We start from the raw sequence: 71,834 nt of genomic DNA on the forward strand, positions 1-71,834 counted from the left end.
ATCCTGACAACATCATGGGGATTTCAAAGCAAGAATCAAACAGAGGTGGTTTGCTATTTCCTGCCTCTGCATAGCAACCCTTGACATTCTTGGTGGCCTCCCATCCAAACACAAACCAGGGCCAACCCTGCTTAGCTTCTATAACTGCTCAGCTATTCTCTGGTCTGAGAGGTGAAGTTTTGACAAAGAAGACTCTTCCATTGGTCTGCTTTCACCAGTTTACGTTTCCTATTTCTTTGGGGTTTTCTTCTTCTGAAGAAAGGCAGGAATAAAGGATAAATAAATTGGCTGGCCGTCAGTTTTCTAACCTACACTGCTAAGATCAGTGGCCTTCACTTCTCTCAAGAACTGGGACTTAGCTTTAACATGGGCCCCTTCTGCACATGCAAAATAATGCGTTTTTAAATCACTTTCCCAACTGTTTGCAAGTGGATTTTGCTATTCTGCACAGCTTCAAAGAGCACTGAAAGCAGTTTGAAAGTGCATTATTCTGCATGTGCGGAATGAGCCTCAGGTGGCAGCATGGGACTCACTGAAATGAAGGAGACAGGGAGTAAAATGACATCACAGTCATGTGACACGAGAGAACCGTTGCCTGCACTACAATGGGATCCTCTCCACCACCAACTGGATGCAAAGAGAGGCGGGTGCTCTTGCAGCAGGCTTTTCCAAAAATCAACCTTCCCCCAAAATTAGTGGGTCCATCAGGGCTTAGGATGCCATGAACCCCATCTTGGCTGGGTGACCCAGCTGCCCGTCTCAACCACTGATCGAGATCACGGTTTGCTTTCTAACGTATTCCTGGCTCCTAATAACCACGCTGGCAAGAAAACAGAGTCCAGTGTTTTCCTTCCTCCTTTCCTGAGGAACAGAAGAGACTCCACCAATGTTTTTACAAAGAACCACCACAACATTTCCAGCCTCACCCAAGTCTCCTGTAAAGCTCCCAGATTAAAAGCTATGGAGAGAAGCAATGAAACAGTCATGGGGGATCGTAACTGACCGCAGAGCATCCTGTTTCATGTGGTGGCCAAATAGATGCTCCCGGAAGGCTGCAAAGCCGCCTCTTGATCTCAGCCTCCTCCAGCAATTGATATTCAGAGGCACTCTCTGTGTCATCATGTCTAATAGCCCTTGATGTGCCTACACTCCACAAATATTGTCTCTCTAGCATAGGAGAGATCTTCCAGAAACAAGGAGGTAAATCCTTCAAACCTAATGTCTAGTTTTATTGATCTGGTTGTCTGGAAGCCAACTGCAAAATATTTGTGAATCACAGATGTTTCATCCCTCCTTCAAATTAAGAATAGCTGAAATATATGGGGAAAGCACCCCCTTCCCAGTTCTGCTACGATACCCTCTTGGCAATAGTATTTCAGCCAAGGTGAATGATGGGTAAATATGCTGTGTAATCAATGAAAGAAATGTGTGAATCAACAAGTGTGGTTACTTATTAAGCTGTTGGGCCTCGAAATAAACACTGCAGGTTAGTACAGCTGTTCTTGTTCATGCTAAAGGCATCTCAAGTCAGCAGAACTGACATATTGTGGCTAAATACTGAGATCAGTGTGATTTCTCTTTTCTTTTATATGTATCTTGTGTTTATTCTTCAAGAAAACAAATCCCAGCGTTGGCTGAAAGACACCAGAAAGAGCCAGAAGCTAATACTTTTAACACTGCCTTACTGACAAGCTACCATATCCTTGTTGCCTTGAGTGGTTTTTGTAGCAGTGGTTAAAATAGCGAAGAAGAAGAAGAGTAGAAGTAGAAGTTTGAATTTATACCCCCTTTTCTTTCCTGTAAGGAGACTCAAAGGGGCTTACAAACTCCTTTCCCTTCTTCCCATAACAGACAAAGAACTGAGACTAGCCCTAGGTTACCCAGCAGGAATGTAGGAGTATAGAAACAAATCTGGTTTACCAGATAGGCCTCTGCCACTCATGAGGAGTGGGAAATCAGATCAGGAGGTTCTCCAGATTAGAGTCCACCTGCTCTTAACCACTACACTTTGCTGGCAAAATGACAAATGTGCTTTACAGGAGCAGCAGTGGCGTAGGAGGTTAAGAGCTCGTGTATCTAATCTGGAGGAACCGGGTTTGATTCCCCACTCTGCCGCCTGAGCTGTGGAGGCTCATCTGGGGAATTCAGATTAGCCTGTCAACTCACACACATGCCAGCTGGGTGACCTTGGGCTAGTCACAGCTTCTCGGAGCTCTCTCAGCCCCGCCTACCTCACAGGGTGTTTGTTGTGAGGGGGGAAGGGCAAGGAGATTGTAAGCTCCTTTGAGTCTCCTGCAGGAGAGAAAGGGGGGATATAAATCCAAACTCCTCCTCCTCCTCCTCTTCTTCTTCTTCTTCTTCTTCTTCTTCTTCTTCTTCTACATGCCAGATGTGGAGAAGGGAAAAGCAAATCTCAGGTTTCTATTACAGTCAAACACAAATCTCACTCTTTATTCCCACACAATGTTGGCCTGTTTGTATTTTCAGTGTCTCATGAACTCTTTGTGCTGAGTTGCTGTCCTTTCATGTGGTAAAGGACGCAAAAGAGCCAGACTATTTACATCCTCGTGATACTTTGACTATTTTGTGCTCATTTTTATTCTCATGAAACAAAACACAGACGCATGGCAGTGACAGTTTTTAAGCTTTTAAAAACTACAAACCCCATACGTGATACTTACATGCATGGGCTGTTTCTGGAGTCCCCTCATTCAGGCATGGATGGAAGGTAGATTATAGCCAGAGGTGGGATCCAGCAGGTTCTCACCAGTTCCCGAGAGTGGGTTACAATGAAGATAGCAAGGTCAACAGGTGGATGGATTCACATCCACTTCTGAATAGGTGGGTGGATTCAGATCCACTTCTGAAGCAAGGTCAATAGGTGGATGGATTCACATCCACTTCTATTCAGATCCATCCACCTATTGACCTTGCTATCTTCATTGTAACTCCCATGCTACAGACTTCTCTGTGACTCACATGCCAGGCTACTCTATTCAGATGGCCTCACCTTTTGACCTCACAGTATATATACTCCACTTGCTTTCCATTCCTACCATCAGATCCTCTGAAGATGCCCGCCACAGATGCAGGCGAAACGTCAGGAGAGAATGCTGTTAGAACACGGCCATACAGCCCGCAAACCACACAGCACCCGACTGTCTGTCTGTCTGTCAGCTGGGGTGCTGCGTTCAACCCCCAGCTGGGAAAGCTGCATTGGGTCGTTGATACCCTCTGATGGAGAAGGAAAAAAGGGTGTGCGGAGGTCATGGGAAGTGAGTGGTGGGTGTATTCCCTTCATTTACACCCCATCTTTCTTCCCTTTGGGGACGCAGAGCAACTCATGTCATTCTCTTCACCTCCATTTTTCTCTCCATTTTTCAACTGTCATACACTCACAGGCTGTCCGACCTCACAGGGTTGCTGTGAGGATAAAAAGGAGAACTGTGTAAGCAGCTTTGAGTTCCCAGCAGAGAGAAAGGTGGATATGATGAGTGAAGCAAGCAAACGAGCCCACGAAGTACTAACAACCACAACTTGGTTGGTCATTTCTCTCCTTTCCTTGTTGTGCCCTTCAGGTGCCATATGTAGCTAGTTCCTTTCCCTTTATATTCAAAATAACTCTGTGAGGTAAATAAGGCTGGCTTGGAAAGATTTAATCAATCTGCTTAAATGAAAAAGTTTAATCAACTTACAGTATTCACAAACAGATAAACAGCTTTTCATTTCAATGCTATTATTCAAGAGTTAATTTATGTTAACTATTCCTGGGCCTTGCCACCCAGCTAAGTTTTCCTGGGCCTTGCCACCCAAATAGAATCCCCAAGGCAGCAAATATCGGAATGTTACAACATTGAAATATAGATTATATATACACTCATGCATTAAAACACATCAGCACACGCCACACACTTTTATAAATGCCATGAAATAGCCCTTGGGTTTGCAAAGAGTGCCCAAGATAACATAGATTGCTTTTATTCTCATTTTAGACATGGGAACTGAAGATGAGGAAGCCGCATACACATTCAAGGCACTGACCCAATACGCGGCTAGCCAAGTGTTGTTCAATGGGAGCGTTGCACATCCTTCCACGTAACTAAATGAAGATGCCAACATTTATCAAGGCCGAATTGTTGGATGATGTTGACTTAGGCTGCGTAAAATGCACCACAAGATGTGCCGGCAGATGGCTCGCGTTCCCATTCTGGTCACATAGTAAAAATCAACTCCCCACGATGCTCCCGGACCAGTCCACAGCTTAAAGCCGGAGAAAGTAGCAAGCGATGGATCCAGCTGCAGAAAGATTGGGAAATTAGGGGGTGAAGACTTCAGGGGTTATAATACCATAGAGTCCACCCTCTAAGTAACCATTTCTCCAGGAGCTCAGATCTTGGTTGTCTGGAGATCGGTTATAATTTTTGGAGATTTTCAGGTTGTGACATGAAGTTGGCAACTCCAAGCTGCAGCTGCCCTTCAGCAATTTTAGCACTGGGTTGGAAGCAACAATGATTTTGGAAAGTTCTGCTACGTCACAATGGTACATGTGTGGACCAGGGCCGGAACTAGGGGGAACTGCACCTGTGTGCACCCTGCCACATTCCCACCCGCCCCTGCTGCACCCCCGCACCGGCACGTGCCCAGTACATCACGCCCTCCCACCCTCTTGGCACTACGCCAATGGTGTGGACAACTGTGGAGAATTGTCCACCTCATGCAATGCAAACTGTGCTCCTGTTGGTTGTTGTGGGCTTTTCGGGCTGTATGCCTGTGGCCTGGTAGATCTGCATCTGTGGCATCTTCAGAGATGTGTTGCACTTCTCTCTGCGATACACCTCTGAAGATGCCAGCCACAGATGCTGGTGAAATGTTAGGAACGTTAGGCCACGGCCACACAGCCTGGAAAACCCACCACAACCAGTTGACTCCCCAGCTGTGAAAGCCTTCAACAATACATGCCCGTTGACCATCTCCAGATGCCTGGTGCGCTGGGCAGCTGCAGCAAAAGAAACACCCTCCAGGTGGGTGCTGGAAATCTCCTGGAATTACAGCTGATAGGTTGCTTATTTATTTATTGAAAACATTTATTCCACTTCTCCTGGAGAAAATGGCTGGTTTGGAGGAAGGACTGCATGACATTATTTCCTACTGAGGTCCCTCCTCCCCTCCTAAACCTCACTCTCCCAGGCTCCGCCCTCAAATCTCCAAGTAGTTCCACACCTGGAACTTGCAACCTTAGTTGCTCCTTGTGTCACTAAGGGATTCAATAACACCCCGCTTTTTTAAATATAAAGGAACTTTTTAAAAAATCTTGCAAGTGGCAGGCATCATTTTAGTAAGAGGTATTCTCCTTTGACTTTCATGCTTGAAAGAATACTAGATGGCACTGGGCCTACCTTACAGAGCTATTGTGAGAATATAGTATATATACAATTATGCATTAGAATACATGAACACACACTTTTATAAATGCTATGAAATAGCCCTTGACAGTGGTGGGATCCAAAAATTTTAGTAACAGGTTCCCTTGGTGGTGGGATTCTAATAGTGGCGTAGCGCCAATGGGGCTGGGCGGGCACGACGGGGGCATGGCCGGGCATTCTGGGGGTGGGGCATTAATAATTTCTCTGTTACTGTAAAATACTCTTACTGTAAAAAAAAAGTTCCTAATTTCCAGCTGGTATCTTTCTGTCCATAATTTAAACTCATTATAGCAAGTCCTATCGTTTACTGCCAACAGAAACAACTACTTCTCCTCTAATTGACTGCCTGTCAAATACTTAATACTTTCAAATACTTAATTTTGTTTCTAGAAATCAAAAGAAGGATACTTTCCTTAAACAAGGAACTTTACTATATTTCTAAAACATGTTTTTAAAACAGCCCAACAGGGAGAATTATCCCGTTTTCTACCTTCACTAACCAGCCACATAGGAAACAACAGGACTTTATGATTTTTGGACCTAATGGAATTTCTAACGGAAAAGCAGACCCAATTAGTAACCCCTTCTCGGCACACACAAATAATTAGTAACCCACTCTCGGGAACTGGTGAGAACCTGCTGGATCCCACCTCTGCCCTTGGATCTGCAAAGAGTTGCCCAAGATGACATAGACTGCTTTTATTCTCCTCTTAGACATAGGAACTGAAGATGAGGAAGCCACAAACACGTTCAGGGCATTGAGCCAATACATGTCTGGCCAAGTCTTGTTGAATGGGACGCTCCAAACAAAACAGCGGGTGTCACTCCCCGATCTTTCCCCACTTGCAAAGAAACACATTCTAGACAGAGCAACTGACTTACACCAATCGGGTGCATTTTCTTCCATTGGGGGGGGGGGGGTTGCAAGTAAAGCACTTGTGACAGACACAGAACAGAGAGTGACTTTCTGCCAGACTGGAAAGGGCAGAGAATCATAAGAAAAAGAGTTTGGATTTATACCCTGCTTTTCTCTAGTCTCAAAGGGACGTATAAACCCCCTCCTCTCTCCACAACAGACACCTTGGCCCCTTCCGCACACGCAAAATAATGCGTTTTCAAACCGCTTTCACAACTGTTTGCAAGTGGATTTTGCCATTCCGCACAGCTTCAAAGAGCACCGAAAGCAGTTTGAAAGTGCATGACTCTGCGTGTGCGGAATGAGCCCTTGTGAGGCAGGTGGGGCTGAAAGAGTTGGGAGAGAACTGCGACTGGCCCGAGGTCACCCAGCAGGCTTCAGGTGCAGGAGCAGGAGAACAAATCCAGTTTCCCAACTTAAGAGTCCGCTGCTCTGAAACCCTCCACCACACAGGAAGCAGGCGGGCGACCTCGCAAGAGAACATCTGGGCTGGCCCCGGCTCCCCAGCTCAGGGGACCTCTTGCAAAGGGCAGGAACTTCCGCCGGCCCCCTCCCCCGGTGCATCTGCTTCCGAGCAACAGCTCAGGGGGTCGCCCTGCAAAAGTCCTGGATCCCCGGCCGGCGAGCCCCTCCTTTCCCGGGGGACCCGCTTTTCCCAGGCAGACCTCCGGGCTGCGGCCATTGCTTGCTACAAGGAGCGCAATGGACTGGGCGGGGTCTCTGCGCCCTTTTTTTTGGGGGGGGGGGGGAAGCTGACCGTCCAATCGCAGGCGTCCCCGCCTGAGCCCCCTCCCCAGCGCTCCTCCCGGGCGCGTCTCCCCTCCCCTCCCTCCCCTCCCCTCCGCAGACCCGGAGGCGGCTGAGCCGAAGGCGCGCCGGGAGGTTTCGCTTCTCCAAACAAAGGCTCGGCGGCGATCCGGATGAAGGGGCGCCCCTAGACGGCTCCGGAGCCGGTTCCCGGAGCGGATCCGGAGGCGCCTCCGAAGCGCGATGGCTCAGCGGCTCCATGCACTGCCCGGCGGGCGGCTCTGAAGGCGGCTCTCGCGTCCCCGGCCGGGGCAGATCGGGGGTGGCCGCCCGGCCAGGCGCGTCTCCGTGTGGGTAAGTGGAGCGTCCCGCTCCCTGCGCTCGATCCCGGGCGCGTGGATGATCGCGGCGAGGTTGCGAGGGGTGGTGGACCGGGCGCCGCAGCCGGTTGCGAGCAGGACGGCGATTGCAGGGGCAAGAGTCGCCGCGCGGTGCAGGTTTAGCCCGGGAATCTTTTCCCGGGAGAGAGTCGCCCTTGTTTGCAACCTGATCCCCGAGGGAGCAAAACAAAACCGGTCCCCGAGGAAGCAAAACAAAACTGGGTTTCGAAAAAGCGCTTTCAACCCCCAGGGTTCCTAACAGTGAAATCTTCCCTTGCAAGGTCCTCCGTTATCCGTCGCCCCATCACACTTTTCCCATTAGTTCAAATCCTTTGTAAAATCTTGAACTAGAAAAAGAAGAAGACGAGGAGGAAAAGGAGGAGGCAGAGGCGTTCCAGGGGTAAATGGCGCCCGGAGACAAATTGTCTCCAGGGCGCCCCCAGCCTCTGGCCCCCCTCTGCCCCTGATGCCCCCAGGCTCCACCCCCACTGCCCTTGACCCCGCCCATGTCACCATGGACATGGGAAAGGTCTAGGGTGCCCACCTCCCCCCCAGACTCCCCCTGCCAGCTGGGAGCCCAGCTGGCAGGGGGGGAGGAAGGGAGGGGGGTGTCCAGGGTGGGATTGAGGGTGCTTGGAGGCAAGTCCTGCTGCCTCATCGTTTTTGTGTGCCTTGGACGGAGTCGAGGCACCCGAAAACAAGGAGATAGCAGGACTTCCTGGTCACGTGGGGGGCTGATTTTGCGCCCCCATGTGACCAGAAGAGTGGCGCCCGGGGACAAGGGGTACCCCTTGTCCCTAGGCAGATACGCCACTGGGAGGAGGAGTTTGGATGCATATCCCCCCCTCTCCGTTCTCTCCTAGAAGGAGACTCAAGGCTGCTTACAAACTCCTTTTCCCTTCCTTTCCCCACAACAGACACCTTGTGAGCAATGGTGGGATCCAAACATTTTAATAACAGGTTCCGACAGTGGTGGGATTCAAACAGTGGCGCCGCCGCACACACGCACCTCCAGTCCCTGTTGGGCAGGGAGGTTGCTTTAGTAACCCCTTCTCGGTACTCAGAAAAAAATTAGTAGAGAAGTGGTGGGATCCAACCAGTTCTCACCACTTCTCTACTAATCTGCTTGGGGGGCAGGTGGGGCCGAGAGAGTTCTGAGAGAACTGTGACTAGCCCAAGGTCACCCAGCAGGCTTCATGAGCAGGAGTGGGGAAGCAAATCCAGTTCACCGGATAAGAGCCCGCTGCTCGTGCGCGGGAGCGGGGAATCCAACCCGGTTCTCCAGATCGGAGTCCACCTTCTCTGAACCTCTGCCTCTGACACGTGCACTTTGATTTGACTTCTCAGGTGACCGACATGAGTCGTGGAAACTGGCATAGTCCCATAAGGTTGCCCGGTGTCCCCCCCCCCAGCTGAAGTGATAGATAATTTATTGATGGATGAAAATAGTTCAACCCGGCCTTTCAAGGCGGCTTCCAAGTGCAGGGGTAGAGGCTGCACGGCATAACTCTACTTTACTTCTGTGGTACCGGAAGAGAAGGTCAGTTCTGGGCTGCAAAAGTTTGCATCTTGGGAGCGTTTCCGTTACAGCAGACGCAGCGGTGGGATTCAGCTGGTTCGCGCCACTTCGGCAGAACCGGTTGTTAAAATGGTGCTTGTAAACAAACAGTTGTTAAATTATTTGAATCCCACCACTGTAGCGGAGCTCTTCATTTGTCCTAATAGTGCACCAGTACAAACAGACGCCCTCCCTTACGATGAAAAGACACTTTCCTTGAAACAGGGGAACGGGTTTATTTAGGGAATTTGTACACCACCTCTCAGCAGTGGCGTAGGAGGTTAAGAGCTCGTGTATCTAATCTGGAGGAACCGGGTTTGATTCCCCGCTCTGCCGCCTGAGCTGTGGAAGCTTATCTGGGGAATTCAGATTAGCCTGTACACTCCCACACACGCCAGCTGGGTGACCTTGGGCTAGTCACAGCTTCTCGCAGCTCTCTCAGCCCCACCTACCTCACAGGGTGTTTGTTGTGAGGGGGGAAGGGCAAGGAGATTGCAAGCCCCTTTGAGTCTCCTGCAGGAGAGAAAGGGGGGATATAAATCCAAACTCTTCTATTCTCCTCTTCTCTCCAGAGACCTGCTTACGCTGTAACTCAACTGCAGGTTGACACAAAGGCAAACATCCCATGGGAAATGAATGCTAAGTATAGCGTTGGTGTAATTTTTATGGCTAGGTAAAATGGAATGCAGTTTCTACCACCCACAGAATAACTGAAGAGATGATGCTGTCCCTCGCTTGGATTCGTTTCCATGCTTTTGGGCCGGTGCTGTAATTCTGAGTGTAAACATGGAAGGTGGTATTATCATTTTTAAGGGGGGGAGGGGAGATTGTTGCTGGAAACCGCTTTTCGGTCATCAGCTCTCATGGGATGTGACATTTGAACCAGGGATTGTTTAGGCACCACACGTTCCTTAGCTACTATATTCCATAATTTTGCTGTTCAAATAAGTGAATCTGAAAAATGCGTAATATGGGCAGAATGCAGCTCCATATCGTCTTCCTTATTTATGCATTTGGAAAGCGTTATCAGATCACGCGTTGCAAAGGCTGATTCCGCAGGGGCCAAAAACAGCAGTGTGAAAACGGTGTGAAAACGGTGTAAAAGGGTTTAAAACGGTGTAAAAGGGTTTACACCAGTGATGGCGAACCTATGGCATGGGGGCCAGAGGTGGCACTCAGAGCCCTCTCTGTGGGCACTCGCACACAGAATTCGTCATGTGGGAGGGGGGTGGAAAATCACCCCCCCCCCCACACACACACACTAGGCTGGTCTGGGCATGATCTTTTACCTGGGAGTAAGCTCGGTTGCTGGCAATGGGGCTTGCTTCTGAGCAAACCCTCCTAGGATCATGATTCACCCATTTGAAGTGTTGCACGGTTGCTTCGCTAAGCTTACTCTTGAGTAACGCGTGCCTCAGAGCCAACTGTTTTTTTCTAAACTAAAACCTTAGTATTCAGGTTAAATTGCCGGGTTGGCACTTTGCGACGAATAAGTGGGTTTTGGGTTGCAATTTGGGCACTCGGTCTCGAAAAGGTTCGCCATCACTGGTGTATACTGTTTTCACACCGCTGTTTTTGACCCATGTGGAATCAGCCAAAGAGAGAGCAATCAGGTCTCTGCTTCCTCGGAGTTCTAAAAGGTGTCAATGGGGCTTATAACAGAGGAAGGAGAGAGAGAGACCGGATAGGAGAACACATGTGAGCCAGGGAAAGCTCAGGTGAAGCGTGCTGGCAAGTCCCGATGCATGGCAATCCCATGGAGTTGTACATCGTCAGTTTTTCAAGGCAAGAGATGACCAGAGGTAGTTTGCTGTTGTCATCCTCTGCTTAGCAACCCAGGTTTTTCCTGGTGGCCCTCCATCCAAGTATTGACCCTGGCCCCTTCCGCACATGCAGAATGATGCACTTTCAATCCACTTCCACAATTGTTTGCAAGTGGATTTGGCTATTCTGCACAGCTGCAAAGTGGATTGAAAGTGCATTATTCTGATTGTGCGGAAGGGGCCCCTGCTTGGTTTCCGAGCTCTGATGAGATCGGATTAGTCTGGGCTTAATCGTGGTTCCTGTAAGGAGTGGAGCTTCTGGGGACAAGCCAAATGCCCTGCTGAAACAATGGCTTTAAAAGTGTAAGAAGAGTTGTGCTGGCTGAGACTGATAAACCACCCAGTCCCCTTCCGCACATGCAAAATAATGCGGTTTCAAACCACTTTCACAATTGTTTGCAAGTGGATTTTGCTATTCCGCACAGCTGCAAAGTGGATTGAAAGTGCATTATTCTGCATGTGCGGAAGAGGCCCTAGTCTCAAATCCTATTTCTAACAGTGGCCCGACAGATGTCACAGGGAAGCCCCCAAGCATACAATTGCTAGCCAGAGCTGACTAGACACTAACATCTGACCAGTCAGAGACATTCTGTCTCTCCGCCAGGAGGTCCTATTTGGACATCACCAATAATAGAGATCTTCTCCATTAATCTGTCCAGCCCTCCTTTCAAACACATCTAAGCCATCAGCCATCAGTATGTGTCTTGTGGCCATGAGTTCCACAGGTCAGTTGTCTTCTGCATGAGAAAGTATACTCCTTTTTGTCTGCCGTGAGCCGGTGTGGTGTGGTGGTAAAGAATGGCCAACTCTGGAGAACCACGTTTGACTCCCCACTCCTCCAGATGAGCAGCGGAGTCTTATCTGGTGAACTGGATTTGTTTCCTTGCTCCTACACCAGAAGCCTGCTGGGTTACTCTAGGTTAGTCACAGTTCTCTCAGAAAGATTTTTTCTATCTGCTTTATCGACAACATGTGTGATTTTGTCAGCTTGTCTTATGCCTCCCCCTCCATCACCTTTTTTCTAAACGGGAAAAGTTTCCGGTACCTTTCCCCCTAGGATGGGTACACCTACTTCAAGATAATTTTTGTTACTCTTTGGTGCACTTTTTGGTAAAGTAGAAATTCCCTAGAAATGCCCAGGAATTGTACTGTATACCAAATGATAATGGTAAATATATATAAAAAAGGTTTTTGCACTTAATGATCCAAGATGGTTTCAGCATTGTGATATTACATTATTATTTGCATTGTGTGCACATACAATGGATGGTAAAACGTACAGGATGGGAAAGTTCAGAGTTCAAAACTAGCTAAGGATATCCTCTTGGCCTGGCTGTCTTCATCCTCCTCCTCTTACTGGAAGCATTGCAGTAAATCCTACAGAAGTTGTCTGCTCTGAATGCGAATAACAGAGATAGGAAGCCAGATGGATTTCTTGGATTATTTTGCCTTTGTTAGCATCTAAAACGAATCTGTCTCCTCGTGACGATTAGATCACTTGGGAAGCCATTTCAGTGCAAAGAAGAACTTTTGTGGTTATCCACAGAACTACATTGATGTGGGTTTTCCTTCAAAACTATGAATCCAAAATAAATGGATAATTTCCCAGCACCTTAAACTGAGGGAGTAAAATTTCAAAAATACTGTATTACCAGCGTGCCCCAATAGCAACAAATACTTGAACTGAAATATCTGATTAAAGGAAAAATGTCAGGTATGACCAGTGGTGGGATTCAAAAATTTTAGTAACGGGTTCCGATGGTGGTGGGATTCAAACAGTGGCGTAGCGCCAATGGGGCTGGGCGGGGCACGATGGCGGCGTAACCATGCATTCCAGGGGCAGGGCATTCCTAGGCGGGGCTGTGGCAAGGACGCAGGGCGCGCACACCCCAGGTGCAGTTCCCCTTCGCCCCCTTCTCTCCCAGAAACTAAGTTGGTTAGCTGATTATACTCTTTTCAACATGAAGAACTCAGGAGATGTGTAAAGTAAATTCACCACATCTTCCTGGGTCTTCTGTATGTTGAATTCTCCACCGGGTCCTAGGGCCTACTTCCAATTCTCTGGGAGCATTTTAAAACCTTAAGCATTGCTTCTGCTTAAGGGTCGAAACTATTATGATCTCTACTGGGGAAACAGCCCTTTTGATAAAATAGCATCTTTTTATTGCTCCGGATACCTGCTGTCGAGGCTTCTCTTTGGGTAAAGCTGTGCCCGCCATTTTGTTTCCTGAAAAAAGAAAATGGTGGGCCAACGTTACTAAAAGGCAAGTCTTGATAACAGGCATCCGGAGCAATATAAATGCTGTTTTATCAAATTCCTGGTACAGATAATAATATTTTTGACCAAAGTGGCGGTTAAATAAGGTTTTAAAATGCTCCCAGAGAATCGGGCTACAGTGCAGGCACGCACTGCTCCCGACTTCCGCCAGAGCACACACGACCGCACTTAGTTCTTTTCGTTGAACAGAGTATGCTACTTGGATGGGAGACGAGGTAAACTCGAATCACGGAAGATCCTTTTCTGAGGTTTTGCTTTTACCGATGAAAAACCCGGGTGTTTTTGATAAGCCACTGTGTGGAACAGGACGCTTTACCAGATGGGCCATTGGTCTGATCCAGCAGGGATTTTCTTGTTTTTTTGTGATGTTTGAGTTCCTACATGTCACTGGGTTTAAGGCAGCGGCACCAGCGGAGCTGTATAATTTACTGATCATACATACTCTTCCAGTGCGGATTTGTCATAAATTTATCTCATCCTTTCTGTAAGGCGCTCAGGGCAATAAGTGGATTTGTAGAAATGCCACCGGAGATGCAGCTGTCTATATTAGCAGCCAGAGCTCACATAGAAGAAGAGAAGACTACGGTAAGGAGTTTCAAAAGCAGCTTACGTTCGCCTTCTCTTTCCCTCCTCACAATAGACACCTTGTGAGGCGGGGTGGTGGTGGTGGTGAGGGGCTGAGACAGTTTTGAGAGAACTGTGACTAGCCCAAGGTCACCTAGCAGGGTTCAAGTGGGGAATTAAACCTGGTTCATCAGATTAGCGTCTGCCGCTCAAGTGCGATTCAGCATTTTCCGGTGGAAGTTAATTTGCAGAAGCAAATATTCGTTTGCTTAGAATGTTTTCTGGGCTGCTTTTGTCTAGGAACTGGACTCAAAGCTGCTTACGTGATAAATCTCAATCACGTGCATTAGGTTGACCTTCTCCGGTTGCTTGTTAGTATCTTGGGAGACGTACGAGTTGCTATCTCGATGTATTTTGTTGAAATAAATTCAAAACAAAGCGCAAAAAACATGCACCAAAAACACATGAAAACATATATTGTGTGTTTATGAAGCTATAAAGCCACTGACTGCAATCCTGAACAGATTTACAAGGGAATAAGCTCCATCAATCTCATTGATACTTACCTCTGAGTAAATGTGTTTAAGATTACACATCAAGCACCCTAATACAGTGGTACCTCGGTGTTCGCCGGTAATCCTTCCGGCGTCGGTCAGCGAATACCGAAAATGGCGAACACCGAGGTACAGTGTTTGTGCACGCGCAACGCTGTTTGCGTAGCCTCGGAAGTCGGCAGAAACCGAGGCTACCAACGACTTCCGAGTGTGGAAGATGGGGCCAGCGCTCGTTGAACACCGAAACTGGGGAAACCCAAGGCAACGAACAGCCGATCACCCTTGTGGTAGGGGATTGGATGTATTTTTGGTCCACCTAGAACTTGCGGGGATTGCAAGGGTGTAGTAAACTGGGAAAGAAGTATATTGGACCTTAGGTGCTCAGCGTGATTAATAATGTGACAGCCGAGTTGCAGTGTACATCAAAACCAGACTTCTTTGTGCATTGCAGAGTTATTATTTCGTGCCACTGTGGTGTAGTTAGAGCGTCAGACTAGGAACTTGGAAGGAGCCAAGTTCGAATCCCCACTGTGCCATGGAAGCTTGCCGAGTGGCCTTGGGCCAGTCACACCCTCGCAGCCTGGCCCACCAGACAGAGTTGTTGTGAGGGTAAAACAGGGGAGAGAATACTGATGTAATCAGCTTTGAGTCCCCGTGGGGAGGAAAGTGGGATATGAATCAAGTAAGTGGACAGTTGTATAAAATTAATACTTTGCAATTGTGTGTCCTGGTGAGAGGCATCATGGACAAGTCCTAGTGGGGTCTCTTTGGGATGGGTGTAATGCAGATGATTGAGGTTTATTCTCCACCCTAATTGGCCCCCTGCATTGCCATTGTCAATTAATTTAAGAGGGTTTGCCTAAAGAGGCTTTGCAAGTTCCGTTCTGCACCTCTCTTCGGTCATTAGGTTTATCTCCTTTGATCTTTGAGCCGGGATTTCAAGCAATGGCTACTTCTGCATTCTCCAGAGCAGAGACCTGTTTGTTCTAGCTTGTAGACGTCGTCCCCCACCCCCCCTGCCCCAGCCAGATAAGCAATTTCCCAGCATACATGTTGATTGTATTTCTTTTTTAAAAATTTTTTTATTGATATTTTGGATTGTTACAGATTTGTATTATACATCTTTATGTTTCATCCTCCATATCCTTTTACCCCCCCCTTTCCCCCCTCCCCCCTCCCTCCTTCTTCTTTTCTTCTTTAAATGTGCAGCAGCAGGTCCATTCTTTCTAATTTTCTTTTCCAGTTTTCTTCTGTGATTCCAATTTCGTTTAACCAGTCTTTGAATTCAGTCCAGATCCGCTTCGTATCTTTTTGTTTTTCTTGCCATATTTGGTTTCTTGACATTACGTCAAAATTTTCTAATTGTATTTGTTCCCATATATATTCCAACCATTTCTGTATTGTCCAGATTCTTTTGTCCTTCCACCCTAATGCTATTACTGCATGGGCCGCTCTGATCACAAGTTTAAATAGCATTCTCTTTCTTTGTTCTATTATTGCATAATCCAGTATGCCTATAAATAATAGATCTATATTTATCTTTATTTTTACATTCACATATTTTTCCATACACATTGTAACATTTTCCCACAGGTGTTTTACCTCTGGACATTCTAACCACATATGGGTTTGATTGTATTTCTTATACTGTTTGATCCATTTGGGGAGGATTGAGCTGAAACTCTACGAAATGGGCTTAGGTCTTGCCATTCCCAAAGGATATTTTCCCACACTTGCTGAGTGGGACATGGCAGTAATCGACACAAAAGAAATAGGTAGGCTATGTAAAGATGGTTGCTTTTCCAAAGAATTGGTGGCAGTGTTGTGGAGATGACATGACGCAGGTGTTCCATTTCCTGTTGAATGCGGAGTATGGCTCTTTCGTTTTCCCCACCCATACTTCCGCTGGGCTCTCCCCCTTTTTCAACATTTAGAAACCCCACATGAGTGTTTATTTATGTAAGGGGCGTTTGCTGCTTCATTTTTAAAAATGCAGTCAGAGAAGAAAATTGCTTGTAGATTGGGAGAGCCACGTAACATCACAGGAACCAACCTATCAGTCCTGTACCCATTTTTTTTACAGAGATTATTTTTAGAGACTATTAGGTCTGGTGTATGGAACATACTTCCATGCGAGGTTGATGGCTTACACGAATGCGTGTTTGGATCCTCACTGCCGGCAGGGGGTTACTTACCTAGGCCTGCATCTGTGGCTGGCATCTCTGGCATCTCAGGTGAAACGTCAAGAGATGGTGCTAGAACATGGCCATACAGCCCAGAAACCACACATCACACTATGGCTCATTCCGTACATGCAGAATAATGCACTTTCAAACTGCTTTCAGTGCTCTTTGAAGCTGTGCGGAATGGCAAAATCCACTTGCAAACAGTTGTGAAAGTGGTTTGAAAACGCATTATTTTGCGTGTGCGGAAGGGGCCTATGTTATGTTAATATAATGACCAGGATTGATATCTATGAATGCAAAGAAATTCTCAATATTAATGGAAATGTGAATCAAACTTCATTAATGATCAAGTAAATCTATTGTCGAAGGCTTTCACGACCGGAATCATTGGGGTGTTGTGTGGCTTCCAGACTGTATGGCCGTGTTTTAGTTGCATTTTCTCCTGACGTTTCACCTGCATCTGTGGCTGGCATCTTCAGAGGATCTGATGATAATAAAACAAGTGGAGTATATATATTTGTGGAATGTCCAGGATGCAATTAGCAAGCTTGATTTCCATGTGTTGGATGGAATTCACCCGTTTAGCATGTGAGTAACCATGAAGATAGCATAATCAGTTAGTGAGGGCATCTGCATTGTAGTAGCCTGGCCTTTTGATCCCTTTGATTGTTTAATTCCTAGAGTGGTGGGTAGTGTTCTGGGTGTTCTGGGTGGTGTTCACTAGCCCTTTGACTGCTTACTACCTGGAGACATCCTTTGTCTGGGTGGTGTTCATTAGTCACGATCAAGTAATTAATATTAATGAGTCTGCTTGTTCAACTATTTAGGCAGTATTTTAAGTACTTAAACCAGCCATTCTCAACCAGGGTTCCCTGGTACCCTGGGGTGCTGTGAGCATGTCCCAGGGGTACCACGGCAACACTACCGCCCCCCCTCATTTTTGTGGTGTCTCCCACCGGCGCCAGCAAGGACATGGAGCTGGCCCATGGGGCAGGGCCTGCCACAAGGTCAGCAGCCACCCCCCCCCCCCCCGTGCTACCCTTCACCCTGGGAGGGGAAGGTGGGGGTGTGGCAAGCAGGGGCAATGGGAGGGGAAGGTGGAGGGTGGCGGCAGGGGTACCGTGAGATATGAAGAGTGAGGTCAAGGGTACCCTGACCTCGAAAAGGTTGGGAAACACTGACTTAAACTATAGCTCCCATATCTCACTGAATATATGTTTTGGTCTTCTATTTACAAGATTAGTCAGTTTAAGCCGTTTTAGAATACTCTCTCATTTTGTCTTTCCGGCTTTTTAGATCAGGAGACCTTTCCCCTTTCCAGCTGGATGAAATTGAAATTAGCCGCTGTTAATAAGTACAGGAATACATTTTCTTCTCTTCCATTTGTCTGAAGTCTTTTCGTTGAAGTGTATTAACGACTGAACGCTCATTCCTATTCCCAAACATGGAAGCCATTTGAGAAGAAAATAAATATTCTCACTGGATCATTTAAGAAGGTCTTTCTCCTGTTTATTATACCCCAAATGGCTCGAAAGCTGGCGTAGTCAATTGAATTGTTTACGATTTGGGAGAGCAGCAGAAACTGCAATTACTGTAAGGATTTCATGCCTTTCCCCCACGGAGCAGCGCTTTCCGCTTATCAACCACTCAACGAATAAAGCAACATTTATTCTCTAATAAACTCATTTAAGAAAATGCAGTTTATGCAATTTGCCATCTTGAGTGCATGAATGTAATGCATTCATTCTCTTGAGCTGTGGATTTCAAAATCACAAGGGACGGAAAATAGCAATTTGGGGCTTCCTGTTTTTGCCTCAGTGTTTCTGAGCAATTAGCTGGTCTGGCCATCTACCTTAAAACAAATCCACAGTCACAAAAGCCAGCAGCCGGAGTCTAAATTCTACTGTTTTAACGTCCTCTCGCAAGGTGTGCCCTTTCTGCTTTTGAGCTGTAGACATTGCTTGTGGCTCATTTATTTATTTAACCCCCATGAGCCTCTGCCTCTGCCGTTGGTCCATCAAATTCAGTATTGCCTACTCAGGCCGGCAGCAGATTTTCAGGGTCTTAGGTTGAGTTACGTACAATGAACACTAGTAGTGCAATTCTAAGAATACTTTCATGGAAAAGCAAGTCCTGTTTCAGTAGGATTCTGAGTAAACCTGTTCAGGATTGCACTTTTAGAGAAATAGCTCTAAGGCGGTGATCCTAAACCATTTTCCTGCAGGTAAGCCCAGTTGATTCAAATGGGGCTTACGTTTGAGTAGACCTGTATAGGATTGCTCCCTAATTTGCTAAACTGCATAAGGGCAGCATTGTGTTTCCTACGGTGGCTGGAACGCATTCGGACTTTGATCCCATTCATTGGCTTAGTAAACTACCTGTTCACCTTACAGACCTCTATTCATCTGCTTGGGTGGCACCTTCAATGCCTTGGCGACACCTGATCCCACAAGGATGTTTCTGTATTCTTATTCCCACGTTGCCACATCTTGGTGTAGTGGTTTAAGAGCAGCGGGCTCTCATCTGGAGAACCAGGTTTGTTTCCCCACTGCTTTACATGAGTGGCAGTCTCTTATCTGGAGAAGTGGGTTTGTTTCCATGCTTCTAGACATGATGCCTACTTGTGCTGGTCCTTGAGCTACCGTGTTTCCCTGAAAATAAGACAGTGTCTTATATTAATTTTTGCTCCCAAAGGTGCACTATGTCTTATTTTCAGGGGATGTCTTATTTTTATGTGTTCTGTTCGTTGGGCATGCTTCCAAACAAAAACTTTGCTACATCTTACTTTCAGGGGATGCCTTATATTTCGCACTTCAGCAAAACCTCTACTACGTCTTATTTTCAGGGGATGTCTTATATTCGGGGAAACGGTAGTCACAGGTGGATTTCGTACAGGCCAAATATAACTGGCGTGGGACATTATATAAACCAGTTTTTTTGGGGGGGGGGGCGGAGAGACTTTGCACAGGTCCTGTTCCTAAAACGAGCCCCCCCTCCTCAAACTGAGATTTTCAAAAATCACTAAACCAGTGATCCTTTTGCACAATCTCAGGTTGGAGGCGCTGCCATGCAAACATAACAGGCAGGAGACACTTTATTTTCCTCCCTTCCACCCATTCATTTTAGGTTCCACGGTGTCCACTATATCAGGGAGAATCCGCCCGCCTGCCACTTTGTGCAGGGCAGCCAGCGGGTTGTGGGTGGATTCTCTGGGCGCTTGACAGGGTACAAAGTCCCTCGTGGCAGCAAGTATGACTGAGCTACAGCAACATGTTCATTATTGCCCAGCTGTTGTGGGGCGTCCCTTTTTCTTTTCTTTTGTATGTTGCATATGTGCAGCTAAGCAGGCTCAGCCCATCGGATTGTGGGACGATCAACATGGCTTCGGGTGTTCATTTGCGTGCGCCCGTGCAGCTACGCATGTGTTGCAGGAAGTTAAAAAGAGAGAGAAGCATCTTCGTGCAAAGGCGTAAAAGCAACCCGGATTGGTCCCGTGGGCTCCAATCGCTGCCCAAACGGGCGAAGGGCACACATGCAACGGGAAAAAGGAAAACAGTTTCCTTTATAACAACTGCAACCCGTTATATATATGCTGTGCGGAATCCACCACAGTTCTCTCAGGAACCTCTCTCAGCCCCACCTACCTCACAAGGTGTGGAGCAGCAGTGGCGCAGGAGGTTAAGAGCTCGTGTATCTAATCTGGAGGAACCGGGTTTGATTCTCAGCTCTGCCGCCTGAGCTGTGGAGGCTTATCTGAGGAATTCAGATTAGCCTGTACACTCCCACACATGCCAGCTGAGTGACCTTGGGCTAGCCACAGCTTCTCGGAGCTCTCTCAGCCCCACCTACCTCACAGGGTGTTTGTTGTGAGGGGGGAAGGGCAAGGAGATTGTAAGCCCCTTTGAGTCTCCTGCAGGAGAGAAAGGGGGGATATAAATCCAAACTCCTCCTCCTCCTCCTCCTCCTCCTCCTCTTCTTCTTCTTCTTCTTCTTCCTCCTCTTCTTCTTCCTCTTCCTCTTCCTCTTCCTCTTCCTCTTCCTCTTCCTCTTCCTCTTCTTCTTCTTCTTCTTCTTCTTCTTCTTCTTCTTCTTCTTCTTCTTCTTCTTCTTCTTCTTCTTCTTCTTCTTCTTGTGGGGAGAGGAAGGGAAAGGAGTTTGTAAACTGCCTTGAGCCTCTCTACAGGAGGGAAAAGTAGGGTATAAATCCAGACTCCTTCTCTTCATCTTGCACAGCCAGTCCAATGGAGATTTAACCACTGCTGCTGCTGTCTGTTTTGCCCCCTCTTGTCCTACCATCACAAAAGCATAGATCTGGGTGCTGACCTAATTTGTTACAAGGGCGGGATATGATATCAATGTGACTTGGTCGGGATGTTGTTGTTGGCCCTGCATTTGCAAACACTACATGTTTCCCTACAGCAGGGGTCCCGAACATTTTTAAAAATTATAACACAGAGTAGAAGGCTCAGCCGCAAAAGGAGGTGAAGCCACGCCGCAAGAAGTCAGGAAGTGAGGTTATGTGTTCCTCTGATAGTACTGCAACTCTTTGGGCAGAAACTCTGTTTAACAAGATGCTTTTAAAAAACACATGTATTGTTGCCAAACCACACTTCTAAATGCCTGCCCAGTGCAGCCAATCCAGGCTCCAGGGCTTAAGCCCCAGCTGGCCCCATTCACTTTCTAAAACAATTGGTGAATGCCACGAAGGGTCTCGATGAGTTACATGGAGCCCCTGCTCGGTAGGATTTGAGAAGAAGCGGTTCTTTCCTTTCCAGCTCTTTTGTATAGCTTCGGCATAAGCCATAATGTTATGGACGGCATCTCTTTGTGCACCCCCCCACCCCACCCCCACACAGGCCTTTGCAGGGCCCAGCATAACAGTACATGTATTGACAGTGCAAAGAACTGAATCCAGTTCTTTGCACTGTCGCCTGAAAGGATCCCAGAGGGTAGGTCAAAGAAAGACCTTCCTGTGGCCAAGACACTCTGGAAAGTGGCTGCCGGTTAGAGCAGACCACACTGAACTAGGTAGATCAAGGGCGATTCCGCACACAAGTAAAATAGGTTTGACCCAGTTCCCTGAGAAGGGTACTAACCTAGGTCAAAGCCATTGTTGTTCCCCACTGCAACCAGCTTGATCCCAGCTCGGAGGGCGGAATCATCCTGTGCCTCTTCGCTGCTCCGTTCCGATTGGCTACTGTTCTATGGCCATGTTCCGTCTATCCCCTGCCACAGGAATGGAGGGACAAAGGTGGTGTTTTTGGATTGGCCAGCTGTATGCATGCCCGAAACACTCAGCTGTGATTGGCTGAATGGGGGACTCCTGGCACCAGAGATTCCGCACTTTACTGGAATCGAGCTGAGTTCGAGCGTGGCTCCCTGAAAAAGTAGTAGTTCCCAACTGGAGTCGGAAATGTGACCGATTCACGGGGCGAAGCCGGTACAAAACCACGTCGATCCCAGTGGTTGCGCGCAGCACTTAGGTCGAACGCAGCTCGAACTTAGGTCGATAACGCAAGTGCGGAATCGACCCAAGTGTCTGACTTGGTTTAAGGCAGCTTCATCGAAATAGAGCAGTGGTTCTCAACCTTCCCGATGCGGTGACCCTTTAATATAGTTCCTCATGTTGTGGTGACCCCCAACCATAAAATTGGTATATATACAATATAAAAAGATCGTTTTCTGATGGTCTTAGGCGACCCCTGTGAAAGGGTCGTTCGACTCCCAGGTTGAGAACCGCTGTAATAGAGGCTAGGGATGATCTTTTTGAAACACTCTGAGCTGTCTGTTGAGCAAGAACTTCCTCCCTAATGAATGGGTGTTTTATTCCGGCCGTAGTAATTACATGGCACTTTCGTTAAGTTCTCCATTTGCTCAGTCATTCTTGCAGGAAGCCTGAAGTTCATAATATTTATTATTTAGAGGGCATCTCGGATCCGATGTGCTGCAAATTGCCTGTAAATGGCTGCCTGAAAGAAGAATTACTGCCTCTAGACTCACCGTCCAACAGCATATCCTAAACCAGGGGTAGGGAACCTTTAACACTCAAAGAGCCAATTGGACCCGTTTTCCACGGGAAAAGAAAGCACTTGGAGCCGCAAATAATTTTTGACATTTAAAATAAAGATAACACTATATATATGGGTTGTTTTTTTTTACCTTTTACTCCGGTTAGTCTGAGAAGCGCATGGATGCAGCAGGGCGGGCAAGGATGAAGCCGGCGGCTCGGCCTCGCCGGCCGCCGGGAAAGCGCCCGCCCCACTCCAACGGGGCAGGCGAGAGGGGAAGCCCGTGGTGCGGCCCAGCTGACCGTGGGCAGTTGGTGCGCCCGCCCTGCTGTCTGCAGGGCGGGCAAGGATGGGGCCGGCGGCTCTGCTTGTGGAGCCACAGTGCAAGGGCAGAAGAGCCGCATGTGGCTCTCGAGCCACAGGTTCCCTACCCCTGTCCTAAACAATAAAGCTCTAAGGAATCGAACGTCGCAACGACGAACCCACGACCAGTGAGGGAGCAGGACTCACGTTGGAGTTCGTCACCCCAACATTGGATTCCCTGCCTGCAGAGTGGCAGCAGACACAAAAGTAGATGGGTAGAAGAGCGGTGGGAATTGGGTGGCGGGTGAGACGACTGAAGCATCTCCTGCCTATTATGTTTGCGTGGGAGTGCCCTTGGACGAAGGGGGTTGTCATGGGCTGGCTGCCAGGAATGCCAAGGAGACAGGCTGAAGTAACCAAATGTCCAGAGTCTTTATTCAACAGGCAAAATAGTCCCCCAAATCACCAGGCAAAGCAATGGTCAGAGACCAGGCCTAGTCATGTGAGAGAGCTCACCGGTCAACCGGGTAGCAAAAGCCCAGAACACAAGTCCAGGGGCAGTCTGAGAGTTAGAGTCCAGGCGTCGCGCAGAGAGGCAGGCTTTCAGAGGTAGCACGCAGGTCTAAGGCAGAACTGCAGCAGGTCGAGGTGACGTCTTGCCTTCTGCAGGGAGTTCACTGCTGCACCCTCCCTTTTATTTTCCATGGGGGTGGAGATTGCCCTTGCAAGGCTTGCCTCATGGAGTTGATCCTGTGCGCTACTTACAGATGGCGCGCAGATGATCTCACCAGCCTTTGGCGCTCAGCTGGTTCCATGTGCAGTCTCTGGTGGCGTTGCTCGAAGCGGGGAAGGTGGGCTGGAGGGACTGCTGGAAGGGGGCTCTGAGAGCGCACCGAATTGCTCGAGAGCCAAGCAGAGGGTCCTGGCACCGGGCTGTCAGTGTGGGGTGATGCTTCCGGGTTGAGTTGCTGCGCTTGCGCTGCTCTCTGCTCTTCTTTGGGGGGATCTAGGGGACCTGATCCTGCTTTGCTGACTGCCAGCTCTTTGTCCTCATCCGAGCTGCAGTTGCCGTCACTCTCAGAGCCAAGCAATGTCCCTTCACTACTGGTGGTGAGATTGAGAGCGGGGGGCGGCAGGCTCTCAAACACGTAAAATGTTCCCTCTCTCTCAGACAAGAGGGGAGGAGGCAGGGATGGAGGACTGGCCATGACCGGGATGGTGGAAAGTACTATCGAACCAAAATTGATTCTTGGGGACCCCATAGGGTTTCCAAATCCAGAGGTGGTTTGCCATTGCCTTCCTCCACATCACAAACTGGTATTCCCTGGAGGTCTCCCATCCAAATGCTAGCCAGGGCTGACCCTGTTTAGCTTCTGAGGTCTATACTGGGCTATATTGGGCTCTCCAGGTCAGGGTTCTAGGCCAAAGGTGGGATAAAAAATGAACAACATTTATAATGCGTTAGCTCTTTCATGTTATCTCACACACACACACACACACACACACACACACAAAGCCTTTATTGGCATCATACAGTAAAACATTTTGTAACCAGAAACATTTTACAACCAGAATAACATAGTTACAGCTCAAATAACCATCATTTAATATAAAAAATCTCCCTTAGCAGATGTACCAATTATATCCAACAGAAACTTGGCAACTAATTCAGAAAAATCCTGATTTGATCCATCCAGGAAATACTTTATGCTTTGATCATCTGTCATATCTACATTAAAAGATGCAAACAATGGTCGATACTTATACCTTTCTTCCCTATTTGAACAGTAAAACATGATATGCTCTAGTGTTTCTACTTGTATGCTGTTGCAAGGCTGTGTTTGGAATATGCTGCCACAGGAGGTGGTGATGGCCACTAACCTGGATAGCTTTAAAAGGGGCTTGGACAGATTTATGGAGGAGAAATCAATTTATGGCTACCAATCTTGATCCTCTTTGATCTGAGATTGCAAATGCCTTAACAGTCCAGGTGCTCGGGAGCAACAGCCGCAGAAGGCCATTGCATTCACATCCTACATGTGAACTCCCAAAGGCACCTGGTGGGCCACTGCGAGTAGCAGAGAGATGGACTAGATGGACTCTGGTCTGATCCAGCTGGCTTGTTCTTATGTTCTTATGTTCAAGGGCATAATCTTTCGGTCTTTGGTATTTTTTGGAATCGACCCTCAAGTGAGGCAGATGGCAAAATATTGAATCTTGCTAAAGAGAATGCATGTCTTAATCTAAAATGAATCATATAGAGTAAATAGAATGCACGTCTTAATTTCATGTTATGTCTACTCAAGGCCTTTCTGATGATTGAGAGTGGCTCTACTTCAACTAATTTAACTAGTTGAAAGTTCCACCCATTCAGTTGCGTTGGATTCACAGTACACTTAAGATGGTCAATATTGCCTCCTTATTCTCATTGACTTCAATTTTACAGTGTTCTTTGGAAACTTGAGGTAACTGGATCCGAATGTCACACTCATTTTTCTTTCCAAATGTACAAGAATTTACAGTCAGTGGAAAATGACTTCCATCAGTCCCATTCCTTTTAATAACAACCATTTTTCCAAAAAGTGGCATCTTCGTATTTGGAGGAAGGGCCAAAAACAGGACAATTCACGACATAGCCGAATTTTGGTTACCTACGCCCGCTGCCACTTCGCGGTCTGCTCCCCAGAGCTTGGGGTAAGCAGGATTCTTCTCCCCTTCACCTTCTGTGGAAGCTGTTTTTGGGGTGGTGCTAATCAATTCCAGATGTGCCCTCAGGCTCCAAAGGTTTGAAGACCCTTGCTGTGACTGATACCAGTTCCTATATTAACCTAGTGAGATTGGAGAAACAACAGTGTTTACAACCTGTCAGTTTGGGACTCCTTTGGGGTTATAGATGCAATCCTGGGCTCTTAGGAAGAAAAATCCCAAGTGCCTGGTCACCCAGGTGTCCTGAAAATGTTGTTGCAGGCTTATGGATAGGAATGCCACCTTTGAGTTGGAAAATAACTGTAGATTTGAGGGGAGCGCCTGAGGAAGGTGGGGATTCATGATCGGAGGACTTTAGTGGGGTGCAGGGCCGTAGAGTCCACCTGCCAAAGCAGCTGTTTTCTCCAGTGGAAATGATCTGTGTTGCCTGGAGATCGTTTGTAATCCCAGGAGATCTCCAGCCACCACATGATAGTTGGTAACCATACTCTTTGGAACCATGGATCTCTACAGATGGATCTCTGAATTCTACCATCTCTGTGTGTAAATAGGAAATTCATCCCCCCCGTACTGTACTCTCTTAGTGCCATGATCTTTAGCTTGTCAGAGCTGGCGCCCACTCAGTTGCAAGCACTTGACATCAGTCACATGTTCGGAAGAGGAGGAGTCACTGGGGGAGGCACATGTAGCACATACCTGCTTCTGTCCGATCTGCAATTCCTTGGGCAGATTTCCATTGATGGGCCCAACAGGAAACAAAAGTGGGATTTATTCCAGCAAGTCCTTATCAAGGGCCTTTGGAGAGACCAGTCGCCGAGTGAAGTGCCCCCTCTGTTTTCCTGTTGTAAGGGCCCTTTAATATCATTAGGACCAGTGGTGGGATCCAAAACTTTTAGTAACAGGTTCCCATGGTGGTGGGATTCAAACTGTGGCGTAGCGCCAATGGGGCTGGGCGGGGCACGATGGGGGCGTGGCCAGGTATTCTGGGGTGGGGCATTCTTGGGCAGGGCTGTGGCAAGAACGCAGCAGCTGCGCCGATCCTTGGGCGGGAAACGAATGCTGCCACGCATGCCAGTGCACCTCCTGCTAGACTGCTTCCAGTTCTGTGCGCTACTGCTGAGAGGAGGGGCGTAACGAAGGCAAAAATCACGTGGCAAAATCACCAATTAGTAACCCCCTCTCGGTGCACACAAATAATTAGTAACCTACTCTCGGGAACCTGTGAGAACCTGCTGGATCCCACCTCTGATTAGGACCCACCGTTCCCTCCTCCTCCTCGGGAGGGTTTTAAGTGATGGTTTTTCGCGGGACGCCGATTTAGTGTAGTAACTGCTGTTTTATTGGAAATTAGTATTTTATAGTTGATGGAGTTATTAGTTTATGTATTTTATTTAATGGTCATTTATTTGCTCCTCTGTTGTGATTGTATTTTATGATGATCTGTGTTGTGCACCGCCCAGAGCCCTTTGGGGGTAGGGCGGTTATAGAAAACTAACTAAATAAATAAATAAAAGAAGCAATTAAAAATGGCCCCCCTCTGTGAGCTTGGAGTACTGTGGTTCCATTCCGACTTGTTTGTGGGAGAAATCTAAGGTTGGTTTGTCGACAATAAATGCAACTCTTTCAAAATGTGAATTTCTCGGCCTCTGAATACACAGTCGGAGGAAGCCCAAAGCCAGGCCTGTGGGTACAGCTTGGTATATTTAATAAAACAAATGCACATATTGATTCAACTGAGCGCACGGAAACCTGGGCTGTGAGTCTGCATGAATGCGAGCACTCATAATCACAACCCCAAATTTAGATGCACAGTGACCCGCGTTGTCCGCCATTTCAAAACTGACCCTCTATTTGGGGGAAAGGGGGTTATGGAAAAGGGGGGCTTTTAATTTTATTTTTTTCCCCAAATCGGCTCCCAAATCAACTTGCATCAGATATGGTTATGAATTAAAATCCAGTATGCTAAGAAGACACTTGCAGAGGAGTTCCATAGAAAGGTCTGGGTAGTTGAAGCCCAGTGGAAGGGTGCTGAGATGCTTCTTCGTCTCTTACTAGCACCACTATTGGGGAGGAGGGGGCTTCAAACAAGACCCAGGCTGGAAGGTGGTTGCATCAGTATAAGTCAGTGGTTCTCAACCTTCCTAATGCCGCAACCCTTTAATACAGTTCCTCATGTTGTGGTGACCCCCAACCCTAACATTTATCCATTTTACAGATGGAGAACACTGATGCAGAGAGTCTTAGGCGGCTCCTGTGAAAGGGTCGTTCGACCCCCAAAGGTGTCCTGACCCACAGGTTGAGAACCGCTGGTGTAAGTAACCCCTTCCCGAGAAAATTCCCAGAAATCTGAGGGTGGGGTTTGGGGAGGGAGCTCAACAGAGAACAATGCCTAAGAGCAGGAGTCCCCAGTCTTTTTGAACCTGTGGGCACTGTTGGAATTCTGACATGGCACGGTGGGCACAGCAACAAAACGGCTGCCACAAAATGGCAGCTGCAGGAGGCGGAGCCAGCCACAGAATGATTGCCACAGCTTAACTTCAGTCACACTGCATAGTAACACAGCAACAACACTTGTGCTGTGGTGGCAACTGCTGCCAAAGCAACGTTTTTTAAAAGTCTGAATATCCAAGAAATCTTGCAGGGCAAAAGTCCTATCTGGTTCCGCCCACTTCCTAAAAACACTTGGTGGGCACCATGGCACACATAGACACCACGTTGGATTCCCTGCCATAGAGTATACCAGTGGTGGCGAACCTTTGGCACTCCAGATGTTATGGACTACAATTCCCATCAGCCCCTGCCAGCATGGCCAATTGGCCATGCTGGCAGGGGCTGATGGGAATTGTAGTCCATAACATCTGGAGTGCCAAAGGTTTGCCACCATGGGAGTATACCCTCCAAAGCAGCCATTTTCTCCAGGGGATATGATTTCTATGATCTGGAGGCCAATTCTAATTCCAGGAGATCTCCAGGTCCCAATTGGAGGCTCTCCACCTTTCCCCAAATGCCTGTTCCTCCACCCAGTTTTCATGTCTATCTGTGCCAGTGACATTTGTCCATTCTCTGATGCCAACTTGGGCCACCCCATGTCCCCGCACAGTGAAGTTCTTTCCTCGTTTGCTATCTTTTTGGCTGGATCTCCATCCTTAGAGAAGTCGAGGGGGGGGGGGGGAGAAAATGATTTCTCCCTAAAACAGGGTGACTCAGTTTTCCATCCTTCTAAAGTTGGTACAATTAATCCCCAGTTTGTGGGGATGAAGTATAGACGACTGAGGAAGGCTACGGCAAACCACCCCACAAACAAAGTCAGCCATCATGATGTGACGCGGGTCAATAATGATCCAGAACTTACTCAGGAGACTTCCTTTATCTTTATTGTAAAAACAAAATACCACTCTTTTCGGGTGAGTGAAGTACTTTCTGAGACAAATCTTTATTCATGCATAAGATTTTTCTGTAAGGCATCTGGTGACATCCGGTTTTGTGCTGGTTGTAGAGGTATTTGTATGTTTTTGTAATGTAAATATTGTCTGAAGCTGATGTTAGGCCCCTTCCGCACACGCAAAATAATGCGTTTTCAAACCATTTTCACAACTGTTTGCAAGTGGGTTTTGCTATTCTGCACAGCTTCAAAGAGCACTGAAAGCAGTTTGAAAGTGCATTATTCTGCATGTACGGAATGAGCCTTAGCTACATATCCGTCTATTCCTCTGGCAGAATGATATTTCCTTTTGCTGAATTGGAGCCCCCCGCTTTTCACCCTGCGCTGTGCCTTAGAGTCTTCTGCCCCCCTGGAACAAAAGTTTAGGAAATCAGTAAGCTTCAGTAGGAAGGGGAAGCAGTAAAGTCTATGGCAGCTTGAATGTATCCAAGTATGTTAGAATATGTATTATAATTATAGATAACTAAAGTGATCAATGTTTCCCATGTTATAAAATTTAACTGGATACCCAGATAGGTTGTTTAGCCCTTCTGTGTCTGCATGAGACAGTTTGTGCCCAAACAATGAACTTCTTTTCTTTTCCTACAAAATTTGTGTTTCTTGTTACATTTCCTTTTGCCTTTACCGTTCAGGAGGAAAACTAACATACATGTCCATGGAGGGCAGTTGTTTGTAGCTAGCGCTCTCTCTCTCTTTCTCTCTCTCTTTCTCTCTCTCTCTCTCTCTCTCACTCTCTTCCCCCCCCCCCTTGGTCTCCCCAAGGAGCCATTCGCACAGGGGGTGCAGCTGCTGCGCAGCCGCGCCGCCCTCGCGTCGCCCAACCGGCACAAAGCCGGCATTTCCCAACCTCGCTCGGGGAGCGAGGTTGTTGGGAAATGCCGCCTTGGAGCCGCTGCTGTGCAAATGGCAGCGGCTCCAAGGCGTCCTCCCACTCCCAACCTTCACTTACCTGGTCGCCGGCCCTCCGGCGCGTCGCCGAGGCCTGGGGACACGCCCCCCTGCCCTGCGACGCTCAAGCAGGTGTGCAGGGCCGGGGGGGGCGTGTCTCCAGGCCTCGGCGACGTGCCGGAGGGCCAGGGACAAGCCGGGTTGTCCGGGCGACGGCGCTCCGCGGCGCCGTCGTCCTAGCCGGTTCTGGGACTGTCCATGCGGACGGTCCCAGCGTTGTGGGTTCGGCGTGGTTTACGCCGACCCAACCCCTTCCACCTCCGTGCGGAAGGGGGCCCTGTCTCTCTTGAAGTTTTGCTCATAGAAAATGAAAACTATAACATTCGAGTCTGAAATATACTGACTAGCACAATTTTATATGTTCACCAATTCATCATAATGCATAGAGCTAGGGTTGATAGGAAAGTATTAATATGTTTCATTTCATTCCCAGATCCCTAAGGGATTGGGCTTCCAGTAACAAAAGCTACAGGGAAACACCTGGTTATATTCTACGACTTGAACATCTCCAGAAATTTTACATCCACATGAACAGTGCCAAACAGGAACCCGTTGCCCCTGTCCCTCTTCCTTCAATCTCAGCCTCCCCAGACAGTTCTTAGAAAAATAATTTGGTTGAACTTTTATTAGGCTGTAGTTCTAAGTAGAGTTGCAGGGAAATAAGAACATGAGAACAGCCTGCTGGATCAGCCCCGTGGTCCATCTGTTTTCCTTCTGCTCAGAGTTCTTTGGAGCCAACCCAAAGGCTTTGCGTGCATGTCCAGTGATAATATTTTATAATGTCATCCAGAGAAATGTTTGGTGATTAATTTCTGTCGCCATCTCTTATTTACATCCTGATGCCTCTGTAGGGTTCATTTTGATAAGGCGGAAAGTTCTGATTCTTGCTTTCTTAGCAAGGCGATTTGGCATGAATTTCGAGGAAGGGCTGCCAGCCAGAGAGATCAAACAGAGAGATCTTTGTGCTCATAGAATAGGCAATACTTGTAAAGAGATATCTTCTCTTCTGTTGTGGTCTGAGGGATTTTGGAAATGGCTTTTATTTCAATTGTCACATCAAAACAAACGGAAGCCAGATAAAATACTGCTTCCAAACCAAATGCTTGCAAATAGGATTGTATTATTTTTATTACCGTATTTCTTTTTACCGCGTGTACTGCTTAAAAACGTATCAAAACTCTGCTAATAAAAGTAGCAGTCCTAAAATCTTTAGGACAGATTCTGGCAACATTACTATCCATGCCCTACGAGGAGAGAGGGAGATGGGTGTGTTTAGTGAAGAGAAGGTCAAGAGGTGACATGATAGCCATGTTTAGATATTTGAAGGGATGTCATGTTGGTGAGGGAGCAAGCTTGTTTTCTACTTCTCCAGAGACCAGGACCAGGAGTAATGGTTTCAAGGTGAAGGAAAAGAGATTCCACCTGAACTTCAGGAAAAACTTCCTGACAGAAAGGGCTGTTCAACAGTGTAATACTCTGCCTCTGAGTGTGATGGAGTCTCCTTCTTTGGAGGTTTTTAAACAGAGGCTGGATGGCCATCTGTCAGGAGTGCTTTGATTGTGTGTTCTTGCATTGTAGGGGGTTGAACTTGATGGCCCTTGGGGTCTCTTTCAACTCTATCATCATCAACCTTTTATTGGCATGAGTTTAAAATACAACAGAGAGGTTGAGGAGAGTCAAGTTAAAATAAGTAGGTTCAGACATTTCCAGCAGTTAAAACAATAAATAAATAAATAAACTAAAATCTGTGGCGAATCTGTTGTGCCAGCGCCAGGAATCTGGCAACATCTAGGGATCTCTGAGGAGACTGATCACAAAGCAGATAGAAAGATTTGACCTTGTCTGATGAGTAGGCATAGTTCTCAGTATATGGGTCTATATATTGTCTTCTAGATGAAGCATATAGTTCGCAATCAAGGAGGATGTACTCGATTGTTTCGATGGCTTTTTGTGAGCAGGGACACATTCTTTGTTGGTATGGGATCTGGAGAAATCTGCCGCTCAGGACTGCTGAGGGTAGGACGTTCAGTCTCTTTCAACTCTATGGCTCATTCCGCACATGTAGAATAATGCACTTTCAAACTGCTTTCAGTGCTCTTTGAAGCTGTGCGGAATGGCAAAATCCACTTGCAAACAGTTGTGAAAGTGGTTTGAAAACGCATTATTTTGCGTGTGCGGACGGGGCCTATGATTCTACCAATTGCAAACTGTAAAAATGAAATCTCAAAATTGAGAGCATCAGGTAAGAAAACTGTGAGAACCAGGGATGATGGAGTCAGACCTGGGAAGATCTAGATTGAAGTCCCTGGCCAAGCATTAAGATGATTTTGGGTATGAATCCACATCTAGCCTACTTCACAGTGTTGACGGGATGATCAGGGATAGGGGAGTGAGAACTGTGAGTGTCGTTCTCTGCTTCTGGAGGATGGGAGGATGAAAATATAACCAGTGAATGGAATCAAACAGGTTCACTCCGTCACAGGGATAAGAAGGATTATCAGTTAGTTAAACAAGTCAGTGATTCTTTTTATAAGAAAACTGTGCAACTTCAGTTCATCATGCACATTTCTGCATCCCTGTATCTAAAAGCTCTGATGTGGAAAGTTACACACACACAATGGGGCCAGCCATAATTAAAATACAGAGTTCTTATTTTCAAGAAACTCAAGTTTTGCAGAGAAATGTTAGGATTTTTTTAACCTCCTCTCCAATGTGAGGCTCCAAGGGAATAGCAGAGCAAGGGCAGAAGAGGACAACCAATATTATTCTTTCAAACAGCCCTTAAAAACAAACAAACAAAACAAAACAGCCACACATTGGATTTGGGGCATATTTCTATCCCAATACTTATTCTCCATATACCTAGAGATAAAGTATCCCACACATTGTTGTGGTTTTTTTTAAACGGCTGTCAGAAAGGGCTGTATTTCTCCAGATAACTTTAAAATAGCTCCTTGGTTGATGTTTCTTTTCATTTTTTAAAAATAAACTTGTGGAGTATAAAATATCCCAGTGAGTTATATTTTGTGGTAGAAAAAATACCCCCAGGACATGCATAAATATCTGAATTTTCCCCCTCAACTGGAGGTTCTTTTTTATTTAAAGAAAGACAATGGTAAATGGTAAGGGACTGCACTATGGGACATTATTTACCACTTTCCTTATGAGGGAAAGTGTCGAGTGATGCTTTTATCTGAATTCTATCCAAAAAAAGGACCATTGGGGTAGTTAATTCATAGCAAGAGTTGTCTAAAGGCTCAATTAGAACACCTTTCGAATTAGGAAAAAATGATGAGGCCGGGACACAGAGAAAAGAAGGCCAAGAAGGGACACGAAAGTAGGTAGGGAGGATGTTTGTGTCCCTTTCTCATAAATACTAGAACTCATAGGCGCTGAGTAACGTTGATGCACACGTGATTCAGAATGGAAAAGGGTAATGGCTCTTCACTCAACAACAAACAAAATGGTGGAAATCACCGCCAGGAAAAAGATAAACACGAGAATAAATGTCTTTAAAAGGGATTGGACTAATGGAGGATACATTCATGGCCAATTATGCACAAAGTGTTTGCCGCGTGGTGAAGGTGAATGTCCATCGCGGCAAGGTTTCTGGTACAGATGTATTTCTTCTAGCCGCGCTTTCACTTTCCACTCTCTCTGAGGCAAGCAAAACCATTTGAAGCATTAATTTAATTTGCTTCACCACCAGAGTGGGGCAGATTTGCCAGTGGGCAAAGCTTTGCCCCGGACCGCTTCCCTCTGCCCACGACCAGCCAGCCTAGTCTAGCACCTCCCACTCCCCCATGCTGTTTTGCATGCTTTGCCTCCGCCCTCCTCCCTGTTGCCTGCTCCTTCCCACTTCTTATTCTGCCATATCATTTCTATTGCCCATCATCTCCCCGCTCCTGCATATTTTTAGATCTTTTTTTTTAAAAAATGTAAATAATCATATGGATAGATTGATACATTGATAATAACAGTAAAAGGTGAAAAATGAGAAGATGAGTTGGTCAGTCCACACACCCGATTTGCCTGTGCATTTGATGAACCAACTGGGATGTGTGCAGCCTCGTAATTTGATACACAAGCAGTCAGTGATTCCAGGCCACACTGGGAAAAGCCAGATAGTCTTGACACTTGGGTTTACAGCTCATTGGGCCACAGCCAGTCGTGAACCTGGGGAGCTTAGCCAACAGCTGTTCTTGTTGTCCTTTTGTGGTTTGCATGCCGCCATTATCCCCCCCCCACACACACACACACACATACATACTCCCTGCCGTAAAAGACATTCAGAGTGTTTGGGCAAAATGTAGGAATGCTGTATTCAAGATGGTTCTTTAATAGTTTGCCTTTTTTATATCAATATATTGATAAAAGAATTTAATTATTAAACATTATATTAAAAACTAGCGGGGCCCGGCCACACGTTGCTGTGGCTTATTGTGGTGAAATGGGAAAGGAACAGTAGCAGCAAATCAACTGCAGAGGCCAGCAGTACGTGCTCATGGAAACGCGCAGGCTGATTCTGTGTGACGTCATTGATGTGTGTGACCGCATCCTCCCTCACTCTTCTTCCCTTGCATGGTACCCCTCCCCCTCCCTCCCTCCCCTTTCCCTTTGCTAGAGTGGATGGGTCATATCCAGATGCTGTGCCCCCTCCCTCCCCTCCCTTGCATGCCACCCCTCACTCTCTCCCCTCCCTAACTTCTGTTCCCTTGCATGCCTTCCCCTCCATCCCTTCCCTCTCCCACCCTCTCTTCCCTTGCATGCCACCCCTCCCCCTCCCTCCCTTCCGTCTGCTAGGGTGGGTGGGTCATATCCAGATGCTGGGCCCCCTCCCTCCCGTCCCTTGCATGCCACCCCTCACTCTCTGTCCCCTCCCTCACTTCTCTTCCCTTGCATGCCACCCCCTCCTTCCCTTCCCTCTCCCTCTGCTGAATGTGTATGAGAGTAGGTGTGTTGTGTGGTAGTAGTGGGTGAGGCACAGAGAGTGAAAAGTACCTGCGTGTGAGGGGGGGAACCCCACCTGACCTCTCACAAGGCAACATGTGCATGTGTTTCACATCCACTTGAGTTATTGCCTATGTACTGTTTTCACTGCCCATATCTGGCCATCTGAGCGAACATTCTAAGCTGCATGAACATTCTAAGGGTGACAGTTACACACAGGCAGCTTCATGGCCTGGTGCGCCAGGAAAAAGATGTGTTACCTGGCTCAGGTGTGTTGTCTGACAGCGGGAGGTATGTAAGAACACAGTTGGGGGAATGTGTAAGGGTTTGTGAAATTTTCAGAGCGTTTGGGCCGGCAGGTGCGGGGTTATTCTCAAAGCAACAAATGCAGGGTTCCATTTTTATATATATAGATGAAGGCATGCATGCGTGATAGAAAACCTGCAAAACTTCCCCTCCCCCCTGAACGCTAGCAAAAAGCCAGCTGATGGGTAATGCCTGCCCTGCTGCAAACATGCCCTGAAACAAAGACTCCTTGGCTAATTCTCTCTGAAGTTGCAGGAACCTCTCCGTGTGTAATCAGCCCATCAACAGCTGCTGGCTATGTTGACTAAAAGGAACCTCTGTGTCCAGAGGTAGGACTCTAATCTGGAGAACCGGGTTTGATTCCCTTCTCCTGCACATGGAGCCTGCTGGGTGACCTTGGCCCAGTCACTGTTCTCTCCAAACCGGTGTTTCCCACTCTTCATATCTCACGGTACCCCTGCCGCCACCCTCCACCTTCCCCTCCCATTGCCCCTGCTTGCCACACCCCCACCTTCCCCTCCCAGGGTGAAGGGAAGCACTGGGGGTGGTGGTGGCTGCTGACCTTGTGGCAGGCCCTGCCCCATGGGCCAGCTCCATGTCCTTGCTGGCGCCGGTGGGAGACACCATAAAAATGAGGGGGGGGGGGCGGTAGTGTTGCCGCGGTACCCCTGGGACATGCTCATGGCACCCCAGGGTACCACGGAACCCTGGTTGAGAATGGCTGCTCCAAACTCTTGTCACTCCTTCCTATCTCACAAGATGTCTGTTGTGGGGAGGGGAAGGGATGTGACTGTAAGCCGCTTCGTGATTCCTTAAGGTAGGGAAAATCAGGGTATAAATCCAAATTCCTCTCCTCCTCCTGCTGCTTCTCCTCCTCCTCCTTCTTATGTCCCTTTTCTTTATTTGCTTCTGCCTTTGCTTATATGTGGGAATTGAATCTGTGAGTGATTTTCAGGGAGCTGTTGTGTCCCGAATTGCCCAGTGTTTTGCAATTTAAAATGGATCTTGGAAAGTAGACTATTTGCTGATCTGGCTCCAAGTTAATAGTTCTGCCTGTCAAATCCTCTCCGCCAGTTTACATACCAGGTCAGATGTTAGATCACATATTATACGGGAAGCAGCTGGAATGTCATTTTTAACATGCTGCAGATGTTTGCCTTCTGTAGCCAGGCCTTGGAGGACCCTAAACTGTTTCTCCCACATATTCGATCTCCATGTTACTTCCCTCACCACAAGACAACCAATGTGAAGTAGTGGTCAGATTATTTACTATTATTATTTATTCGATTTATTAGACTGCCCTATCCCCGAAGGGCTCAGGGCGGTTTAAAGGCAACTGTACACAATACATTACAACTAAAACAATCGAGTAATCCCAATAAAAACAATAAAAACAGTAGCAGCAATAACCTTCCGGAGCAGCAGTGGTGTAGGAGGTTAAGAGCTCGTGTATCTAATCTGGAGGAACCGGGTTTGATTCTCCGCTCTGCCGCCTGAGCTGTGGAGGCTTATCTGGGGAATTCAGATTAGCCTGTGCACTCCCACACATGCCAGCTGGGTGACCTTGGGCTAGTCACAGCTTCTCGGAGCTCTCTCAGCCCCACCTACCTCACAGGGTGTTTGCTGTGAGGGGGGAAGGGCAAGGAGATTGTAAGCCCCTTGGAGTCTCCTACAGGAGAGAAAGGGGGGATATAAATCCAAACTCTTCTCCTCTTCTTCCATAATTAATTAATTAGGTGGATGACTTCCGGTACTAAACAGTGGTGGGATCCAAAATTTTTAGTAACACGTTCCCTCGCCAGCCTCCCCTCAGCAAAGGGGGCAGAGGCGTACCTAGGTAAACCTGAGCCCTGGGCAAAACCTGAGTTGGATGCCCCCCCATGGGCAGCCACCCCACCACGACCCCCCCCCATTTTTTTTGCACCACGTCATTTCTAAATCATCATCACATTATGGAAAATGCCCCAACTCACAAATCTGAACACAGCAATGGTGAAACATCCAGGTTCTTTGATAAAGACTGGTGAGATAAAAGGTACGAAAGGCTGAGAATCAATGAATTGCAGTACCTGAAAGGGATTAACCCAGTTCAGGGAATTACATTATTAGTCACAATTGCTATATGGAACCTTCACGCTCAAAGGCAGTATGCCTCTCGGGGAGGCGAGGGCGTGGAGATGGAAAAGCGGACCCAATTAGTAACCCCCTCTCGGCACACACAGATAATTAGTAACCCACTCTCAGGAACTGGTGAGAACCTGCTGGATCCCACCTCTGGTACTAAACCCCGGAAGGGGACTGGCAGGTTTTCAGATAAGCCGATGACATATAGGGCAATGGGGGGGGGGACTCAGCAGCCAGCCTCCCCAAAAGCCCGGTGGAACAGCTCGGTTTTACAGGCCCTGCGGAACTCCCCGAGGTCCCGCAGGGCCCTAACATCTGGAGAAAGAGCATTTCACCAGGCAGGGGCCAGGGCCGTAAAAGCCCTGGCCCGGGTGGAGGCTAGCCACATCATAGAGGGACAAGGGACCACCAGTAAATTCGCCTCTGCCGAACGGAGAGGGCAACTCGGGACACATGTAGTAAGGCGGTCTCGCAGGTATGAGGGCCCCAGGCCGTAAAGGGCCTTAAAGGTCAATACCAACACTTGAAGGTAATCCAGAACTCCACTGGAAGCCATGAGGATCTGGCAGACCTAGGTTCAAATCTGCACTCTGCCATGGAAGCTTGCTGGGTGACCATGGCCCAGCGACACACTCTCGAGCTAACCTACTTTACAGGGTTATTGTTGGACTAAAATGCAGGATCGGGGAGCAACACTGGAAGCAGCCTTGAGTTATGCCTGCCATAAACGGACAGATGGATATATAGGCTGATTCTTTTATTACTATAGATTCACAATAACAGCCGGCAGAGTTCTTAATTTTGTCATGCTGTTGGATTTGGCTGAGGGTCGCAGGGGTGGACCCAAGAGGAGTCTTTGTCTGGGGGGGAAATGGTGGCTATCAGAAGCCCAGATACTTCCTGCTTGCTCCAATTTCAGCCATTGACCTCAAAGGGACTGAGCTACAGAGACACATTCCAGGCTGGATTTGGGAGCCGCTGATCAAAATCCCAGGCTGGCTATGACAGTCAGCCATGGAAATGGTAACCCTTTGAGTTCCTATTAGGGACAGCTAAGAAACTAAAGCAGACATGGCAGGGAGAGCAATGAGTGACAGGCTTCTTGTTATAGGGCACTGCGTGAACCTTGCTTTAGATAACTGCTCAGATTTTCCTTGCATCCACTAATTCGTTTCCTAACCTCAGGGTTTTGTCACAGTGGTCACATTTCGATCCCCTGGAGTACCTTCCCTATGAGGAGAGGCTGCAGCGTTTGGGACTCTTTCGTTTGGAGAGGAGACGGCTGAGGGGGAAAATGATTGAAGTCTATAAAATTATGCATGGGGTAGAAAATGTTGACAGAGAGAAATTTTTCTCTCTTTCTCACAATACTAGAACCAGGGGGCATACATTGAAAATGCCGGGGGGAAGAATTAGGACTAATAAAAGGAAACACTTCTTCACGCAACGTGTGATTGGTGTTTGGAATATGCTGCCACAGGAGGTGGTGACGGCCACTAACCTGGATAGCTTTAAAAGTGGCTTGGACAGATTTATGGAGGAGAAGTCGATTTATGGCTACCAATCTTGATCCTCTTTGATCTGAGATTGCAAATGCCTTAACAGACCAGGTGATCGGGAACAACAGCTGCGGAAGGCCATTGCTTTCACATCCTGCATGTGAGCTCCCAAAGGCACCTGGTGGGCCACTGCGAGTAGCAGAGAGCTGGACTAGATGGACTTTGGTCTGATCCAGCTGGCTTGTTCTTATGTTCTTATGTGTTCTAAGATCAGCAACAGCGCCAAGGCACTTCCTGAAGTTCCTGCCCAGCTGCCATAAGGACAGATAAATGCCAAGGCTGGCAAAATTGACAGTGTGCTGGCAAGAGGGACATTTTTTTTTTTAATGAAAGAGGCTGTTCCTCCGGAAAGTGGCTCCAACAGCTACCTTATGCAGTAAATATTGTTTGCAAAGCGGGTTGTGAAGTTCATCAGCACTGCTTGCTGAGTGCAGCTTCCCAAGAATGCAGTTTCCCTGGCGAACCGGGAGGGAAGGGCCCCAGAGAGTGTCTCGTTCCTGCTTCAAATTTTCCGAATAAAAGCGTATGAACCAAAACACTTGGGCAAGAACACCTGGCTATGTTTCCTTGAGTCTGATTGGCCTTCGTTGCTCTGGGAAATAGACCCAGATGCAAGATATAAAGTGTTCCAGTAATTCTGGACAGCCGATGTATTTTGGGATCAAGGACTGCCCGGAAGCAAGACTGGGTGAATTTACAACCTTGGCAAGTAGACATGCTTGAGATGCATGGCTTCCTGGGTATAAATCTTCCCCCCCCCTCCTCCTCTTCTTCTTCCTCTGACACTTATTATTGCCCATGGGCATTCTAGCATTATCTTTGGACTTGTGAGTGTGAAAAGGTTTCTTGAATGTTCTGGGTTTGTTTGTTTTTTGAGGAATTTGAATCTGAATTCTTATCACTTGTTTATTTGTTCATTATTTATTTAAAATATCTATCAGCCGCCTGTCTGCCTTACGGAGCTCGAGGTAGCTTACAATGTTAATGAAACATATTGAACAGATTACATTTAAAAAAAAACTTAAAACCAACGCTTAAAATTGCCATTCAGGATTGCTTTAACCAAATGCAGTCCTGAATAAAACCACCTTTTGCTGCCCCCTAAAGAGGAATAGGGAGGCCAGGTGGATGTACCTGGGCAGGTTGTTTCATAACCATGAGGATGTCACTGGAAAATACCTTTTCTTGGGTAACCACCAAACAAGCATCTTTGATTGAAGTCAGGAGGGCTTCTGAGCAGCAGTGGCATAGGAGTTTAAGAGCTCATGTATGTAATCTGGAGGAACCGGGTTTGATTCCCAGCTCTGCCACCTGAGCTGTGGAGGCTTATCTGTGAAATTCAGATTAGCCTGTGCACTCCCACACACGCCAGCTGGGTGACCTTGGGCTAGTCACAGCTTCTCAGAGCTCTCTCAGCCCCACTACCTCACAGGGTGTTTGTTGTGAGGTGGGAAGGGCAAGGAGATTGTAAGGCCCTTTGAGTCTCCTGCAGGAGAGAAAGGGGGGATATAAATCCAAACTCCTCCTCCTCCTCCTCCTCCTCCTCCTCCTCCTCCTCCTCCTCCTCCTCCTCCTCCTCCTCCTCTCCACCTCCACCTCCACCTCCACCTCCACCTCCACCTCCACCTCCACCTCCACCTCCACCTCTTCTTCTTCTTCTTCTTCTTCTTCTTCTTCTTCTTCTTCTTCTTCTTCTTCTTCTTCTTCTTCTTCTTCTTCTTCTTCTTCTTCTTCTTCTTCTTCTTCTTCTTCTTCTTCTTCTTCTTCTTCTTCTTCTTGAGTAGCACTCCCAAGCTGCAAACCAGGCTTTTCATGTGGAGTTGCTTAGAGTTGCAGAACCCCTATAACCCTCCCATTGTATGGCAAAAACCTCAGAGGAAACAAAATGGACATTCATTTGTAAAACATATGGGCTGATTACCCACTGCTGGCTGTTTCCCAGCCTTGCCCTGCTCTGTTGCGAAAAGTCGCGCCGGAAATTCTCTCGTTTTCTCCGTAGAAAGCGGGAAGCACCTGCGGGGCAAGAAGAAGCACGTTGGGACGAGAAATCTTGCCCTGACATGCCTCCTGTCTTGGCACGTTCCTCACAAAGAGGAAGCACGTTCGGATAAGATTTCTTGCTTTGACGCACTTCCTGTCCCACCACACACTAGAAGGTCGGTAGGTAATTGGCCCTATGTCTTTGATCAGATTATACGTGATGAGGACATTTCTAACCTGGTTTTCTTTTTGGCTTGTTTCCTGCAGGAGAAAAGCACCCACGTGCCCCAACTATGTGGCAACAGACCTTCAGGCCATCTCACTGGGGCACATTTATAAAGAAGAGCAGAAATCCGTGACGTTCATTGCGCGAACGAGGGGGTTTGCATAGAGTGGAGCTGGAATGGGAAATCACAGCAATAATCATACCTGTGTGACAGATGACTCCTTCAAGTACAACCTCTACGGAGCCGTCTACAGCGTGGTGTTCATCCTGGGGTTGATCACCAACTGCGCCTCTTTGTTCATGTTCTGCTTTCGCATCAAAATGCGGAACGAGACCACCATTTTCATGACCAACTTGGCCTTCTCCGATTTGCTCTTTGTCTTCACTCTCCCATTCAAAATCTTCTACAACTTCAACAGGCACTGGCCGTTCGGGGACACTCTGTGCAAGATTTCAGGGACTGCTTTTCTGACTAACATCTACGGGAGTATGCTGTTCCTCACCTGCATCAGCGTTGACCGCTTTCTCGCTATCGTCTACCCCTTCCGGTCTCGTACTATTCGGACGCGAAAAAACTCAGCCATTGTGTGTGCAGGTGTCTGGATTCTGGTCCTCAGTGGCGGGATCTCAGCATCTTTGTTTTCCACCACAAACACCTACAACACAAGTACGACATGTTTTGAGGGTTTTTCCAAACGGATCTGGAAGACCTACCTGTCCAAGATTACAATATTTATTGAAGTGGTTGGCTTCATTATTCCCTTGATGCTCAACCTTACCTGTGCATCACTTGTGCTGAGGACTCTGCGGAAACCGGACACCCTCTCGCAGATTGGCACAAACAAAGACAAAGTCTTGAGGATGATCGTGGTCCATGTGGCTATCTTCATTGTCTGTTTCGTACCCTACAACTCTATCCTTTTTTTGTATGCTCTTGTCCGGTCCCAAGCCATTGCTAACTGCTCCTTGGAGAGATTTGCAAGGACACTGTACCCTATCACATTGTGTGTTGCCACCCTGAATTGTTGTTTTGACCCTTTCATCTACTACTTCACTTCCGAATCTTTTCAGAAGTCTTTCTATATCACCTCGGACATCAAAAGCGATTCCCTTTGCAGGACTGAAAACCCGCTGTCAACCCATACTATCCTGCCAGTGATACGGGAGGAGACGAGTGTCCAGGCCATCAGAAATGGGAGAGATCGGATGTCTGAATCTCACTTTTGATACTGGGGCTTTGGGAATCCGCTGTGTATTGGAAACTGGGTTTCAGACAGGACTGTACAGGAAAGGTCTAAAAAAAAACACCAGGCCCAAACTGGATGTTCTGGCGACCTGCTGAAAACGGATCATCGTATGTTAACTCAAATAACATTATGTATTGCCCCTGTGCTTTTGAAGCTAATAAATAATAAAATATTTCACCTTCCCTTGATCTTCACCTTAGACCACTTCTCCCTACATTTGAGCCCTTTGCAGACATTACATTACGTTCAGAGGTGGGATCCAGCAGGTTCTCACCAGTTCCCGAGAGTAGGTTACTAATTATTTGTGTGTGCCGAGAGGGGGTTACTAATTGGGTCTGCTTTTCCATTAGAAATTCCATTAGGTCCAAAAATCATAAAGTCCTGTTGTTTCCTATGTGGCTGGTTAGCGAAGGAAGAAAATGGGATAATTCTCCCTGTTGGGCTGTTTTAAAAACATGTTTTAGAAATATGGTAAAGTTCCTTGATTAAGGAAAGTATCCTTCTTTTGATTTCCAGAAACAAAATTAAGTATTTGAAAGTATTATGTATTTGACAGGCAGTCAATTAGAGGAGAAGTAGTTGTTTCTGTTGGCAGTAGACGATAGGACTTGCTATAATGAGTTTAAATTATGGACAGAAAGATACCAGCTGGAAATTAGGAACTTTTTTTTACAGTAAGAGTTTTTTACAGTAACAGAGAAATTATTAATGCCCCGCCCTTGGAATGCCCAGCCACGCCCCCGTCATGCCCCGCCCAGCCCCATTGGCACTACGCCACTGTTTGAATCCCACCACCATGGGAACCTGTTACTAAAATTTTTGGATCCCACCACTGTATTGTGAGAGTTACGTTAGCGCCATGCTTTGCACAATTTCATCGCATACATCACACACACACACACACAAGCTATAAAGTAGTTATTATGCAGTAGAACTACTAGATTTGAGCTCAAATCACCTGAGAAACTGACTGGTCTGCGATTTTTGGGATCTAAGTTTGCTTTACACTGAAAACCTTCCCCTCAGTTACCAGGTTTTCTACAGGTAGTGAATGTGTAGGCTTTGGGTTTGCTGCCATGAGGTAAGTTTATGGTGCACAAGGTGATTATTGAGATTATTGAGGCTGGATTAGTATAGTGCATATATAAACAACTTAAGAAGATTTATTTATTTATTTACTTACTTACAGGTTGGGTTAAAGGAACATATCAGCCACATGGGTGTCCCGGCAGACAAATATTATAGCAAGCATATAGGGTTTGGGTTTGCTGCTCTGAGGTAAACATGGTGCACATTGAGATCACTGAGGCAGGATTCATATCGTATAGTATATAAACAACTAAGAAGATGTATTTATTTATTTACAGGTTGGGTTAAAATAATGAATCCGCCTCATCATTCTCCAGGTAGCCAAATGACAAACTTGGCTGAGGCACATAAACCTTAACTAGATATGGGCTGTTTCCGCACGGGGGTGGAAACGCACCTCCACTGGCATAAATTATGCTGGTGGAGGCTCGGGGACTGCTCGCACAGTGGCATCCGAGCAGGCCCGAAGATCTGCCGAACCAAAGAGGTGGCTCCGCATGGAACCATGCCTCTGATTCGGTCCCTCCACTGACCTTCCCATCCAATGCTGCTCTGGAGGGCTGGAGGGACACGCCTATGCTGCCCTCCGACCTCCAGGGGTCCCTCCAGAGCAGCCCTCCAGAGCAGCACTAGACGGGAAGGTCAGTGAAGGGGACAGGAAAAGCAGCATCTTCCTGCCGGTGCTGTTTGCACCGCGCCGGCGGGAAGATGCCGCTTTTCAAAAACCTCGCTCAATGAGCGAGGTTTGAAAGCGGCGTCTCTGCACTGCTTGGGGGCGGCCACGATGTGTGAACAGCACCCCAGGGACGATGTTTTCACTGTCCCTAGGGTGCGGAAACAGCCGTGGCTTCAGAGCGTAGCTAGAAATTTCTGTAAAGCTTTCAGGCACAAACAGACTTTTAATGACTGGCCAGAAGGTTGGATCTTCTCTTACACACAGAATTCCACCCACATCATCCCAAGAATCAGACCAAATCAATTGTACCAGGTCTGCTCATCCCCAGGGACTGGCCGAACAACTGAGCATTCTCTCGTCTCCCTGAACTAGAGCTCAGCCCCTCTGCTGCACTTCCAGACAGAGCTACCCTTCAGTCTGCTTGAGCTGGAGCCGAGTTGTCTCTGCCCTCCCTGAGGCAGAACTCAACTACTTCTTCTGTGTTCCATCCAGCATCTCATCTCCCTCTTGAAGGTGATTGGATGCTGGAGCAGCACTCCTGTGGGATAACCTGAGTGGCTGATTTTCTCTTCAGGGATAGGATATCCATCACAGAGATCAACAAGATTTACAAGCTTTCAAGAGTCAACATTACCTTCATCAGATATATCAGATTATCTGATAAAGTGAACATTGACTCTCAAAAGCTTATGCCCTGAAAATTTTGTTTGTATCTGAGGAACAACTGGACTTGAATCTAACAAGCCACAGAACTCAATGGGGCATACTTCCAGGTAAGCCCATTTAAGATTGGGTTGTTGCTGTGGTGGCCAGGCCCAGACGAATGACCAGCCAAGCAATAACGTAAAAATAATTGGCTCACATGCACAGAAAGGACACTAGAATGCTGCAATTTCTGCTTCAATCTCTTTAAAAGCTGGAAAGAAAGGGACAACCCAAAAAGTCCTTTCCTTGGTATTATTTACAAAATACTTTTTCAAAGTCATGAACTCTGGTTATATAAAATCAAATAAAATAGTACAAAACTTAAAACAATATGAAAATAAGTATATCTTAGCAGGAACAGAAATACAAATTCCAGATCTTTTGGCCGAGCAACTATTTTTAATTAAACAGCAACAATGATAGAATGCTGTCTATAAGAATGCTGTCTATAAGGCAGGCTTCCCTGCAAATGGTGTTCCGAAGAGTTGGTGCCACTACCCATAAGGCCCCGTCCAGTTGGTGCCACTACCCATAAGGCCCCGTCCAATTGGCAACCATCTCTGAAAAGAAAAGGACCATTTTTATTCACAAAGAATGGAGAGACAATAAGACACCAACAAAATAGGAAAGTTACAGAATATGCAGAAATGGCGAAGTTGTACATTAAGAGATAAGTTTAGACAATTTTTCAGAAAACAGGAAATCCTTGAGCTTTTGAAAAACTATCCAAATAGAGAAGTAGTGGCAGGGTTTGAAACCTACAGAAAACAGCAGAGTAATTAACAGAAGACATTTAAGAAAAACCAATTGAATTAATGTTTTAATTATATGCATGAATCTTGAGTTAACTATTAGCCAAAGACGAGGTAGCTGAAAGTCACAATTTGCTGTGCACTGGGTTGTTCTGTTTCTTTTTCTTTTTGTATCGCAGTTTTGTCTTTTTGTGTCTGAAAATTAAAAATATATTTTTTAAAATGAGACGGGAACCAGATGACAGCTTCCGCTGCTGATCTTAGAGACCAGGAAGAAACGTGCAGGAGAAAAGAGCTGTCAGGTATGTCAGCTGCGTTACAGGAGGTGGTTGACATCACAATGTGTTTGGGAGGTGACATGACCCAGCGTTTGCGATCACGCTGTCAAGGTTGCGAGTCTATTTCTGGCTCAGAAGTCAAGAGGACAATCAGCAGACAACAATGAATGAATGAACAGTACTTCCTCTGCGGTCCTGGCAAACTGAATTGCCTCGGACGTTAGAAGTGAACTCCCTCGCGATGTTCAGTGCAGTGATGGGGAATTTATGTTGACATGCTTGCTGAAGAATTAATGAAATGCAGAGAGAAAAGGAATCTGGGGAGTTTGTTTTAAAAATTGGAGGAATAGGCAATCTAGACCAGGGGTCTGTAATCTGTGGCTCTCCAGATGTTCATGGACTACAATTCCCATCAGCCCCTGCTGGCAGGGGCTGATGGGATTTGTAGTCCATAAACATCTAGAGAGCCGCAGGTTGCAGACCCCTGGTCCAGACGAACTTATCTCTATTGCCTGGAGATCAGTTGTAATCCCAGGAGATCTCCAACCAACTCCTGGAGGTTAATAATCCAAAAACCTCCTGTATGGCTAATGGTATTAATGCACCAAGGTCTCTAATATTCAATATACATACGCTTAAACAATTACAAATAAGTTTTTGTGCTGCATAACATAAACAATATCTACCTAGGCTTATTAGTGTGTGATATTTTGTACAAAGAAACATTAACCAAATAATTGTTGTGGGCTTTCCGGGCTGTGTGGCCGTGGTCTGGTAGATCTTACACAGAAGTGTTACACACTTCTCTCTGTGATACACCTCTGAAGATGCCAGCCGCAGATGCAGGCGAAATGTTAGGGACAAAATCTTCCAGACCACGGCCACACAGCCCGGAAAACCCACAACAACCAGTTGAATCCGGCCGTGAAAGCCTTCGACAATACAATAAACCAAATAGTCCCTTCTACAAAGTGCTCACAACCACGAATTAACATTGAACAATATCCACATGGGCTATCATTCCCCGGTTGTTGAATGTATACCTTAGGCATGCAGGTGCTTTTGGACTTCCGTTAACCTTTGAGAAGTCTACCTGGCTTTCTTTGTGGTTGATTCACCATCGGGAGGCTGGCAAACCTACTGGCCTGACAAGGATGTTTTACGTGTTCAGACGGCTCACGTTGCTTGTACAGAAGGTGAGACAAATTCACGGAGGATCGATCCACCAACAGCTGTTAGCTGTCTTGGCCAAGTAAATCTTCCCCGAGGCAGCCGGTCATGAGATGGGAGAGAAAATGGGGAGGCTTTGGACTCTGTGCCCCGCTTGCAGGCTTTCTGTGGGCGAGGCAACTATTTGTACACTTGTGGGAAACTGGATGATAGACTTCTGAATAGCTGAGTTCATGAATGCTTCCTTTTTAAGTTTCGAGAAAGGATTCAGAACGGTCCGGAGTCTACTGTTTGTCATGCCAACTGTGTTGGTCTCTACAGAAGAGGCTGCCTCTTGATTGCTTAATGACTGTTGTTCTTTTTCAAGAGGGCAGTGGAAATGTCTTGCTCATATATATATATATATATATAAACCTTTATTAGGCTGTGATATGCAGCCAACATTGTCCAAACAAGTATCCCATACATGAGAACCATCGCAGGTAATCATTCCAAAGTTTCTATAAGGAACCTAGCTACAAAAGTTAAAATCTCGGAGGTGGAATTGTTAAGTAGAAACGTAATCTTCCCCACAGCAGAGTGTTCATTAAAGATTACAGGACAAAGAGCAAAAAGTCTGGTCCTAGATCCCTCGTATTTGGAGCAGTCGAGCAATATATGTTCCATGGTTTGAATCGCTGTGATACGAGGACATTTCTGCTCTTGCAGAAAGATTTTTCGGAACCTTCCTTGTAACATAGAGCAAGGGGAGGAGTTACAGCGAGCCCTAGTGATTATCCATCTATGCTTGGGCTCCTGAAGTAAACTCAAATAATCTGCCATGTGATTGATTTTAAATTTGATGTTAAAAAAGAGGGGGGAGCAATTGCTTCTCGCCTTGTCCTGCAGAACTTGAAACTCTTGATCTAGCAGTCGCCTTTTTAATTGAGAGAAGATTTCAGAAGCAGGCAGCATTTGCAAGGCTTCTCAGGAAAATCCCAGGGAAAGTATTTTAGTTTCCACTGCCCGCCACCACTTAGATTCATGAAGCTGGTGCTCATGTTGTTTAAAAGCTCAGGGGGAGCGGGACCTGGGGGGAGGGCGAGACAGCCGAGATTCTCCATGCCCAATTTCCTCCTGTTTCCAGTGGCCTTTTTCCCTTTCCTTGAGTTACGTGTCAGGACTGCCAGCGTCTGTGTGCCAGAACTCCATTCTCGCTTAATGAAAAGTAGCAAAGCCATCCTCAAAAGCGGAGTTTTCTAGGCCAAAGTTGAACGAACAAAGCGAGGGGGTGTCTTGTTACCCATAAAGCTGGGAGATTTTAATGCTCTAGCAGATGCATTGACTAGGCCAACTTTTCTCCCCGCCTCCCCCCACCCTTGGAACAAACCACAGTCTAGTCTCCTTAAGGGGATGCTGAAAGCAAACCGGGGGGGGGGGGGTGTACACGTTTGGTGCGCCTCCAAGAGGGGTGGACTCTAATCCGAGCATAATGCTTGCTTCTTTCCTCTCCCCCAACCCAAGCCCCGCCGCTGCCAAAGCTTACAAGATTCTGTTTGCAGTTTTATGAGCCAAAGAGCTGCGGTCCGGTTTTCTCTTGCGTAAAATGCACCACTATCATCCCATGCCAGGGGCATTTGCTGAAAAGAACCATTATGTTGTCATTCAACACCTATCATAATTTACACGAGCGCATGTTGGGGCTCAGATTTACCGAGAGTCCCTCATGGTTTGGGTCCTCCTCCTTTAAAAAGTTTACTTGTGACTGAGACCAACTAAGCTGCCTGTATGTTTGCAGGGCGGAGGGATTGTGTACAAATAACTAATTATGCATTCATGGGAGAGAGGAAAAAGTCATGCTTGGATTACCGCCCCCGCCCCCTTTCCAGTTGCTTTTGGCCAGCCTGCAAGGAATTCAGTTCAAAAATGGGGGGGGGGGGGTGTTTCACATTTTATGTTGCTAGAGGACATCTGGGTTTTTTCTTTCCCCCCACAAAGGGTCATTGTTAGCAATGAGGACCAAAACAGAAACACTCATTAGTTGCAGAACCTGCCCAGGGATGGAGGTGTTCACATAGCTGAGCTTTGGGAGAGCTAGATCTTTCAAAAAAATTGAGCTCTATCATGAAATGGCTTTCTTAGAGAAATCCCCAACTCTTTAGCAGGACTGTTGTTTTAAACTACTGAACAAAGATATGAAAAGCCTTGTTTCTTATTTGGACAACCTTAACTCAGAGGTGGGATCCAGCAGGTTCTCACAGGTTCCCGAGAATAGGTTACTAATTATTTGTATGTGCCGAGAGGGGGTTACTAATTGGTGATGTTGCCACATGATTTTTGCCTTAGTTACGCCCCTCCTCTCAGCAGTAGTGTGCAGAACTTGAAGCAGTCTAGCAGGAGGTGCGTGGCAGCCCGCCCAAGGACCGGCGCAGCGGCTGCGTCCTTGCCACAGCCCCACCCAGCAATGCCCCACCCATGGAATGCCCGGCCATGCCCCTGTCGTGCCCTGCCCAGCCCCATTGGTGCTACACCACTGTTCCACCAGTGGTGCTTTTTTTGACGCATAACCATACGGACACTGACCTCCGTTTCTGTGCGTTACAGCAATTTCAGGGAGATTCTCCTCACATGAATTATCCTCCAAGCAGAAAAGTGTCTCATATATAAGTTTAGAACAGATTCCATTGGATTAAATAGGTCATTGGATTTTTCTTGTCATCTTTAATACTGTGTCTTTAAGAACACTGATCAGGTGTTACTTATCAGCTGTGTACATAGCTTCAACCAGAGAGAGTCAGCTACCAGAGAAAGGTGTGGTAGGATCCAACAGCTTCTTGGAAAGCGTTTGTAAGTTGAACTAATAACATTAGTGAGTTTAATAATTGCTCATTTCAGTATATATGTATGTGATAATTGTAAATAAATGTATATATATGTGTTTAATAAGTGATGGGTTCAATAAGACATTGAAATGAGCTATGAATTGATATGATGTAATATCCATTGACAGATTACCTATAGAACACCTCATGTACAAGTAAATGGCAAATTGGCACTGATGAAGGCACCGAAGAGCACAATTTCGTGCGATGCGTTCCTGCCAGCAATGAATTGAAGACTGCAATATTTATGACTGAACTTGGTCAACAATTGCAAAAACTTGGATTTGTATGAATGTGGAAACACCTTTGAAGGGATGTTTAAGTTTAGACTATTGAATGGAAAAAGAGAAAATGTTTAAGTTTAGACTATTGAATAGAAAAAGAGAAAAATAATTCATGTGATGATACAACAGTGAATTATATTATTGTATGTGATGAGCATTGTTCCTTATTATATATATAAGAAATATCAAACCTAAATTGAGCCTAGTGGGTGACATGTTTCATATGTTAATGCTTATTCAGACGTTACCTACATCTTTGTTACCTTTACTAAAAAAAACATACCAAAAACACATTTTGGGTGAATAAACATAGTGTTCAATGCTGAAAACAGTAACAAACAATAACACTAGGGCCAGCTTCAGAGCCAGTGGACCAATGTCGCACCAGAAAGCTGTCCAAAGAGGCCTGTTTCTGACGCCTCTTTAAGATTTGTCTGAAATGGGGCAAGACGTTGTCATTAAACAGGTTGCAGACACGGCCTACAACAGCTTTGTCTGGCTGATTTTTCTCCACAAACCCCTGCACCTCATTGCAAATCGATGAAAACCGAGTCAAATTTTTCACTGAAAAAATCGATGAAAACCGAAACCGATGAAAACTGAAGGCAATGAAAACTGAGGTTCCAATGTACATTCCTTGGAACTGTTTCTAAATGTTGTTATTTTGATTGCGTCAAGCATGTGAACAAACAGGCGACTGTCCTTGTGTATGCTCACCTGGCCCTAAAATCTTACAATTTCCTCTTAGGAGTAAATCAACCTAGACTAACATCTGCTGCCGTTGCACTCTGGTCACGTAGAAATTGGGTGTGATGGAACTGTCACTGTACAGTTTCACTGTTTGGATACCATCTGTGTACTGAAATGTTAGGGATGCTGACCATCATTCTAAGAAAAGGTTTCTGTGTGAACCGGAGCTCCCAAGCGGGTGGAACATTCCAGGGGCCCAGGTAGGGCTTTCAGCTTCCAGATGGGGCCACCAGATCATCTGGAATTACAATTGATCTACAGATGACAGAGATCAGTTGCCTTCGAGAAAATGACTGCTGTGGTGTGAGTGGGGGAAGACCAGGAGAAGTGAGAAAGCCTGAAGGAAGCTTCACACACGGTGATCTCCTTTGCTTTCCCTGTGAAGGGGGGGGGGGGAAGTCACACTTTTAAGAGTTTTCAGAAACCAGGATTCTTTGATCGCAGGGTCAGGTGACTGCTAAAGAATCTACCAATCTTGATCCTCCTTGATCTCAGATTGCAAAATGCCTTAGCAGACCAGGTGTTCAGAAGCAGCAGCAGCAGCAGAAGGCTATTGCTTTCCCATCCTCCACGTGAGCTCCCAAAGGCACCTGGTGGGCCACTGCGAGTAGCAGAGTGCTGGACTAGATGGACTCTGGTCTGATCCAGCAGGCTAGTTCTTATGTTCTTAAAGAGGGGAAAACATGTGCATAACTGAGATTCCAACCCAAAGGGAAGATATGCTCAAAGCGAAGGAAACCACACGTGTAAAAATCCAAAGACTCCAAGGGAATGGGAAGCTTTTAGCAGCCTGTAACTTCTAAATGTTGGAAGTGAAGGACTTTGTTACGCTGTTTCCTGCCTCAACCTACAGAGGGGGTTTTTACTAGAGAGCTAGTGGCTAGATAGGGACCTAAGGATTTGACACCTTTACTCTATCATGCTGGTTCTATCCCTTTGATGTTAGACTGATACTCTCAGGGACTTCCTTCCTTCCGGCTTCTTCCTCGACCCCTTCTCACCACTTCTTCCTGCCATGCCTAGAGAGAGGATGGATGCTCCTCGCATCCATCTCCATCCAGCTAGATTAAGATAGCATAGTGACTCTATCTACCTACCTTTCTATCCAGAATGGAGCTCACTAATAAATACTCTTTTTATTAGATCAGAAACTATAACTGACTCCGACTTTCTTTTGTGTAAGCTTGCCGCACATTGGGATTCATCACGCACACGCACGCACACGAGGTCAGGCTTCTGCTGTGTTCTAGCCACCCGTGCCGCTCTGCTAACTAAGATTAAGAGATAATCTCCAACTACCAGGAGCACTTATCCCAACACTAAAGAGCAACTAACATCTCTGTGAGGTTTGGACATCTGTACAGAGGGAATGCTGCTTCTGATCGAAGTGCACTGGAGTTTGTTCACAGTGCACTGTGAACTGGAACCGGTTGCAGCGGGAACCCCCCCCCCCGCCCCCCGCCCAGCAAAACCTTTGCCTGCAACACAGCTTAATTGCTGGGATTTTTGGGTGCTGAAAACGAAAAGTGCTGTGAAATGCAAACAGTCTCTCCTGTATCAAATGCTCATGACTATTCTATGCCACCTAGATCTCCCCTATTGAAATGTGCTATTTAGGAGCTGGGGAAGAGTAGTGCTCAGTTACTAAATAGCTGTTTTCACAGGAGTGGGTAAATGTGGCAGGATGTCCTGAGTTAACCCATTGTTGCATAGCAGGAGACATAGGCACTACATGGAGTCTTAGACTGGCAGTGTGGAAAGAGAAACGGGGAGTACTGGTGGGTAATTCCTGAAGTGACCAGTTGGTGGCAGTGTACCAAAGCAAAATGAGACAGCAAATACTGCTCCAAGGGCGATTCCGCACACGAATAAAATAGGTTCGACCCAGTTTGAGGCCATTGTTGTTCCCCACTGCAACCAGCTTGATCCCAGCTCGGAGGGCAGAATCATCCTGTGCCTCTTCGCCGCTCCGTTCCGATTGGCTACTGTTCTACGGCCAGGTTCCTTCTGTCCCCACACACATTATAAAAAAAACTGCCACAGGAATGAAGGGACAAAGGTGGCATTTTTTGATTGGCCAGCTGTACGCATGCCCGAAACACTCAGCTGTGATTGGCTGAATGGGGGACTCCTGGCACCAGAGATTCCGCACTTTACTGGAATCGAGCTGAGTTCGAGCGTGGTTCCCTGAAAAAGTAGTAGTTCCCAACTGGAGTCGGAAATTGGACCGTTACACGGGGCGAAGCTGGTACAAAACCACGTCGATCCCAGTGGTTGTGCGGAGCACTTAGGTCAAACGCAGCTCGAACTTAGGTTGATAACCCAAGTGCGGAATCGACCCAAGGGTCGAGTAGGCTGAGAGAGTGACACATGGCGGGGCAGAGACTTGGGTCAGTTGCTGGGCGCTTAGATGCTCCGAGGATGTTTGTGGGTCAGTAGGGCTGGGCTCTCACACAGGCTTTGGGGAGTTGGGGTGGTGTAAGGGTCTGTTATTCCAGTCAATAATTGAGACTCAGTTCAAGAGCTTTATTGAACTGTGTCAGGACCTTAGCTGCTGAAAGCCAGAGCTGGGGCTTAGTTTTTTGCAGCGGGAAACCCCCCCCCCCCGGTTCCCACAAAAGACACCATAAGAAAAGGACAGTGGTTATACAGTATTGTTATGTGTTCCAAACTCAAGGACAGCGATAGAGCTTATTCCGGGCCTCCGGGAGGAGGAGGGAGGAGGGATGCATACTTCACTAGTTACAAGCACAGTGAATGAAACAGAATGGGCCATTAACAGGCAGGTAACAGCAAGTGCAGGTGTGACCTTGGCGCTGGCCCAGCGATGCCAGACCAGGCGGGAGCCAGGCCTGACAGATGGGCATGCTGCAAGCTGTTATGTCATGCAACCTGGATCAAAATCCCAGTGAAGTGCCTGAGGCGGCAGCTGTGACTACCTAAAATCACCCCTGTAAGAACCACTGGATGATAGTTGTGGCATGCCTGTTGTGGCAAGGGTACCATGAAGGGTGGTCGGGAAGGTGGAGAGAGAATCTTTGCCTGGGCCACCTTTTCTAAATTTGAAGTTTCCTTTCAAAGAGGGGGAGGAGGGAAACTATTAATCCCAATGACCAGCTGATCTTGTTCTTCAGTGGTTTCCAAATCAGGAGGATAAACATCGCCCCTCATTTGTCTGAGTCGCATTTCCTGAGCACTACGGGAACTTGCTTCTTTCAAAGTGGTTCCCAGCTTTCCTTTTGGAACACGGTTTGCAAGCGGGTCCTCAGCCCTCAAGGATCACACAACACATTTCTTTGTTGTTATTCGGGGCAAGGCTTCTGAGGGTTGGAACGCATCAGGAAACCAGACGGTCAGATGATCGCTCGGGTCGTCACCCTGGTTTGGAGATTGCACATAAAGCTTTTTTGAACTTTCCCATCTGCGAAAAGGATGAGAAATCAGTTCTGGGAACGTCCTGGGGAAAGTATACTGGGACTTTTCGCAGGCTCTTTGAAAATGGCGCACTCTAACTTGAAAACCACGATGCCCCCCAGACGACAAACTGCGTTTTTATTTTGAACTGGCACTTCTTTTGTTTGACAGGCACACAATGACAGAGACAGGAAAACAGTGCCAGTCAGCATAGACAGTACTGACCTTGATACAACAAAAATATGACCTGACCTGTCCTTGATTTAAGACCCTGGAGAGCAGCTGCCTGTCAGAGTACATAATCCTGACCTTGATACAACAAGGGTGTGACCGAACCTTGACCTGAGACCCTGGAGAGCAGCTGCCTGTCAGAGTAGACAATCCTGACCTTGATACAAGAAGGGTGTGACCGAACCTTGACCTGAGACCCTGGAGAGCAGCTGCCTGTCAGAGTAAACAATCCTGACCGTGATGCAACAAGGGTGTGACCGAACCTTGACCTGAGACCCTGGAGAGCAGCTGCCTGTCAGAGTAGACAATCCTGACCTTGTTGCAACAAGGGTGTGACCTAACCTTGACCTGAGACCTTGGAGAGCAGCTGCCTGTCAGAGTAGACAATCCTGACCTTGTTGCAAGAAGGGTGTGACCTAACCTTGACCTGAGACCTTGGAGAGCAGCTGCCTGTCAGAGTAGACAATCCTGACCTTGATGCAAGAAGGGTGTGACCTAACCTTGACCTGAGACACTGGGGAGCAGCTGCCTGTCAGAGTAGACAATCCTGACCTTGATGCAAGAAGGGTGTGACCTAACCTTGACCTGAGATCCTGGAGAGCAGCTGCCTGTCAGAGTAGACAATCCTGACCTTGATACAAGAAGGGTGTGACCTAACCTTGACCTGAGACCCTGGAGAGCAGTTTATTTATTTATTTATTATTTATTTATTGTTTCGATTTATAAACCGCCCCATCCCCTGGGGAGATGAGCAGTTGCCTGTCAGAGTAGACAATCCTGACCTTGATACAAGAAGGGTGTGACCTAACCTTGACCTGAGACCCTGGGGAGCAGCTGCCTGTCAGAGTAGACAATCCTGACCTTGATACAAGAAGGGTGTGACCTAACCTTGACCTGAGACCCTGGAGAGCAGCTGCCTGTCAGAGTAGACAATCCTGACCTTGATGCAAGAAGGGTGTGACCTAACCTTGACCTGAGACCTTGGAGAGCAGCTGCCTGTCAGAGTAGACAATCCTGACCTTGTTGCAAGAAGGGTGTGACCTAACCTTGACCTGAGACCTTGGAGAGCAGCTGCCTGTCAGAGTAGACAATCCTGACCTTGATGCAAGAAGGGTGTGACCTAACCTTGACCTGAGACACTGGAGAGCAGCTGCCTGTCAGAGTAGACAATCCTGACCTTGATGCAAGAAGGGTGTGACCTAACCTTGACCTGAGATCCTGGAGAGCAGCTGCCTGTCAGAGTAGACAATCCTGACCTTGATACAAGAAGGGTGTGACCTAACCTTGACCTGAGACCCTGGAGAGCAGTTTATTTATTTATTTATTATTTATTTATTGTTTCGATTTATAAACCGCCCCATCCCCTGGGGGGATGAGCAGTTGCCTGTCAGAGTAGACAATACTGACCTTGATACAAGAAGGGTGTGACCTAACCTTGACCTGAGACCCTGGGGAGCAGCTGCCTGTCAGAGTAGACAATCCTGACCTTGATGCAAGAAGGGTGTGACCTAACCTTGACCTGAGACCCTGGAGAGCAGCTGCCTGTCAGAGTAGACAATCCTGACCTTGATACAAGAAAGGTGTGACCTAACCTTGACCTGAGACCCTGGAGAGCAGTTGCCTGCCAGAGTAGACAATCCCGACCTTGATACAAGAAGGGTGTGACCTAACCTTGACCTGAGACCCTGGAGAGCAGCTGCCTGTCAGAGTAAACAATCCTGACCGTGATGCAAGAAGGGTGTGACCTAACCTTGACCTGAGACCTTGGAGAGCAGCTGCCTGTCAGAGTAGACAATCCTGACCTTGATGCAAGAAGGGTGTGACCTAACCTTGACCTGAGATCCTGGAGAGCAGCTACCAGTCAGAGCAAACAATTCTGACCTTGATACAAGAAGGGTGTGACCTAACCTTGACCTGAGACCCTGGAGAGCAGTTGCCTGCCAGAGTAGACAATCCTGACCTTGATACAAGAAGGGTGTGACCTAATCTTCACCTGTGACCCTGGAGAGCAGCTGCCTGTCAGAGTAGACAATCCTGACCTTGATGCAAGAAGGGTGTGACCTAAACTTGACCTGAGATCCTGGAGAGCAGCTACCAGCAGCTACCAGTCAGAGCAAACAATTCTGACCTTGATACAAGAAGGGTGTGACCTAACCTTGACCTGAGACCCTGGAGAGCAGCTGCCTGTCAGAGTAGACAATCCTGACCTTGTTGCAACAAGGGTGTGACCTAACCTTGACCCGAGACCTTGGAGAGCAGCTGCCTGTCAGAGTAGACAATCCTGACCTTGATGCAAGAAGGGTGTGACCTAACCTTGACCTGAGATCCTGGAGAGCAGCTACCAGTCAGAGCAAACAATTCTGACCTTGATACAAGAAGGGTGTGACTGAACCTTGACCTGAGACCCTGGAGAGCAGCTGCCTGTCAGAGTAGACAATCCTGACCTTGATACACGAAGGGTGTGACCTAACCTTGACCTGAGACCCTGGAGAGCAGCTGCCTGTCAGAGTAGACAATCCTGACCTTGTTGCAACAAGGGTGTGACCTAACCTTGACCTGAGACCTTGGAGAGCAGCTGCCTGTCAGAGTAGACAATCCTGACCTTGTTGCAAGAAGGGTGTGACCTAACCTTGACCTGAGACCTTGGAGAGCAGCTGCCTGTCAGAGTAGACAATCCTGACCTTGATGCAAGAAGGGTGTGACCTAACCTTGACCTGAGACCCTGGAGAGCAGCTGGCAGTCAGAGCAAACAATTCTGACCTTGATACAAGAAGAAGAAGAAGAGTTTGGATTTATATCCCCCCCTTTCTCTCCTATAGGGGACTCAAAGGGGCTTACAATCTCCTTGCCCTTCCCCCCTCACAACAAACACCCTGTGAGGTAGGTGGGGCTGAGAGAGCTCCGGAAAGCTGTGACTAGCCCAAGGTCACCCAGCTGGCGTGTGTTGGAATGCACATGCTAATCTGAATTCCCCAGATAAGCCTCCACAACTCAAGCGGCAGAGCTGGGAATCAAACCCGGTTCCTCCAGATCAGAGTGCCCCTGCTCTTAGCCGCTACGCCACTGAAGAAGGGTGTGACCTAATCTTGACCTGAGATCCTGGAGAGCAGCTGCAAGTCAGAGTAGACAATTCTGACCTTGATACAACAAGGGAGTGACCTGACTTTTTCTTGAGACCTTGAAGAGCTGCTGCCAGTCAGAGCAGACAATAACAGCCTTGAATAACTCAGTTAAAAGCATCTCTGTGCATTCAGATGTCTGTGGAGAACAGGTGGCTGGAGAGCTGGGCTTCCATTTGGTGTTGAATCAATGAGCCTGGAAGCTCGGTGGCTGATCTTGAGCAAGTCATGTATTCTTTACTTAACACATTTCGCAGGGTTGTTGTGAAGGAAATTCAAAGCCCATATAATGCCCATATAAATTTTCACGAACTCTTTGGAGGATATAAATTCAGATTATCATCTGATTGGCTAACCTCCAATAAACGAATTACCTTTTGTGGGAACAGTCAAGATGATATTATTAATAACTTAGCATATATCTAGCATTTCATCCGTACCTTAATGCACCTTATCTTGTTGCCGTCCTTATGGGATCAAGAAAAGAAGGGATGTCACACAAAGTCAAAACGAAGACAAGGAAACAAATGAGGACAAGTGGTGCTTGAGGGAAACAAATCCTTTAATAATTTATACAGGAGTTATAAGGATTATTAAAGAACTCATTTCCCTTTGCACCATTTGTTTCTTTGCCTTTGTTTAAGAAGAAGAGTTTGGATTTATATCCCCCCTTTCTCTCCTTGTAGGAGACTCAAAGGGGCTTACAATCTCCTTGCCCTCTCCCCCTCACAACAAACACCCTGTGAGGTAGGTGGGGCTGAGAGAGCTCTGAGAAGCTGTGACTAGCCCAAGGTCACCCATCTGGTGTGTGTGGGAGTGTACAGGGGAATTCCCCAGATAAGCCTCCACAGCTCAGGCGGCAGAGCGGGGAATCAAACCCGGTTCCTCCAGATTAGATACACGAGCTCTTAACCTCCTGCGCCACTGCTGCTCCTGGTAAGGTAGCCAAGTTCACTTCATGAAGTTCCATACAGTGCCTTCCGTCAAGGTAAATTCCAGAGGTGCAGCCGTGTTCCTCTGTAGCAGCCAAAATAGTAAAGAGGAGAAGAAGAGTTTGGATTTATACGCCATCTTTCTCTCTTGTAAGGAGACTCCAGGTGGCTGACAAGTTCTTTTCCCTTCCTCTCCCCACAACAGACACCTCGTGAGGCAGGCGGGGCTGAGAGAGCTCTGAAGGACTGTGACTAACCCAAGGTCACCCAGCAGGAATGTAGGAGTACGGCCTCACGGCCTCAGCTTTTGTGGACCTGAACATAAAGTTGGTTCCAGCACATGAAAACATATGCTGCCATTAATGGTTGGCCTGCTTCCATGTGGAGCACTTGCTCTGGTTCTCCAGTTGCAGTGAGGTGTGGAGTGCGCGCGCACGTGTGTGTGTGTGTGTGTGTGTGTGTGTGTGTGTGTGTGTGTGTGTGTGTGTGTGTGTGTGTTGGTCTGCATTTAATCTTCGTCAAGTAACCCTGAGACAGATTAGACTGAGAGATGGAGTCCCCCACTGGGTACTCTGCAGGGCAAATGGGAGGAGGGAAAGAGACTCCTGACTTTTCCTAGAAGGGCAGTTGGGATAAAAATAGACCAAATAAACAGCAAAATACGTGTGAGGGGCCCCAAGCACAAAGAGGCCAGCAGGGCATGTAGTCTGAGCTTGATTTGCATTGTCAAAGGGAAAATTCCCTTCTCCAACGCCCAGCCTCCCACAATTAGGTGAAAAGTGAACATGTGGTGACAGGCAGCATAGTGTAGTGGTTGGAGTGCTGAAGTGTTGGGAGATCCAGGTTTGAATTTCTGCTCTGTCGTGGAAGCTGGGCGACTTTGGGCCAGTTATTTTCTCTCAGCCCAATTTACCTCACAGGATTATTGTGAAAATAAAACGGAAGAGAGGAGGAAAGGGCAGTATAAATGAAGCAAGAAAATGGATATTTCTGTGGTGTGAACTTCATTTATATAGCCCAGATGTTGATAGCCCCAGGCTAGCTTGATCTTGTCAGATCTCAGACGATAAACAGGATCAGCCCTGATTAGGAGGTGGATGGGAGACCACCGAGGAATAACAGGGGTGTGACGTGGGGGTAGGTAATGACAAACCACCCGTTAACGTCTCTTGCCTTGAAAACTCTGTGGCGTCTCCATAAGTCAGCTGTGACTTGATGGCAAAATATATCTTTCTCTCTTCAGGAGCAGCAGTGGCGTAGGAGGTTAAGAGCTCGTGTATCTAATCTGGAGGAACCGGGTTTGATTCCCAGCTCTGCTGCCTTAGCTGTGGAGGCTTATCTGGGGAATTCAGATTAGCCTGTACACTCCCACACATGCCAGCTGGGTGACCTTGGGCTAGCCACAGTTCTTCTGAGCTCTCTCAGCCCCACCTACCTCACAGGGTGTTTGTTGTGAGGGGGGAAGGGCAAGGAGATTGTAAGCCCCTTTGAGTCTCCTGCAGGAGAGAAAGGGGGGATATAAATCCAAACTCCTCCTCCTCCTCCTCTTCTTCTTCTTCTTCTTCTTCTTCTTCTTCTTCTTCTTCTTCTTCTTCTTCTTCTTCTTCTTCTTCTTCTTCTTCTTCTTCTTCTTCTTCTTCTTCTTCTTCTTCTTCTTCTTCTTCTTCTTCTTCTTCTTCTTCTTCTTCTTCTTCTTCTTCTTCTTCAGCAGCAGCAGCAGCAGCAGCAGCAGCAGCAGCAGCAGCAGCAGCAGACAAACCCCTCCTATGCTGGACCAAGGCTTTACTTGTAGGGGCTGCTGTTAATAAGGAATATTGTGATTGACAGGCAATAAATATTCAACATCGCCAGCTGCCTCAGGATGCTTTTGGGTAGCAGTGCAGGAAAGAGTCTTAAAAATATTTTCATGAATCAGGAAATCAGCCGAAGGGTCTCTTAGCAGGCTAGATCTCATAGCCTAAATCGGAGACTGACTTGAGCCGTTAAAGGATCTCAGGCAGAAGATTTGGATAAAGGCTTTTTTTTGCATCTGAGAGCTTCTTCCAGTCAGAGTTGATGATGCTGAGCTGGACTGACCAATGGTCTACCTTGGCATAAGGTGTTTCCTCTGAGATTTGACGTCTATTTGAAGATGGGGCATTACAGGCTTTTTAAAAAAAAGTCAGCATACATGCATGCCTGTCCCCTGACGACTGCATACCATCAAGTGATGAGTTGTGTGTGTGACCTGGCCAAATTTGTGGGAGGGAACCTGCGCTGTTCCTTGAATAGAGGCTCGACTTGTGGAAAAGGTAAGCTGAGGCTTTTGGTGGTATGAATAACATCACTTGGTGAATAAGATCCCAAGCAGTTCGCCAGGCAGCTGGAAACCCTAATATGGGGCCATCACAAATGGAACACCACCATTCACATATTCATCTATTGTTCATTAAGAACATAAGAACAAGCCAGCTGGATCAGACCAGAGTCCATCTAGTCCAGCTCTCTGCTACTTGCAGTGGCCCACCAGGTGCCTTTGGGAGCTCACATGCAGGATGTGAAAGCAATGGCCATCTGCGGCTGTTGCTCCCGAGCACCTGGACTGTTAAGGCATTTGCAATCTCAGATCAAAGAGGATCAAGATTGGTAGCCATAAATTGACTTCTCCATAAATCTGTCCAAGGCCCTTTTAAAGCTATCCAGGTTAGTGGCCGTCATCACCTCCTGTGGCAGCATATTCCAAACACCAATCACACGTTGCGTGAAGAAGTGTTTCCTTTTATTAGTCCTAATTCTTCCCCCCAGCATTTTCAATGAATGCCCCCTGGTTCTAGTATTGTGAGAAAGAGAGAAAAATTTCTCACTGTCAACATTTTCTACCCCATGCATAATTTTATAGACTTCAATCATATCCCCCCTCAGCCGTCTCCTCTCCAAACGAAAGAGTCCCAAACGCTGCAGCCTCTCTTCATAGGGAAGGTGCTCCAGTCCCTCAATCATCCTCGTTGCCCTTCTCTGCACTTTTTCTATCTCCTCAATATCCTTTTTGAGATGTGGACATTCTGTTCAATGTCAAGAAGAAGATGAAGCAGCAGCAACGTTTGGCTTCATCTCTCAACCGTCAGGAGTCTCAAAGTGGCTTACAAACTCCTTCTCTTCCTTTCCCCACAACAGACACCTTATGAGGTAGGTTTGGCTGAGAGAGTTCTGAGAGAACTGTGACTGGCCCAAGCTCACCCAACAGGCTTCATTGAGAGGAGTTGGGACTCAAACCTGGTCCTCCAGACTAGAGTCCCCCACTCTTAGCCACTACACCACTGAGAAGTGATACTCTTACGTGGGTCTAACGGCTTCTACTCCCTACACAGTTCCTAATTCTTAAACAGTCTGTGGCCATCGTAATCCCTTGGGGATTCCTCAGCATTACTCAGTTAGGCCTAACGAAAGCCATCTGTTGGTGACTGTCATCGGCACAAAATCAAACACACACATGTGGCTTAAAATAAAAACCCAGCCGAGATGCTGTCCCCTATCAGATTTCCGGCAAAGCGCTGGCTCTCAAGTCTCGCTTCTTGTTTGGCCATTAGGTGCAGAAGTCTCATTAGTAGCTAAGGAAGGGAGAAGATCCTGTTTGGGGGCGGGGGGACACATAAAACAAAGTGTGTGTGAAGGGGGAAGAACATGTTACAGGATTTTCCTGACCCCTTTGGAGTATCCTCGGAATAACTGTGTTATGAACGACATCTTCCTGTGCGTGTCTATCTTTGCTTTCTCTGCCAGACTGTCCTTTAAGGCAAGAAACGACTGCTTTTGAGACCTTCCTGGAATTCAAAATGACAATGGTCGAGAGGGAGAAATCAGGGCCAGGAGATGAGGACGTCTGATTAGAACTGGCAAAAATATCACAGCGGCTTCCTACATGGAACCTCTTGCTGAGAGAATGCACCAGGGAGAGAGAGAGAGAGATTTGTTTTATTAACTCTTTCTTAAATCAATAGTTAAAAAACAATATTTTTGAAAAAAATTAAGAGAAAAAAAATTACGCAACATTTTCCAAGTTTACTAAGATTTCACAAAAAGCATCTGACTTCCCTTGAGAAGAACTCAAAAGATAATCAACAGTCCCTTACTGAATGGCCTGTCTCTTCCTCCAAGGCGAAAAAAAAATCCATCTAAGAGACAGAGGAAAAACAAAAAGAGAACTACATAGACAGACAGACAGACAGACAGACAGACAGACAGACAGACAGACATATATATATATATATATATATATATATATATATATATATATATATATATATATATATATATAGAGAGAGAGAGAGAGAGAGAGAGAGAGAGAGAGAGAGAGAGAGAGAGAGAGAAAGAGATGTAGATCATATTAATATTTAAAAGATATAACCACCCTTATTTTGTCAGATACCCTAAAGTCATATAATCATTTTTAAATTTCCATTCAATATATTCAGTATTCCATAGCTTCCATTCCACCTTAAAAACCGTTATCCTTGGGTTGTGTCTGCTCCTGGTGGTGCTTTCTCCTGGAGGAAGAGGAAGAGGAGGAGGAAGAGGAGTTTATATTTATACCCTGCCTTTCTCTCCTATCAGGAGATTCAAACTCCTTTCCCTTCTCCTCCCCACAACAGACACCTTGTGAGGCAGGTGGGACTGAGAGCATTCTGAACAAACTGACTGGTCCAAGGTCGCCCAGCAGGAATGTAGGAGTGGGGAAACAAATCTGGCTCACCAGATAAGAATCTGCTGCTCATGTGGAGGACTGGGGAATCAAACCTGGTTTTCCAGATCCACCTGTCTTAACCACTACAGTACGCTGGCTCTTCATTTCAAACCTGGTTTTCCAGATCCACCTGTCTTAACCACTACAGTACGCTGGCTCTTCATTTCCCCTTGAGACCAAGGAAGTAGACCTGTCTTAACCACTACAGTACACTGGCTCTCCACTTCCCTTTGTGCCCTAGGAAGGAGGGAGGGAGGAAGGAAGGAAGGAAGGAAGGAAGGAAGGAAGGAAGGAAGGAAGGAAGGAAGGGAGGGAGGGAGGGAGGGAGGGAGGGAGAGAGGGAGGAAGGAAGGGAAGGAAGGAAGGAAGGAAGGAAGGAAGGAAGGAAGGAAGGAAGGAAGGAAGGAAGGAAGGAAGGAAGGAAGGAAGGAAGGAAGGAAGGAAGGGAGGGAGGAAGGGAGGGAGGGAGGGAGGGAGGGAGGGAGGAAGGAAGGAAGGAAGGAAGGGAGGGAGGGAGGGAGGGAGGGAGGGAGGGAGGGAGGGAGGGAGGGAGGGAGGGAGGGAGGGAGGGAGGGAAGGAAGGAAGGAAGGAAGGAAGGAAGGGAGGGAGGGAGGGAGGGAGGAGGGAGGGAGGGAGGGAGGGAGGAAGGAAGGAAGGAAGGAAGGAAGGAAGGAAGGGAGGGAGGGAGGGAGGGAGGGAGGGAGGGAGGAAGGGAAGGAAGGAAGGGAAGCGAGGGAAGGGAGGGAGGAAGGGAGGGAGGGAGGGAGGGAGGGAGGGAGGAAGGAAGGGAAGGGAGGGAGGGAGGGAGGGAGGGAAGGAAGGAAGGAAGGAAGGAAGGAAGGAAGGAAGGAAGGAAGGAAGGAAGGAAGGAAGGAAGGAAGGAAGGAAGGAAGGAAGGAAGGGAAGGAAGGAAGGAAGGAAGGAAGGAAGGAAGGAAGGAAGGAAGGAAGCCTCCTTGGTGGGAGTCTGAGGAGTGAGGAAGCACTTCCTTAGCAAAATATATCCCTGGAAACAAATCCATTGTCCCTGGTTTTGATCTACCTCATTTTGAGGGTTCTTTGTGGCTCATTCTTTTGTTTCTTTGGTCGCTTACACAAGAGTAGTTTGCCCTGGCTTGGAGACTAGGGCCCCTTCCACACGTGCAGAATAATGTACTTTCAATCCACTTCCACAATTGTTTGCAAGTGGATTTTGCACAGCTACAAAGTGCATTGAAAGTGGATTGAAAGTGCATTATTCTGCATGTGCGGAAGGGGCCTAGGGATTCCCTCTCTTTCCCAAGACTACAGCAAAGCCAGGGTCACATCCATGTGTATGGGGAAGTTCCAGTCTTAACAGTCCCACTTACTTGGGTGCCCTTTCTGCGCCCCAGTTCCCTGCATTGGCCATTTCCTCCTACCACCAGAGGTTTTTTATTAGCGTCTGAATATTATTATTATATTGCTAAACATTATAACACTCTTTGGTTCTATGCATTCCCAGCTCTTCTTTTAAAAGAAGTAATTCTCACGCCTTTTTCTTTGTGGTGATGTGCCTTTCCCCTTGTATCCCCGTAATAAAATAGGAAAAAAGACTTAATTTTTAAAAAAGCAAGCTGGGAATCCAGTGGACCTGACAGACAGATTGCTATAGAACCAGTGGTGGCAAACCTTTGGCCCTCCAGATGTTATGGACTACAATTCCCATCAGCCCCTGCCAGCATGGGCAATTGGCCATGCTGGCAGGGGCTGATCGGAATTGTAGTCCATAACATCTGGAGGGCCAAAGGTTCGTCACCACTGCTATAGAACAACACTCAGGCCCCTTCCGCACACACAGAACAATGCGTTTTCAAGCCACTTTCACAACTGTTTGCAAGTGGATTTTGCCATTCCGCACAGCGTCAAAGAGCACTGAAAGCAGTTTGAAAGTGCATTATTCTGCATGTGCAGAATGAGCCTCAGTTTTTAATTTTAGAACCCCTGAAAAAGACCCCCAATGTGTGCAGGAAGGGGGAACCGCCACTGCTGTGGGTCTGGGCAGGTAGAAAATATATGAAAGCTTGTCGTGGGAAAGCCCCATTATTGCTGCACTGTATCAGCAGCTGCGTCAGCAAGCTGTGAAACTACAGAAGCCGGTCCTTGTGTGGAAAACACCTTTTACGCACAGTCGAGGCCCACTAAATGCATGCATTTCTAGGAAGACAATTTGGCACAGGAGAAACCAAAGCTGTGAGGGGGGGGAAATGCAGTTTCATTTCTCCCTAGGCGGAAACGGAATCGAAACTGGGCTGTTCAAATTGAACCTAGAGGCTAGTGAAATCTGGGCTGAAACTGAGCTGATGCCCACTGTAGGCCAAACAGGTAGCCCCCCCCCTTTCCAAGCCTACATAGCTGTACTATGTTCTTATTAAAATTATGTCTGGGATGGAGGCAGAGGTGGGATCCAGCAGGTTCTCACAGGTTCCCGAGAGTAGGTTACTAATTATTTGCGTGTGCCAAGAGGGGGTTACTAATGGGTTAATTTGCCACGTGATTTTTGCCTTAGTTACGCCCCTCCTCTCAGCAGTAGTGCGCAGAACTTGAAGCAGCCTAGCAAGAGATGCACCCGTGTGCGTGGCAGCCTGCGCCTGCATGCATTCGTTTCCCGCCCAAGGACTGGCGCAGCGGCTGTGTCCTTGCCACAGCCCCGCCCAGGAATGCCCCGCCCCCGGAATGCCCGACCACGCCCCCGTCGTGCCACTCCCAGCCCCACTGGCGCTATGCCACAGTTTGAATCCCACCACCATGGGAACCTGTTACTAAAATTTTTGGATCCCACCGTTGGATGGAGGGGTTGCATTGGGAGAACTGCCATATGAGGCAAGAACTCAGAGGCAATTGCTGAAACTGGCGGGCAACAGATTCAAGACCAAGAGTAGGTTGTACTTCTTCACACAGTGAACAGTTAAATTCTGAAATTAAGTGACTGGCTTGCCAGCTCTGGAGATTTTGGGGGTGGAGCCTGAGGAGGCCAGGGCTTGGGGAGGGGCTTCAGCGGCATATACTTCCATAGAGCCCACCTTCTGAAGTCGCCATTTTTCTCCAGGTGAACCAGTCTCTGTCACCTGGTCCTCGGTTGTAATAGTGTAAGGTGACCAGATGGTCACCTTCGCGAACCGGGACAGTCCCGCCTTGAAACAACTTGTCCCACATCCCGCGGGTTTTTTCAAATGTCCCAGGTTTTGGAAGGCTGCCGCACTGCCTTCTGGGGCACAAGGCAGTGCGGCAGCCTCCCGTGCAGCTGTAGGAGCGCACAGTCTTCTCGGGCGGGAAACGACAGGGCGGGAAACGGCAGCACCCCAGAAGGTCCTGCGCTCCTGCGGCCACATGGGAGGCTGCCACACTGCCTTGCACCCCAGAAGGCAGTGCGGCAGCCTTCAAAAACCCGGGACATTTGAAAAAACCCGCGGGACGCGGGACAAGTTGTTTCAAGGCGGGACTATCCCACCAAAAGCGGGACGTCTGGTCAGTCTATAATAGTGGGAAATCTCCAGCCACCACCTGGAGGTTGACAACTCTAAAGACAGTGGTAGTGAGGGTCACAAACCTTGGCAGTTTTAAAAGGGGATCAGAGGCTCTTCTGCACATGCAGAACAACCAGAGGCATAGCAAGGGGGGAAAGCGCCCGGGGCACCAGTGCATCCTCTGCCCCCACTCCGCCCAGAACGCCCCCGTCCCACCCCTGAACGCCCTGCCACACCCCCAGAATGCCCTCGCCACACCCCCACAGGAGCGCGTGCCCGGTGCGTTGTGCACCCCCTGTCCAATTGGAGCTACGCCTCTGAGAATAACGCACTTTCAATCCACTTTCACAATCGTTTGCAAGTGGATTTTGCTATTCCGCACAGTAAAATCCAGCTGCAAAGTGCATTGAAAGTGGATTGAAAGTGCACTATTCTGCATGTGCGGAAGGGGCCACAGAGATTCATGGAGGCCGGGTTCACTTGTGGCTACTAGCCATGGGGACTAACGATAACCTTTGTATGCAGAGGCAGCAAACTTAGCAGGCGACATTGGAGGTAGCTCTCTGCCCTATGCCCTGTTCGTTGGCCCTCCAGAGGAAGTGGTTGTCCACATCCTGCAACAGGATGCCGGACTAGATGGACCCCTGGTTTGATCTAGCAGGGCTCTTCTTATGTTCTCATGTAACTTGTCTTGGCAATATTTTCTCTGCCAGCTCAGAACGCTATATCTTACATGGGGAAATTTAGCTACCCCTGATACGGAGGGCATGTCTTTCCCCTGGCCCGTTCTGATTCACGGCATTATATTCAAATGTTTAAGGGCAGGAAGGAAGTTCGCACAGACGCCGTCATCTGGAAAGCACTGTTGCGAGGGAAGAAGTGGGGAGGAGAATCAAAACAAAGGCTAGACTGTGGGATGCAGAGCCAGGGGTCTTGTTTGTGGTCATTTGAATCTGGTTGCCCGAGAAACAGATTCGGGGCTTTTAAGAGCGCAGCCGGCTTATAAAAGGAAACGCCCCTATACTCGCTCAATGGGTTTTCTAAAGTGACCGCAGACAAATGCTGAGGTCACGGAGGTTCAAAACACCCTGTGTTGCCGTAGTCACACAGGGGCAGCTTGAGTCACTGGGCTAGCCAAGCCAGGCACTGATTTTGCCCTGTGCCGAACATGCTTCTGCCTCTGTGGGTTTTCTTTCCTGCCTTATTTCTCAGATCTGGTCAACTGAGCATAAAGAAGAGTTTTTCGATGAGTGTCTGTAACCCGCTCTGTGTAAGAATGTATGGGAGACAGACTGCTCGTATTGTCCCACGTCTCTGGAGAGTGAACATTCCCCTCCCCCTCAAGGAACTTCCTAACTACAGTTTTTTTTCTGTCTTGAGAAATTCTGCATTCACCAAGAGATCAAGCTGCAGGTTTTTTAAAAAAGAAAAAGGACATAGAGCCCCATCCAAAGGGGGTCCCTGAATCCATCCGTGGGAGGGGCATGCTGGTGGATTTGCCTTCCCCAGAGCACTTGTCCTGGCACAGGGGGAAATCTGACAGTATTCAGCCTCCATGCCCCCCCACCCCCCATACTGGAACACGGTGCCGAATGCAGTGCCAGTATCCCAGCGCCCTTGCCCCACCGCTGGCATAGAGGGCATGGTCAGGGGAGGAGCCAACTTTAGTCAGCTGTCTTTTGGCCTTTGGGTAGCATATGTCTCAGAGGTGGGATCCAGCAGGTTCTCACAGGTTCCCGAGAGTAGGTTACTAATGATTTGTGTGTGCCGAGAGGGGGTTACTAATGGGTGATTTTGCCACGTGATTTTTGCCTTAGTTGCGCCCTTCCTCTCAGCAGTAGCGTGCAGAACTGGAAGCAGTCTAGCAGGAGGTGCACCGGCGTGCGTGGCAGCCTGTGCCTGTGTGCATTCATTTCCCGCCCAAGGATCGGCGCAGCGGCTGCGTCCTTGCCACAGCCCCGCCCAGGAATGCCCCGCCCCTGGGATGCCTGGCCACGCCCCCATCATGCCACGCCCAGCCCCATTGCCACTACGCCACAGTTTGAATCCCACCACCATGGGAACCTGTTACTAAATTTTTTAGATCCCACCACTGATATGTCTATGAAGCCCAATGGCTTCTTAAATCAAAAATCCACTCTCTAGGTTTAATACTTGAAGATCTCTGTATGCTGTCACCCAGAGAGATTCTGCAAACCTTAAAAAGCAGACTTCTAGAACAGGAATACCATATCTTGTTGGGGCAAGCAAATAAATCATGCTCACCCCTTTCTGTCGGAATAGTACCGGAACAGGGGCACATAGCCAAATATCTTGAACTATTAACTGAACCCCAAAGGAGATGGATTATTACAAGGGCCAGATGCAATACTTTTCCATCGGCCATTACAAAGGGTCGCTACCTATCTATCCCTCTCCAGGATCGGGTCTGTCCACACTGTAAAAACCAAGTGGAGACTCTTGCTCACATTATACTCGACTGTCCGAGATATGTGGGCATTAGGAATTTCTCTCCCGGGCTGGCCCTACACAAATCTGAAGAAGACTCTGACAGTTCTGCTGTGGAGCTCCTGTTAAACAATACAGATGCCGTGCTCTTGGAAAAAGTAGCAAAATTTATTTTACAAGTGACAGAACTTTCTATAAGGCTCATTCCGCACATGCAGAATAATGCGCTTTCAAACTGCTTTCAGTGCTCTTTGAAGCTGTGCAGAATAGCAAAATCCACTTGCAAACAGTTGTGAAAGTGGTTTGAAAACGTATTATTTTGCGTGTGCGGAAGGGGCCTAATTAAGTAACATCCAATGCTAGATACAGTTTCTCTGTCTGTGTTTTGAATGCACTTTTGATTTGTACTTCAGAAATGTCTGTAACGCTCTGGAGCCTATTTTATATGCCTAATAAAGGTTGTTGTTGTGGTTGTTGTTGTTGTTGTTGTTGTTGTTGTTGAAGCCCAGTGGAAGCATCTTGCAGAGGGGGGGGGTTCGTGCTTGTGCAGCCTTCCCTCGCTGCCAGGAAGCCCCTTTGGGAGCAGTGCGGGGGGGGGGGGGGTACAGCACCCCTGCAGCTGGCTACCTAGACTTGTGGATGGGACTGCTTGTGTGTGGGAGGGGGAGGGGGAAGTCAGATCTTATTTCCTGGATGTCCCAAACATCATCCTGAGGTACGGTTGCCAACATCAGGTTAGAAAATTCCTGGATATTTTGGGTTGGAGGCCGGGCAGGGTTCCCTCCAGGGAAACTGATCTCTGTTGTCCGGAGATCAGTTATGTATATAGACAAGCCTTTATTGGCATACCAAATTACAATAAAACAAGTGTCCATAAAAGACAGATGAATACAACAAACATTCAGGGTCTTATCAATAGTGTAGTCCAAATGAACTCGTCAAAAGTGCCATTCCCATACACCTCTCCACAGACCAGGCTGAAGACCCACCAACAGAACCCAGGCATCACAACAACATACAGTATCAACACTCCACTATAAAACACAGAGTTTGTTGGGGTGGCACCAAACACAGAACAAGGGCGGAGATCAGTTGTAATTCTGGGGAATCTACTGCTTCTGTGCTCTACAATGAAAATATGGGCTGAGATAATGCCCAGTACACAATTTACCCAGACTCTAGCCTTTTAATTGTCAGATATATTAGAATGAGTTATGTATGGAGAGATTTTGTGTAGGCAATTTGTTTTATATTAGTGTTTCATTTATTTCTGGATGCCCTAATAAACGGTGACTGAATTTTTTTTTTGCTCATATGTAAGTGATTATTGAAATGAATTTAATTAAATAAATTGAGGTAACACTGAATCTTTGTTTTGTATTGAATTGTTCCCCTCCTGGGTTCATAAACAGGAAAATTGGAACAGCAAACTTAGAGTTGCCGGTCTTTTAGCTGCTTTCTGTTCCTCCAGGATGAATAAAAGGACTGTTTTGATTTCCACTCAAGAATTGCTTTAAAAAAACCCCCAAACTTTGATAAAACAAGAATGTATCTCCAGATTATTACTAAAGAGAGTGCTGCCATCGTGTGGTCAATATTAGGAAATTTTCTGCAAGAAGAAGAGTTTGGATTTATATCCCCCCCTTTCTCTCCTGCAGGAGACTCAAAGGGGCTTACAATCTCCTTGCCCTTCTCCCCTCACAACAAACACCCTGTGAGGTGGGTGGGGCTGAGAGAGCTCCGAGAAGTTGTGACTAGCCCAAGGTCACCCAGCTGGTGTGTTTTGGAGTGTACAGGCTAATCTGAATTCCCCAGATAAGCCTCCACAGCTCAGGAGGCAGAGCTGGGAATCAAACCCAGTTCTTCCAGATTAGATACACGAGCTCTTAACCTCCTGTGCCACTGCTGCTCCAAGGTATGAGTATTATTACAACAGGACTCATTTGCACTAGGGAAAAAAATAGCGACTGAAAATTGAGTACCCAACAAACCCAAAATCAAGACCAAGAAACAGTGCACTCTGCACAGTATATTAATTATTCAAAGTAAGAAAATGTGCATACATTAGCCTTCTTAAGGGGAAAGACACATATGCTCAACCCCTTCCTATCTGCTCCTGCTGTAACCAGCCCTTTCTTCCAGTAGTTTCTGAAATATTCTCAGTCTGCACCATTTCAAGCCTATTTGCAAACCTCTAAGGACTAGAAAAGAGTTTCCTTCAAAAAGGGAAAGCTCATGTCTGTTATGGCCTGCGTTATCCAATTAATGCAAAGCATTTTCAGGTCTTGGAATCATTCACATGCATTACCTTGGTGCGGCTACCCACAATCCTCCAAGGAGAAAAACTGTGGTTCAGTGGCAGAGTATCTACTTTGCATGCAAAAGCTCCAGTGGGTTCTCTTTCTAGCATCTTCAGTTAAAAGTGCTGGGGAAAATCCTCTACCACCAGAAGCCCTGGAGAGCTATTGCCAGTGAGAGTTGTTAGTTCTGAGGCAGGTAATCAAACTCAGCAGAAAACAGCAGTATGTGCTCCCAGATAATTAATTTAAAAAAATCTAAAGCAAGGAAATATTATAATTTTTTTATTATTTCTGCATTTGTAATGTTCGAAAGGAACATCAACAGAATTTAGAAGAGAACTATACAATATGCAAAATACAAAATAATAGAAACTACTATTTCTATAGCAATA

At 47.2% G+C, this 71,834-nt stretch overlaps 1 protein-coding gene across 2 annotated transcripts; it reads left to right on the forward strand.

Annotated features, from left to right (window-relative positions):
• The first annotated feature begins 7,030 nt into the window (after positions 1-7,030).
• Positions 7,031-42,410, forward strand: LPAR4 (lysophosphatidic acid receptor 4). Of its 2 annotated transcripts, none has more exons than XM_048515100.1 (2): positions 7,031-7,440; positions 41,023-42,410. In XM_048515100.1, the coding sequence occupies exon 2, from the start codon at positions 41,159-41,161 to the stop codon at positions 42,206-42,208; it is 1,050 nt and encodes a 349-aa protein (XP_048371057.1). In that variant the 5' UTR covers positions 7,031-7,440; positions 41,023-41,158; the 3' UTR covers positions 42,209-42,410. The 2 variants fall into 2 exon arrangements, with proteins under 2 accessions (XP_048371057.1, XP_048371058.1); XM_048515101.1 differs by lacking the exon at positions 7,031-7,440 and adding an exon at positions 8,836-9,006.
• The last annotated feature ends 29,424 nt before the right edge of the window (positions 42,411-71,834 follow it).

Source organism: Sphaerodactylus townsendi, linkage group LG13 (genome assembly GCF_021028975.2).
Source record: "Sphaerodactylus townsendi isolate TG3544 linkage group LG13, MPM_Stown_v2.3, whole genome shotgun sequence".
Taxonomy (NCBI): domain Eukaryota; kingdom Metazoa; phylum Chordata; class Lepidosauria; order Squamata; family Sphaerodactylidae; genus Sphaerodactylus; species Sphaerodactylus townsendi.

Bases quoted from the DNA above. Each gene is read 5' to 3' on its own strand.
- LPAR4 (XM_048515100.1), top strand. From the start codon at position 41,159: ATGGGAAATCACAGCAATAATCATACCTGTGTGACAGATGACTCCTTC.